At 41.9% G+C, this 72,089-nt stretch overlaps 2 protein-coding genes across 3 annotated transcripts; one reads left to right on the top strand and one right to left on the bottom strand.

Moving 5' to 3' along the window:
- The first annotated feature begins 15,377 nt into the window (after positions 1 to 15,377).
- LOC139434891 (zinc finger protein 883-like) lies at positions 15,378 to 31,387 on the top strand. The gene is made up of 2 exons (XM_071204938.1): positions 15,378 to 15,871; positions 29,468 to 31,387. The coding sequence occupies exons 1-2, from the start codon at positions 15,679 to 15,681 to the stop codon at positions 30,925 to 30,927; spliced, it is 1,653 nt and encodes a 550-aa protein (XP_071061039.1). The 5' UTR covers positions 15,378 to 15,678; the 3' UTR covers positions 30,928 to 31,387.
- A 17,344-nt stretch (positions 31,388 to 48,731) lies between these two features.
- LOC139434893 (adult enhancer factor 1-like) lies at positions 48,732 to 70,015 on the bottom strand. Of its 2 annotated transcripts, none has more exons than XM_071204941.1 (3): positions 69,528 to 70,015; positions 60,765 to 60,878; positions 48,732 to 50,389 (listed from the first exon to the last, which is right to left on the bottom strand). In XM_071204941.1, the coding sequence occupies exons 1-3, from the start codon at positions 69,706 to 69,708 to the stop codon at positions 49,503 to 49,505; spliced, it is 1,182 nt and encodes a 393-aa protein (XP_071061042.1). In that variant the 5' UTR covers positions 69,709 to 70,015; the 3' UTR covers positions 48,732 to 49,502. The 2 variants fall into 2 exon arrangements, with proteins under 2 accessions (XP_071061042.1, XP_071061043.1); XM_071204942.1 differs by having other exon boundaries at positions 60,792 to 60,878.
- Between the last annotated feature and the right edge of the window lie 2,074 nt (positions 70,016 to 72,089).

Raw genomic sequence — 72,089 nt, 5'->3', positions numbered from 1 at the left:
CACTGTATTCTTTGGTGATCCATTGAAGTTCACTGAGTGGAGCTCAAGCTTTAAAGCTCTAATAGAAAGGCGATGCTCTAACCCTGCAGATAGGCTGTTCTACCTGCAAAAGTACGTAGCAGGGGGGGCGAAATCTGCCCTTGAAGGTAGCTTCTACAGAAAAGATGAGCAGGCCTATGAACAAGCATGGGATAGGCTGAATGCCAGATACGGTCATTCCTTTGTTGTGCAGCGAGCCTTCAGAGAGAAACTCAACGGATGGCCAAAGATTGGGGGAAAGGAATATCTCAAGTTGAGAGAATTTAGTGACTTCCTCCAAACATGCAGCAACGCTATGCCTCACGTTAAGGGCCTACAAGTTCTTAACGACTGTGAAGAGAATCAGAAGATGCTAACCAAACTTCCTGATGGGTTCACATCAAGGTGGAACCGTTATGTCACAGAACAGCTGGATTTAGGCAATGATTATCCAAGTTTTGCAGAGTTTGCCAGGTTCATATCAAAGGAGGCCCGTATAGCATGCAACCCAGTGTCATCACTATATGCTCTGAAACCCTCAGCAGAAATGCCTGTAAGAGAAGCCAAAGGGCCAAAAGCAAACACATTTGCCACCGACGTGGGGGATTCAGAAACACCTTGAATTGTAGCTAAAACCAACGTTGAAGAAACCAAGTCAGAAGATGCAGAGAAAGTGAAGAAAGGGAGCATGCTAACACAAAACACTGAGTGTTTTTGCTGTGGAGAAAATCATTCCATATTCAATTGCCAAAAGCTACTGGAATTGACTGTGGAGGAAAAGAGAAAATGCATACAAGAAAATAGGCTGTGTTTTGCATGCCTGAGAAAGGGACATGTCTCCAGAGACTGCAAGAACAGAGCCATGTGTGGCATATGCAAAAGGGGTCATCCAACTCCTTTGCATGAAGAGCGTTCCTCAGCGGACAAACCCTAGTACACACACAGCAGGTTTAAAGGAAATACATCCTCACTATCATGTTGTGTGAATGGAGGTGAAGGTGGGAGCACATCAATGATCGTGCCAGTGTGGATTTCATCATCTAACACTCCTAATTCTGAATCTCTGGTGTATGCTCTATTGGACACCCAAAGCAGTCACACCTTCGTAGAACAGGAGGTTTGTGAGAAGCTGCAAACAGAGATGGAGCCGGTAAAACTAAAATTATCGACTATGATGGGAAAAGACTCAATTGTAAAGAGTCAGAGAGTTTGTGGACTCAAAGTCAGAGTACATCAAATACATCCATTGATCTGCCTCCAGCTTATACAAGGGATTTCATTCCACTGGAACGTGCGCACATTCCAACCTGCAAGACAGCCATGAAATGGAAACACCTTGCAGATATAGCTCAAGAGATGCCTCCACTTATAGATTGCGGTGTTGGATTACTGATTGGCTATGACTGCTCCAGAGCACTGGCCCCAAGGAAAATCATCCCTGGTGGCGATTACGAGCCCTATGCCATTAAGACTGACCTTGGATGGAGCATCGTAGGAAGTGCATCGCAGCGTGTGAATTCTCAAGATGTGACTGGACTTTGTCATTGGGTATCAGTCAGAGAGGTGCCACCTGTAACGCCATCAGCGGTTATCAAGGTGCTGGAGTCCGATTTCGCGGACACCAAGCCAGGGGACAAAAGTATATCACAAGATGATATTCGCTTTCTGCAGATCCTAAAGGAAGGACTCCAGCAAAACAAGCAGGGTCATCTAGAAATGCCTCTTCCATTTAAAGCACGACCTCTACTCCCAGACAACAAAAGGCTGGCTTTGATCTGGCTAAAGCACCTTAAAAGGAAACTGGAAAGAGATCCCAAACTCAAGGCCGACTATCTGAAGTTTATGGATGGCGTCTTCAAAGATGGCGACGCAGAGAAAGCAGAAACACAACCAGAACCAGGCAAGGTCTGGTATATCCCACACCATGGGGTTTACCATCCTCGGAAACCAGATAAAATAAGAGTTGTTTTCGATTGTTCTGCAAAGTACGAAGGCACCTCCCTAAACGATCACCTGCTAACAGGACCGGATCTCACAAATGGCCTAACTGCAGTGCTCTGCCGGTTTCGTAAGCATGCCATCGCCGTCATGTGCGATGTGGAAAAAATGTTCCACAGGTTCCATGTCCACAAAGAAGACAGGGACTACTTTCGGTTTCTCTGGTGGGAAAATGGGGATACAGACTCAGAACCCACAGCGAATGAAGGTCCATCTTTTCGGAGTATCATCTTCCCCTGGCTGCGCCAATTATGGTCTGAAGCATCTTGCCAGTCAGAATCAAATACAGTACCCCTCTGCAGCTAGCTTCATCAGAAAGAACTTCTATGTAGACGACGGCATCATAAGCTTGGAGTCTGTCGATGAAGCAGTTAAATTGGTGAAGGAAGCCCAAGTTGTGTGTGCCAAAGGGAATCTACACCTTCACAAATTCCTTTCCAACAACCGGGAAGTTCTAGACTCCATCTGTGCTTCAGAACGTGCTGCAGAGGTAAAAAATGTGGACCTCAACCACGATGAACTTCTAGCACAGAGAGCGCTAGGAATACGATGGAACGTTGAAAGTTACAGCTTCTCCTTCAAAGTGTCACTCGATGAGAAACCAGCAACTCGCCGTGGGATACTCTCAGTTGTGGCCTCTCTGTATGACCCATTGGGGTTTCTAGCTCCATTCATCCTAGAGGGAAAGAGGGTTCTGCAAGAGATGTGTCGGAAAGGAACCGGATGGGATGAACCACTGCCAAGCGAATTGAAGCTAAGGTGGGAAAGTTGGATGAATGATCTGGAAAATCTTGAGAAGATTCAGATCCCAAGATGCTTCACACCTAAACACTTTGGTAAGATACTGAGTGTCGAGCTTCATCACTTTTCTGATGCGAGCAGTCAGGGGTACGGACAGTGCTCATATGTCAGGTTGGTGGGTAAAGAGAACATACACTGCGCCTTTGTCATGGGCAAAGCGAGAGTCGCACCAACAAAAATAGTTACTATCCCAAGACTGGAGCTTACGGCTGCAGTGACCTCTGCTGCGGTGAGTAGCATGCTAAAGGAGGAGCTGGATCTAAAAGTGGACAAAGAATACTTTTGGACATATTCACAAGTTGTCCTGGGTTATATAAACAACGAAGCTCGAAGATTTCATGTCTTTGTCGCAAACCGTGTTCAGAGGATTCGGGAAGCTACCAACCCAGGACAGTGGTTCTATGTTGAAACAGGAGAAAACCCAGCTGACCACGCTTCGAGAGGCCTCAAGGTGGCAGACCTCATCAGCTCAAATTGGATCACAGGTCCCAAGTTTCTATGGGAAAGAGAGATCGTTGCACATCAGGGTACTACAGAGTTGCTGGTGGGAGACCCTGAGGTAAAGGTTACTCAAGTTATCAAAACAGATGTTGCAGTGCAATGTGACTTTCAAGAGCAACTGGCAAGGTTCTCAAGATGGACCACAGCATTCAATGTCATTGCTCGCATTCAACGATTGGCTAAGAGGACCAAGGCCACTGAGCCTTTAAATGTGGAGGAAAGAAAGCAAGCTGCACTGACGCTCATCAAGCTTGCACAACAAGATGCCTTTCAAGAAGAGTTGAACACGCTCAGCCAGAAATCAGGAAGGCTTCCTCGCAACCATCAACTCTATCAGCTTGATCCATTCATCCAAAATGGCGTAATGAGAGTGGGAGGGTGAATGAGGAAAGCGTCGGGACCACTGGAGTTGAGACACCCAATAATACTCCCTAAGGATGGTGCAGTCACACGCCTCCTCCTTACACACCACCACAACATGACACAACACCAAGGCAGAGGTTATACTCTGAATGAACTGAGAGCCAACGGCTACTGGATTGTTGGTGGAAGTAAAGTAGTAGCCCAGTTCATCAGGCGATGTGTCTTGTGTAGGAGAGCTAGAGCACCACCAGAAGAGCAGCGGATGGCGGACCTACCTAGCGACCGTACAGATCCCACACCACCGTACACATACTGCGGTATGGACTGTTTTGGCCCCTTTCATACTCAGCAGGGTCGCAAAGAATACAAACGGTATGGTCTTCTCTTCACGTGCCTATGTTCCAGAGCAGTCCACATAGAGATGTTGGACGACATGACAACTGACGCGTTCATTAATGCCTTACGGTGCTTCATAGCTATCCACGGCGCTGTGCGACACATCAGATCGGATCAGGGTTCTAACTTCGTGGGAGCAAAAAATGAAATTGCAAAAGCCCTGAAGGAAGTCAACAAAGACAGAGTCGCTGCATACCTGGCAGATAGGCAGTGTGACTTCCTCATGAATGTGCCAGGCTCAAGTCTTGCTGGAGGAGTATGGGAGCGGCAGATCAGGACAGTCAGAAGTGTACTGACCACAGTCCTTGCTCACAGTGTGGGAAGATTGGATGACGCCTCTTTAAGAACCTTCTTTTACGAAGCCATGTCCATTGTAAATGGCCGCCCACTCACTGTCGACAACATCAGCGATCCTACAAGTCTGGAGCCGCTAACTCCAAATCATCTGATCACCATGAAGTCATCTGTTCCACTTTCTCCACCAGGCAAGTTTGTTAAGGAGGATTTGTATACCAGAAAACGCTGGAGAAGAGTTCAATATCTGTCCGAACAATTTTGGAACAGATGGAGAAAGGAATATCTGGCCAACATTACTCTCAGGCAGTGATGGCATGTTCCAAGACGGAACATGAAAGTTGGTGATATCGTGATAGTCAAAGAAGAGGACATACCCCGCAATGAATGGAAACTTGCCAGGGTTCTTAAAGCACATGAGGATGATGATGGGCTGGTGCGGAAGGTTTCAATACAGATTGGGGCGCAGCAGTTGGGGAAAAAGGGTGAACGCCTCAACAAGCCATCCGTTGTTGAAAGACCGATTCAGAAGTTAGTTGTTCTAGTGGAGAGCAGTTAGGAAGCTAACTTTCTAGAATAGCTAGAAACGTATATATTTCCTCGTTAGGCTAAGGGAATATTAAAGTTGATGTAGCCTCAGTTATGTAAATGATATTAATTGTTCAAATATGTAAATTATATTGTGAACTTGCACAGTTCTATATGCGAGTTAAGGGAAAGACAAACAAGATAAAAGAGTTGAAAATTACCATTTGATGTAGATCATATAGTATATGTATTAACATCTGCATATGTGTTTGAAGATAATTTTGGTGGGAGTGTAGCTGACGCTCAAAGGTCCCTTATTATTGTTTTGTTTATGAGTGTTTAATGTATGCTTGAACATTGGTTTATTTTGTAAAAATGATAAGAGTTGTCTTTCCGGAAGTCATGTGACCTCTTGCCCCGGATGTTTATATTGTGTTTGGAGAGAGTAAAAGGGCGGTAAAAGTGTCAACGATGTGATTACGATAATTCTACTGCTGGTCTACTAGGCAAACACGTTTTCACGGTGTTTCATGAATGAGCAAAGAAGAGAATAAACGTCATTGTGGACATCAGTTCGATGCGTAATGTTATTTCAAGACCAGAGTAGTTACATTAACCACAAGTGAACTGTTGGTTAAAGTGAAACTGTTATATATTTAACAAATCATCCCAGAAATGTAAAAATAACAGCCTTCCTACTACTCCCAAGAGGGAAAACCTGTGACCTGACACACAAGCAAAGCACCGGTTCCTTGTAAAACCGCACAGTTTGTGGCCTTTTTGAGTGCCTTCTAAAAAGCGAAAGACACATTTTAAGTGTTGTTCACAACACCTTGAATGCCAATTAAACACTAAGATGTTATGGCTTAATTAGTACTTAGATATACATGAACTGTATGTTGAAGCTGCTCGGCACTGTGTAGATCCTCAATGTGGATGTCTAAGTCTAAATTATATCTGGATCTGAACAAATACATCTTATAAATGTTACCACATCTTTACTATGGCATTTTCCTGGAGGTTAAAAACCCATTTTGGAGATTTTTTGTGAGCTTGTTTTTACTGAAGGTTTACATAGTAGTGCATATGCAGCATTGACATGTTGTGTTTGTATGAATTTGTGTATGTACATATGTATATATATAAATATATAGAGACCATTCTCCTAACTTGCCTGTATATATTATATGAATGATTATATAAATTATTCAAGTATACATTGATATTGTATGTTAACACATATTAAGATGTAAAAAGAAAAAGAAATTTAAAAAAGAAAGGGAGAAGGGGTCGGATTAAATAAGTGTAAACTTCTTCCGACCCCTTTTCGGACGTGTAATTAGCTAAAGCTTTGTTGTTTATTGATATCAGACAATGATACTACAGATTATTCAATTATTAATTAAATATTTCGTTTTGTTATTGCATTCATTTGTATAGTACTGTATCATGTCTGTATCATCTTTTGTTTCATTTGTATTTTCTTTGGTTTTACATGCTCGAAAAAAATAATTAAACTAAACTAAACTAAATAAATAGGCAACACAAGACAAAGCAGTGAGGCCATTATGTTCTCCATCTGGACATCTTGGAATGTAATACCGCACTAATGCAGGGTGCGAACTGGAGGGGAGCAGGGGGAGCTATAGCTCCCCTAGTGGTGACATGAGCTCCCCTGGGAACATGGTTTGTGAAATTTGGGGGGAGCTCTCTAAAATACTGATATGATGACCAAATAAATTCCATTTTGGGCATGTTTTTTTTTTTCAAAGGTGTAAAATAAGTGAAATAAAATTATATTTAGAGTTTATGATTCATGAAAAAAGTTTCGCCTGCTTGCACGCTGCCCGCAGCTCCACCCACTACCCACTCACTCACAAGCTCGTTTAGTTGGCACTGCATGTTTACCAGGCATTGTTGCTGCTGCTGACATGTCGAAAAGAAAAAAAAAACGTACCTTGGGCAATTTCTTTAAAAAGACGGCCAAACAACCTGATCAAGAAGACCAACCGAATGTAGCTGGTGGTAGCACATCGTACTTTGTGACTGCTGCTACAACAGAACCGAGAAAGGAGGGAGCTAAGGTCAGTGCTAGTGCTAACTTGACAGCTAACGTTAACTTGGGGGCTGAAGAGCTATGTGCATCGTTGTGTTGTGTGTGTGGCGTCGCGTCTCTCCAGGCAGTGAGAGGGTTGTGTTGTGCTATAGCTGTCCTGTATTATTAATATTAATATTGTTCATGGTTGGTGCCGCTGGCTGCTCTTATCGCGTGTGGTCGGCTCTGTGTAGGCTACAGCCATAATAGGCTATAGCCTATGTGAAACAATGTAGCCTGTTTTTGAGTCATTTTAAGTTGATTTCATTAAACAGTCAAACGTTACATTGGTGGTCCGTGGATTATTTATAATCAAGTTGATCGAAGTTTTCGTAGCCCATACATGCTCGGGAAATCTGTTGACATGAACATGATCCATCGGGACGTTTCATGTAAATGTAGACCTGTGGCACCACCCCGTGTGCAACAGATTTTCTCTTTATAATAGGCCTATGTCTGTGCTGTTGCTATTAATGCACGGATCAACATTTACCCCCCCCCCCCACACAAAAAAATCCCGGCTCCCCCGGAGACCGTGGTATAGTTCGCACACTGCACTAATGCAATCGCCAGTCACCGAAGGAAAGCAACAAAGCCTGTGGTCAAGTCATAATTCATTTCAGAAAGTGTGTTAGTGGTCAGTTTAACTCATGGTTAGGTACATTTAATGAATTGGTGGTACTGGTTCTATTGTTACCAGCAATTTAATTCACCCGATGAATTTATTTAGAACAGTGGTTAAAATGTTTGCTTAAGGCGAACTATTTCAACATTTCGAGGCAGCTGCCAGCCAATTAGAGAAGAGCATTTCCTGTAAGTTATACTTGTAACCAGTAATGCTACAAGCTAAAGCATACTAAGAAAAGCTAAACAAGTTAGAGCTGAAGTGCAGCAAGTTAGAAGAAGAGAGAAGGATTGTATTCTGAGCCAACAGGACGTCTTCCTTCATGTTCCCTTTTGGTCTAGTTCAGTCCGTGGCTGACACATTTTAGATTTAGTATTATCGTTCGGACTATCTGTATTTGTGGATGAAATCTGTGAAGCAACAGGTATCTCAGACCATTTACCTGTTGTGTTTACAACCTCGATCCCTAGCGCAGGGCTCGAGTCGCGAGCCCCTGCACGTCGTCTGCGTTTAATTAACCCATTGACGGCCTCACAGTTTTCTGATGTTTTTAATGCTTCTCTGATCTGTAAATTAGAGATGAACTGTGCTTTTAGTGCTGATGAGCTTATCTCTATGTTTGACTCGACATGTACACAAATACTTGACTCTGTTGCTCCGTTTACGCTTAGACGCACCAAAGTTCTCCCACAGCCGTGGCTCAGTGACTGTACTCGTGCTCTCAGACGCGCTTGCAGGCGTGCAGAGAGAAAGTGGAAGAAGGATGGACTCCATGTCTCCTTGGAAATCCTTCGTGCTTGCCTTTCTGACTACCAGACGGCAGTCAAAGCAGCCAAGACAGAGCACATTTCTCTGTTAATCTCTAAGAACAGCCACAAACCTCAGGTTCTTTTTAATGTCCTCAACTCGATCATTAATCCCTGTGATGTTTCTCCAATTGTACCATCGACTACTCTCTGTGATAAGTTTCTGTCATTTTTATTGAAAAAGTATCTGCTCTTAGGCTAGCCCACACCAGTGCTAACCCAGATTCTGCCCCTCTTCTGTGCGCTGCTGTCCTCGACCACTTTGAGCCTGTATCCCTCTCTTCTCTCTCAGATGTTGTCAAGCACCTGCGGCCGACAAACTGCACCTCAGACAGCATTCCCTCTCGCCTTCTCAGAGACGTTTTCGATTCAGTTGGAGCAAGTATTTTATTACTTATAAACACCTCTCTCAGCTCAGGATGTGTCCCAGCTGCCTTCAAACATGCTGTGGTCAAGCCACTGCTAAAAAAGAAAAATCTCGACCCCTCCATTCTTGCAAATTTTAGGCCCATCTCCCAGCTACCGTTTTTATCTAAAGCGCTGGAGCGAGTAGTCTACGCCCAGCTGCAGTCTTTTTTAACCACGCATGGCATCCATGAAAAGTTTCAGTCTGGTTTCAAACCAATGCACAGCACTGAAACAGCCCTTTTAAGAGTTTTTAATGATCTCCTCCTAGCCGCCGACTCAGGTAGCCCAGCTGTCCTGGTGCTGTTGGACCTGACAGCGGCCTTCGATACCGTGGACCACAGCATTCTGTTGTCGCGGCTCGAATAGTCCGCAGGCATCACAGGCTCTGCTCTGGCATGGTTCAGGTCCTACCTAACAGACCGTAGCCTTTCAGTGCAGCTAGGTGCCTTCTCCTCTGCAAAAGCCCCCCTTACCTGTGGGGTTCCCCAAGGTTCTATTCTGGGCCCCATCCTTTTTCTATTATATATACTGCCCCTAGGTGCAATTCTCTCCAAGCACAACATCCCCTTCCACTGCTACGCTGATGACGTTCAGATATATCTACCTCTCAATGCTAATGCCAACTCCTTACAGCAATTGATGGACTGCTTGGCTGAAATTAAATCCTGGCTGAGCCAAAACTTCCTCACCCTCAACGAGAGCAAGACCGAGGTAATTATTTTTTTGGACCCCAACCTCCGGCCTCCCAGGTTGACATTCTTGGCTTCCTGAGTAAAAACATCCTCCCCGCTGTAACGAACCTTGGAGTAACCTTCAATAGCACTTTTAAATTCGATAAACAGGTCAGCAGCGTAGTCAAAACCTGCTTTTTTAAATTACGACTATTGGCTAAGACCAAGTCGTTTTTATCTTTTAAAGACTTAGAGAGGGTAATTAACGCTTTTGTGACATCGCGACTGGACTACTGCAACGCTTTGTATGTGGGCATGGATCAGGCATCCATAAAACGCCTGCAGCTAGTACAGAACGCAGCTGCACGTCTCCTGACTGGCCACAAAAGGCGTGACCACATTACCCCCATTCTGGCCTCACTTCACTGGCTTCCAGTTCGGTTCCGAATAGATTTTAAACTCCTTTTATTTGTTTTTAAGGCCCTAAACGGGCTGGCTCCGGCTTATATAGCTGACTTAATCCAGCGATACACCCCAGCCAGAGCTCTAAGGTCTGCCGACCAAATGCTGCTAGTAGTGCCGAAAACCAGGCTAAAAACTAGAGGGCACCGAGCCTTCGCAGCAGCTGGTCCCAGGCTCTGGAACACTCTGCCCTTACCTGTGAGGTCGGCCCAGACACTAGGGGCTTTTAAATCCTCTCTAAAAACACACTTTTTCTCTCTGGCCTTTTAAAAGTGAGCAGAGCATGACATTTTTCATTTTGTATTTTAACTGTGTCTGCCTTTATATTTGTTGTTTTTAACTTAAATGCTACAAATTGCAATATGTTCCGTATATTTTTTATTCATGTACAGCACTTTGGCGCGACCGAAAGTTGTTTTAAAATGTGCTTTATAAATAAACTTGATTTGATTTGATTCCCTACAGCCGTCTTTAATCACAGTAATCGTGCTGAGTGATCCTGCGGATTTTATGGCAGCGTGACTTCAGAGGCTGGTCCAGACATGAGTAGATGTGCAGTCTGGTTCTGGTTCTGTCTGCCCTGCAGTCCCTGTACTGACCCACCTCTTACACCAGGTAAACCATCAGATTGGATGGTATAAAATGACTCTACCCATTAGTACCAATCACATAACTTGGCAGCCAGGGGCTGAGACTGTCACATTGAGTAATGCTATGACAAACTGTTGAGACTCCTTAACTGTGTGGTTCCCTGAGTGCTCAGATCGCTGCATCAAAGACATGTGGATCAACACATGTTTGAGCAGTGTATCCTTCCCTGATCAATGTCAGATGGCAGCTTATGGAGAACAGCTCTTGTAAGCCGTAAAGCATAAACAGACGTCGCACTTTCTTCATTCACAAGGCTGGCCCTAACATTGTTTTATCTCATCCAACAACAGAAATCTCTGATATGATACATAATATACTGTTAAATCAATGGGAATCAAGCCCCCATTTCTTACGCCCTCAAATCTATTGTAGCGCCGAGAGGTGTTGTCACTTGGACAATAGTTAAATACAAACTAATACAATGCCTGGAATAAGATCAGATGATACGGTTCACTGGCAATGCTTGCTAAACAATGTCAGGCGGAATCTGCCTCTGCACAAAACGTTGGCAGTAAATAGGCACTAAGTTGCTGACAGACAAGCCTAGGTAGGAAACAATGTCCTTTATTTGACTGTTGTTTGGAAAAAGATACATTGATTATGTTATGTTATGTTATGTTATTATAATGGAAGACCATAAGACAACTCACTTCCTGCCCTGGGGGACCCATTCGGCCTGGTGGTCCTCTTTGGAGCCGGTACATTTTGCCATCTGAGCCCAGGACCAGGTCTCCATCTCTGGATACAACAGTCACAACGGCAGAGCGCTCCTTGTCTGGTTGCCTACCATTGGTGATGGGTCTCCCCTTCTCGACTACTGCCTTTGTTGGTGTTCCAGAATCCGTGGAAGTTCTCGGATCCGAAGGGATCTTAGGTACAGGCAAATCCACTGAGGGCTTCTTTGTGGTACCCCCGATGTCCAGGTCAATTATGTCACTGGATGGTTTCCCTGGGAACAATGATGACGTCCTCCCACTGGAGTCAACCTTTTCGTCTGTTGTTATGTTCTCCTCTATCATTTCAGGCTTTCCCTTCTGGCTTCCCTTAAGTCCATTTCTGGAAGGTTTCCACTGAGGGTTGACTTGTCCGCCATTTTGGAAGGTTGGATCCAACAAAATAATAAGGTGGACCAATTTTGTGTAAATAAAGATTCTGTACAAATCAGTTTTCTGAAAATAGTAATATATATATATATATATATATATATATATATATATATATATATATAATCTTTGAGATTTCATCCCTGTACACATTATATGTTGAATTAATTAAACAAACACCATTCCTACTTTATAATATCTAAACTCGTCTCCTACATCATTCAAATAAAACCACAGCTGCAAAACTTATTCCCTTCTTGAAAACATCATCAACTCATCACTGACATCTGGCATTATTTGGTCTGCCTTCAAGTTATTAGTTTCTCATCTGTTCGTGACAGTAACTCTTGACCCATCTGCCAATATGTTATAGACAGAGTGTTCTTTCCAAAATGTGTTGCCTATAATTAACATTTCCGCGGTTTACACTGTAGTCTGTACGAGCCAAACTACAAAACATATTTATTGTTAGCATCGTCCACACTGAAGCTTTACGCTTCACTATCGTAGCTCAAGTTCACATCCACATTTTAATTGTGTAACTATGTGCTCGGGATGTCATTGCTGTTAAGCTATGGACAATGACAAAAAATGTTTACTCCTCAGGGTACAGCATGCATCTATGCTTATCTAGTTGTTATGTTGAACAAGTTAAAAGTTAATCATGATATGACTAAGCTTAACTTTTAAACAAGCTTCTTACTTCAAGACATTTTCCTTTAACAGTGGCTTTTATAATAAAAACTGCTATACAATAGTTCTCACTGTAAATCAGTTTGTTTAGGAACACTAGCCGTCCCATTGCAAACGTATTAATGTTGACTTTGAAGAATCCCTCAAAACAAACAGCAATTTAAGGTTACGTGGTTTCCAGAGGTGACAAACATCAACATGCTAACCACTACGACCCATCATTTTCCTTTGCTTGTCATACTGCATTACACGCATACACATAACAAAACACATCAAATGTTGGGCCTCAGGGAACAGTGGTGCAGTGAGAGGCCTTTCAGGGGACGGGACCAAAGGGCGGTTTGATGACCCTAATGGGCTGAAATGGAGAGCACTTAAGTGGAGCTGAGAGATATATGGGAAGCAGGACAGGACGAGGAGGAGAGGGAAACATGAGTGTGCTACCTCAGAGCTTTTTCTCAGTGTCAACATATCCACCCACTTTCTTTCCGACCATCAATACGTATTTGCATCATCAAAATATGATAAAGGAACAAAAAGTAATAGTAATTCGTAACATTACCATATCTACACTCAGGGGCGCCGTAAGGGGCTGAAAAGTTAGGACGATTCTAAGGGCCTGTGACTGACAGGGGCCCCAAACATTTTTAGAACATTAAGAAAAAATGTTTAAGTAACCTTTCATCAATCATCAATAATTAACATTAATATAATGTTAAATTGATAATGTACTCACTAAACTTACGGTTCTTTTCACTTTTTTTCTTCCAAAAGTTAATTATCCAAAGCCTCTGTACACCCCCTTCTATTTACATGTAATGGTTTGCTCCTGCCTCCAAACGCTGTGCGGCACCGCTCTTTCTAGCAGCAGAGAGTGAGAGTGAGAGCATGGTGCTGGTGAGGAGGGATGCTATAGTACTTACGTGTGTAGGCTACCATGTCTCAACGACTAACAAAGTCAGGCTTTCAAAAAAGAAAAGAAAGGAGAGAAAGACAAGAGAGAGGGACTAAAGGGTGACAATATGTCACCCAGTTTTTCAAAAGAAAAGGTGGGTGTGGTCTATGAGTGGTGGAAATTAGTCTGTTAGCTAAGCGTAGTCCGTAAATAATAATTGTAATGTTTTGCTGACATTAAAGGTGGGGTAAGTAATTTTGGAGAAACCAGCTCCAGTGCGCTAGAATTTGAAAATACACAGCCGGAAGAAATCGGCTACTTCCTTACAGAGCCCCTCCTCCAACACACACAAACGCGCACATGACCAATGAGGGCACGAGATAAGTTTGTGCACAGATGGAAGGCTGACAGGCAGGTAGGCCATTCAGTTACTTTAGCCGGCTCAGATGATTGGTCGTACTTTTTACAGTATTACGGCTTCCACAGATGACTTTTTTTATGGATTTTTTGTCAAAGCACTTAAGATATTCATTGCTATCGGGATGTTAAGAGCATTCCATGGAATATAACAAAAAGTGTATCTCGAGCCGGTTTCTCAAACTTACCTACCCCACCTTTAACTACTGTTAATATCTTCACAGAAAATTCTGAGGTTTTTCATTTCACTCCTCTTTTAGCTGACATTTAATAAATGCACGTACATTTTTAGCAGCTATTCATACTAAATCAGTTGTCCCTCCCCCTGGTGCCAGGACCAACAGATCCATCTTTAGGCTCCGCAGCTCTGTCCCCCATAATGCTTTGCACTCTTGCCATGCTGTCTATTGAAAGCCAGTTGGCTAGAAAGCTGGACTTCAAGGATTTGATCAGTGACTTTGCCTGTAAGAAGGCTAGGCGCTGGGCTCTTGGTGAGTAGATGCATGATGAGAAAAAGACTGAGAACAGGTAATAGTCTCTGATTTAGCGCCACCATCAGGCCTTTTCATTTCCATTTCCATTTTGATTTCCATTTACACTTTAATACCCGCTTATTATGTAGTTGGTATGTATATTTAATAAAACAATCTGCTGCTTATGTTATTTTTTTTGTTATAGCATTTTATAAATGATAATATTGGTGTTAATGTTCACTTTATTTTAATTCAAGAGGTCATGTATATTTAAGTTATATTTATTCAGATTTATGAATGTTCCATTCAAAAATGTTATTAAAAAGGCATGTACACCATAACAGATGACTATTGAGGTCTATTGTCAGGAATGTTAGTGTTATATCAAATAGTGAATTCTACTGCAGCAGAATGTGGCACGTCTGCACAGTGTTATAGTTTCACCGCTCAGTGTCAGTAAATATTGTGCGGTTAGTATTGGACTACACGATAGATGCAAGCCTGTACAGGTAGAGTTATTTAAAGCATGAATGAGTCGGTTGGGTTCTGGAGGTGTGGTTACAGCAATTGTGCTTGGTTGGTGTGGCCTGTGCCTGGTGGTGGTGTGGCCTGTGCCCAATGTGATATATTTTCATGGGGCCCAAAATCCCTGGCGGCGCCCCTGTCTACACTATGTACAAATAGTTTGCTCAAACACCTTTAGTTCAAGATGAACTGGTACTGGTAAATGCTGCCAACCTTTAAAAATGACCTCATTCAACATGTGCTTTATAGGTTTGCAGAGTGTTGATGAATAAAGAGTTAACTGAAATATGTGTCCTGAAGAGCACAGCATGCTGGAGGTGAAACATGAAGAATAAACATGGTAATAAACCATACATTTTTGCATACATTCACAGTAAATATGTATTCAGTATGATAGCTGTCTAACATAATTTAAATCCATTTTTTCACTTATTCTGACAATGTACTTCACCCCAAATAAAAGAACCCAATACAAAGAGTTGTTAAGTAATAGTGAAGTTACGTTGTAAAAACAATAACTCATCTCTCTCGAGTTTTCTTTTTGAGCTTTGCTAAAAGCCACTGTGTCAAGTGTCCATCTTGGGTTGCCGTCCGGAGTTGTCCAATATGGCGGACCATCTCGCACATGCGCAGTACCGATCGGGGGACGGATCGGGTAGTGACAACGGTAGTCACACTGGGTCCAGGTGGCGTATCGGCGCTACGGTTCTCTCTTTCTGTGTTCCTGAGAAAGCGTGTGTGAGCTCCAGCACTACTGATCCATCATCTGTGTGTTTGGATAAACCTCCGAATGGACTGTGTGCTCTTTTTTCTGGAGCGTTTACCTCGGACTATAGGAGCTAGTTTAGCATGCTAGCTGGAAACACGTTGGCAACACTTGTCAGATTGAGAGTTTGATGGAGAGAAAGAAACAGTGTCTTTAACGGAGTTTGCAGGAAAAGGTGATCTAGTAAACATGAGTAAAGTCAAAATGCTGCTGTCGTTGAAGAAGCTGCTACTCACTCCTGCTGGTGAAGAGATATTTGCTCTGTTTGAAAAAACGATGGCAGAGTACGAGGAGGAGCTGTCTCGTTCAAAACAGGAGAACAAGAGACTCCAGAAACTACTGGACGCTGTTTTACAGCCTCAGCTTCGGATACACAGAGCAGGTCTGTTCCCTTTACTCTCAATTAACACTTTAAACCTGGGGTGTCCAAACTACGGCCCGGGGGTCGGCCATCAGCTAATTCAAAAAGTACAATGAAATATGTCCCACAAATGGAACTTCTCATATTGTACTTCTTAAATATATATGTACAACTATATTACACACTAGTATTCATGTGTTAATAAGCCCACTTTTAAAATAAATTCATTCAATTCATCATTTTCAACAAATCTTAGTTGATTTAAAAAAAAGCCTAATAACTTATTTACATAACAAGCTTGAAATAGACCCTTCATATTTCATGTTATTATAATCACTCTGAGACTTCTGTTTTTAAGGGATGAGCTGCCAACAAGATTGTAGTGGCCAATTGTCCAAAGAAAATCCATGTTCAAAGGCCACTAGGAGGCGAGCTCGAGTATTGACTCGCGTATATTCAAAAAATCAGATACCTTGCTCGTTCCATTCGGGTGCTTTATTGAGAGGTTCAATAGATCAGCTGGCGGCCCACTGCCGACTTGCAAAATGTGCACGGTATTTAAACAAATAAACAAACAAGATCCCTTGGTCATACGGATGTGTGCGGTCAAAAACTTTTTCCAAATTCCTCTCTAGACTTCCTGCTGTGTCATGCTGGCAGCGTCATTTATACCTGAGCACGCCCCTACTATTGCTTTGTATACATAATCACAAAACATAAACTAGAGCTGTCCATAAGCAAGATAACACGTTACAAAACAGAAACATAATAATTCATAGTTATTCAGCTCATTTAAGTTAAATTAAAGAATATTCAATTGGCTCACAAAACCATAATTCATTACCATAAAATAATGTGCCTAAATGGCTCTTACAAAGATAAATGAAACCCTATATAGAGCTGTGATGTAGGCTGTTTTTTTCTTAAAGCATATTAATGTATCAAGCCTAATTTACCTACATTTTGCTAACTTCTAACTTAACTTACGAGGCGTTATACCTCACCTTTATGAGTGGCCCAGCCCTTCGTATATTTTTCTAAGGGCTGGCAAAATGCACTTTTTGATGTATTTTATACATAAATGTGTCCCCGGTGTGTAAGGAGACTCACAAAGTTGCAGAAAATACAACCCTCTCTCTTTTCCTCCTTACCGACATCTCTATTTGGCTCCTATGATGTCATTGATGAAATGTGGCACACGTGACACGTCCCAACATATATCGTCTCCGGCACACGTGACACGTCCCAACATATCGTCTCCGGCACACGTGACACGTCCCAACCTATCGTCTCCGTATACAGTCGTCTAGCTCAGTGTTTCCCAACCTTTTTCAGTCAGGCACTATTACACAAATATTCCAAATATTTCCAATTACACAAGGGGGTTGTGTAATTGGAAATATTTTCGAGCAGTATACTACTTTTACTTAAAGGTCCCATGTCATGGCCATTTCTACTGATCATAATTCCATTGTTGAGGTATACTAAAATAGATTTATACTGTGCAATTTTCCAAACTCGCAAAGCTGACAGGCTCGTTGCTGCCCGCAGCTCCTCGCAGCTGTGTGAGCTGCTGCAGGAGCAGACCGGCTTTCCGTGTCGGCGTCTCGGCGATACACAGAGAACAAGCGAAACTCATTCCGAGCACACACAAACACTCACAGCCGAAGTAAAAACAATAAGTGTGGCTTGATATTGAGTAAGAAAAAGGTTTATAACGCTGTGAGAATGGGTCTGCGGAGAGCATTTCTCTGCGATCCCAACGTAGTAGCCCGAAAAACGTTTATCCATTTAAACAGTGTGGTAGATACCTTGTTTGTTTTAAACATCCTAAATACACAAACAACAATGAATACTTACAGGTTGTGTACCCGAATCTCCCGCTGGTCAAAAAAAAGTAGGAATAGCATCGTTCTTCAGTGCCCTACGCTAGGGCTGTGCAATTAATCGTATTTTAATCGTGATTACGATTATGGTTTGCGACGATTATGAAAACAGCATAATTGACAAAATACGATTATTTTGCTGGGTGCGCTTTCGCCCCTCCCTAAAAGCCCACTCGGCCGGCCACGTGGGAGTGACATGTGTTGTGAGTGTTCAGCTCGAGCGAAGATGTCAGAATAAGAGCATCAATTAGTTAAAAAGAAGGGTCGCGGGGAGATTCCCAGTCGATCGCGAGATGTGTCTAAAAATAGAACAACAATATTCTGTTTTATCGTTAATGTCCCGTAACATAATCTTCCTGTGCCAGAATAATGCACTTGAACGCATCAAAGCTTTGTGATTGGCCAGCCTCACCCCATGTGTCGGGGCGTGGCTGGTGGGCAGTGGGCACTATTTTGCTGACGTTCTCCGTGTCAACAGGAGTCACAGTCCGCACACACACAAGACCGCAATTATGGCAGAAGCAAAAAAGCTCAAAATATATAATTTTCACTCCGAGTGGGAGGATGATTATTTTTTATCTATTCCAGTTCATCTCTCTCATCTGCAATGAGAGCGTGGCTTTATCGAAGAAGGGTAATTTAGGAGCGGCATTTCAAAACAGTGCACAAACGTTACGAGACGGAATTCCCTCCTAATTCTGCCCTACGCTCCCAAAAGGGGAGGGGCCTGAAAGGACAGCTAAATGCACAGCAGTCCATTTTCACCAGGCCCAACAACAAGAGCAAGCTGGTAGAGCACCAGAGCATCTTATCGTGTCAGTCATGTTCTTGCGAAACACATGAAGTCTTTCAAAGACGGCGAAGTTGTGAAAGAAGCATTCCTGGAGGCTGCTGACGCGCTTTTGGGGGACAGTAAAAATAACAGTAGCATTTCAACAGGTTTTTGATATAATAAAAACTCAAGTTAGATACCGTTATTAATCAGCTGTAAGTTTTAGTTTGTTTGAACTTATTCATTATAATTATTGTACAAAATGGTATAAGAATGCAAACATTAAGATCTGTTCTGTTTAAATTGATTATAGTTTATTATCAATTCAGGTTAAGAAACTAGTGTTGCTTGCATCCTATTTTAAAGGCATTTCTTTTTATACTCTAATAAAATACAACACAAAATGGGTTTGATTCTATTAATTTTGTCTTTTTTATTGCACTGTTGCAGCAGATTCCTGTGTAGCTTCAGATCTGAGTTGTCTTATTAGTAAGCCTAATTTATACTTTTGTTGCAACACTATTTTTATATAATGGCAAAGAAAGGGTTCAGAGTATTTTCTTTTTTTCCTGTGTCATATGTGGCAGCACTGCCACACGTTCCTCTTCAGAGAGGGTCTTCAGTACAGATGGCAATATTGTCACCTGCCTGCGCTCATCTCTGAAACCAGACCATGTAAACAGACTGGTGTTTCTTGCAAAAAATCTTTAAGAGATGACATGAGCAGCCCTACCAGCATGGTGTGACCATGGTGGCCAAAACATTTTTATTTGGTCTTAAATTGTAGTTCAACATTTATTTCCTGTTACTTCTGGACCATGACGGTTGGCCAGCCTTCAACGTTTAGTGGAATATGTTGAATATGTTTTCAGGAGTTTTCAGTAGGTTGTGACAGTGCACTGCAACATATTTGATTTAATTTATTTTAGTCTAATTTATTTTTATTTATCATATTAATATTTGTTTAGTATGGTTTTGGAAGTGCGCTACAACATATTTATTGATCTTGTTTATTGGTAAAATATTATTTGTTTTAAAGTTCAATAAATGGTCAATGAATAATCGTCAAAATAATCGTGATATCAATTATTGACCCAAATAATCGTGATTATGATTTTTGCCATAATCGCCCTACCCTACGCTGTACATCTCGGGCATGAATCGCTGAAAGGTTTGGGAAGCTTTGTTTCGTGAAAGGCTGGCAGAGGGTGTGGCCATAGCTCTGGGCGTAATACACGTTTCAAAATGATGCCGAAGTAACAACATATTGATACCGGTTGGTAAAAACCATGAATGAATGCTTTGACAAGTCTGTAGGCAGACGGCAGGCAAACAACCTTTTTAAAATGCATGTTTTCTAAATGGAGATCAGCTAAGCTAATGCAGTATATTCTCCGACCGTCCACACTCACAACAACGGCCTATACAGACATAAATAAACCAGCGACTGTATTCGCCATGACAGACAGTCTGTGGTTTGTACTTGTTTAACTTTTGTCTAGTTTCTGAACAGATATGAGGAGCTGTGATCTCTGAGGGCTAACGGCTGATGTTGTTTTTCTGGATCTCATTGAAGATGATGTCACGGCTCCGCCTACACTGCGTTACTATAGTTACTGCCCCAGCTACTAAACTGTAATGGAAACGCAGCATAAAGTGAGCCAGTCCTAACGAGGCCTAACGAGGTCTAGCCATACCGAGCGAGGCCCTGTAGTGGAAATGCGCCATATGTCAGGCCGGGAATTATGCACCCAGCCAGGCCACTACCAGTTATTGTGCCATTTTGCTGGATTTATTTGTGAATATTTACAGCGCTGCTGCCCATAGCGATAGCCCTTATAGTTTAAATCTACTACCCAATAATAAACATATGGACAGGGGTTACTATTTAAAAAAAATTGCAAATGTATTTGGGAACCTGTCCATGTGAACATATTTTGGGGGTGGGCCTCCAATCCTCTATGGGGGTCCAGGGGCATGTCCCCTCTGTAAGATTTATTTGTATACCTTGGTGTTGAAACAGTTCCTTGTATCTTTTAGAGCAGCTCGCTAACCAGATGCTAACAACAAAAATACAAGTAACCGGTGCGCCTCAGGAAGGAACTTGCACAGGAAGTGAAAGATCTGAGAGATAATTTAGTCTCTCTCTCTCTCTCTCTCTCTCTCTCTCTCTCTCTCTCTCTCGCGCCACACATACACACACCCTGATTTATGATCTGTATGGAAGTGGCCATGTCGGCAGGCCACATCATTTAGACGTCACCCTGTGTTAGGCAAACCCATATTTGTGCAGCGTTGCATTCACAATACATAATAAAATCGCCAGGTACTACTCCCACCTCACACGTAATTGAGGCAACAGAACTCTGAGTTAAGGAAGTTAAAAACTGTGAATTTCTTTGTATGAATATGAAGCCTTTTGGCCAGCTGATGGAGAGATTGCTCGTGTTTCCGCGAAAATACTTATGGCAAACGAGCATTGACCACTTCAAGCTCTGTAGATTTTGGCATTATAGCTGAGAGACTTGTCGTGGGCTCGTCCACTTTTCTTTTAACTGCCGGTTGTGTTAAAAATTTGTCAATTTGATTTATTTTACGAGCAAACAATTTTTGTTTACAACTTCTTCCCAAGCTTCACGCGTTCCCCCTGTAATAGCGCTGCGCCCCCTGGTTGGGAGCCACTGGTCTAGCTGAATCCCCTCTCGCAGCTGTGTGTCTGTGTATTCAGCATGATGTCTGCAGGAGGCACTTAGAGTAAAGTTGTTATATATATATTGTTGGAGCAAGGAGTTGTCTGAAACCCACCTCGGCTCCGCTTGTTCTTTGATGAGCATCTCAGATTTATAAAAGAAGGAATTCAAAGCACCAGATAAAGGGTTAAACAATAATCTGCTTTAATGGTAAACAACAATACAATATACTTTAAAAGGGGTAGGCCCACCCCTGCTCTGGTCCTAGCGCTGGGAGATCCCATCATCTTGACGGCAGGAGGAAAAGAGGCCGAACACAGACACAACAGGAGATATGTAAGATTTCACTTCTGGGAGAGCTAGCCAGTGAGTTGGCAGTTCTCCATTGGCTAGTTTCACTTCTGGGCGAGACCGTAGGCAATGCGTCAGCAGTTGTTGATTCCATCTGTTTCATCCCCTCTCCTTACAGTGTGTGTGTGTGTGTGTGTCTCTCTGCCCTCAGGCAGTCCCCCAACAATGATTTGGAGTCATGACAGAACGCACACTCATTCCATAGACTTCCTTCTCTGCTGCCCCTCCCCCATCAGTTTAATACACAGCTCCACACACCCTTGGCATTTTAAAGATATGTCTAAGATATAGTTGTTTATAGTTGACTAATACATGTAAGTTACTTTAATATCAATAATAACAAGGAAAACATTACCTCTGCTCTCAAACAGTCCTCTAGAAATGCTTCTGAAATAGTAACACACACTCATTTTTACCATGCAGCATTCCAGAGATCAGAGCTGTCTAAATTAGACCCTCCAGAAAAACGCGGGCTAAAATCCTTGATTATGCGGGCTAAAATCCTTGATTATGCAATCAAACATGCGGGGTTTTATGTGATTTTATGCGGTGAAATTGCGGGAAGTTGCGAAATATGCGGAAAGTTGCGAAATATGCGGAAAAAATAAATATTGGGCTGTCTTATTTATTTATTCTCTCTCACACACAACCTGCCACTAACGTTAAACCCCTTTACTATTCAATTAAACACATTCAATGTTTATTTATTGTAAAAGCAATTGGGCTATTTTAATCACACTCTCTCTCTCTCACACACACACACACACACACACACACACACACTTCTCCGCCTCATTCTGTTTTCATTTACTCGTTCGTTATCTGACCAGCTTCAATCTTGTAGGCTACTCACTTCGTTTCTTGTAGCCCTCGAAAGGGTTTTGGAGGTTGATGCCTCGGTGAACGTGAGTTGTTTGGCTTTCTTGTCCGCAGCAGCAGAAAGCATTTTCGAATGTTTGAATGAATCAAAGTGGGTCGTCACCGTCGATGTTCTCTTATGCTCCAACACAGTTGCACGGGGTGCAGAATAGTTTCCCCACAGACATCGGGGTACTGCTTTGCCCGGTCTTTAGCAGAGATGTTCGTCGGTAAATGAGATGGATTAGATGTTTTCATCTTGGTGAAGAGAAACTCTCGTGTGAGCTCCACACGTTCACTCTACGGTGTTGTTTACCTTCTGTGATGCGCGAGCTGATGACGTCGTGCATCATCATCATCACTTCAGGTCAAGACGAGTTAACTTTTTTTTCCCTCAACTTTGTGTGGAAAAATGCGGGGATTATGCGGCCTTTTGATAAATATGCGGCTTTTTAAAAAATATGCGCCATTTTGCTGATTATGTGGTAATTTCTGCGATCGCAGAATCGCGTTTTTCTGGAGGGTCTACTAAATAAAGATACAAAGGTTTTACTTCTCATATTTCCAGCTTCTTGTTACACAGACTGCCATTATTGATACAAAGTAATTAAACACACACATATAGAACTCTACCAGCATGTTTTAACGCACACTCATTTAATCATGCAGCCCTCACAAATGTCACCTGTTTTTCCCCTCTGAAAGCTATGTGAATTATTTAACTAACAAAGGTTAACTGTTCCCATACCCTAAGGCCTTCCTCTGAACTTTATTCCACCCCCAAAGTCAGCTTACTTGGAATGAATACATTTATTGATAATCCAGGCCGACTATTGTCTCCAGGCCTCTTTATCAGCCTTGCAGGAAATGAATCATTAACTAACAAGCATTATATCTGAGAAAGATCTCTCTTGGAGTTCCCCTGTTAATTGCAAAAACCATTGATGATTAACAAAGAGACTCATGGGCCCCTTTTGATATCTGGAAACTGCAACAAGACTTTCTGCCATTCAAATTTAACACACTTCTTATATATCAGGGGACATAATACAATAAATATACCAGAAATACACTGTATTAAACTTTCTGCTATAACATTTTACTTCAATAATATATATATATATATATATAATGGTACTGTTCTAGCGGTTAACACTTAAGAAAGAACATGTCAAGCTATGTGCTGTATCCAGGGTTGGGTTGTAACGGAATACATGTAACGGCGTTACGTAATCAGAATACAAAAATCAAGTAACTGTATTCAGCTCGCGTTACATTTGAAAAACGAGTAATCTGATTACAGTTACATTCGTAAACCTGAAGTGAATACATTTGGATTACTTATTGGAATTATTGGTGGAAAGATTTCCTCTCAACATTTAATATTCATCACAGTCCACAAAACCTATTACCGCCGCAGATGGACCAAAAAAGCGGTTGAAAAAAAATCGCGGGTCCGCTCGCTCAGTGAAACAATAACAACGAAACATGGAGGAACAACAGTCTGCGTTTAAATCGCGTGTGTGTGTGTGTGTGTGTGTGTGTATAGGTGTGTGTGGTTAAAACACATCAGCCTGCGGTCGCTCTTTAGCCTTACTAATGATTATTTCTGAAGGTAAACACAGTGAAGGCGGCGCGTGAAAGGCGGTGCATGAAAGGCACTGCAAGCTCGTCTTCTCAGAGGCGGAGTTAACCCTCCCGCTGCCTCCTGGTGCTGCAGAGATGTCATGAAGTGAAGGAGGTTTTCCTTCTATAAAACAGCTGTGGGCAGCAGATACTGTGAGAGTCACAGACATGAATACATAGATCAAGGCAGACTGGTGCACACACTCTCCGGTTTTGCCAATCCGGTGCTTGACCAAATATAGCTCTACACCCCTGGCCGAAATGTCCTTAAAATGAAGTCCGAGTTAGACATTTTAATTCATGTCCTGGCAGGACAGAAGGCGACACGCCCGTTCTAAGCCGTGTCCCTCACTCCTCACATCTTAAGCTGCATCCCCAAAGAGTTTATTATGTTGTTACATCGTTTCAGATGTGATGTTTCAGTTGTGCTCTTGATAAGCCATTAAAACAGTAAAAACACGTTCAGTTTCCTTTTGCTTTTTGTGTCTCCTGTTCACCAAAACATACCATCTGTGATGGAAAAAGAAAGTAATCTAAAAGTAATCGGATTACTTTTTTAAGACACGTAACTGTAACTGTATTCGGATTACTTTCAGAGCCATGTAATCAGTAATCAGTAACTGATTACATTTACAAAGTAACCCTCCCAACCCTGGCTGTATCAGAAACAATGCGCTGCGTGCTTTGGGAGTAATATGGTCTGTGTTTACATTAGCAAGCATGCTAACACTTAGAGCTAACGCTGTAGGCTACTGGAAAGAATATGTGTAACGTAATGTCCTTGCGGTAAACCCTGCGAGAGAGAAAGGTTTGAGCTCCATACACTGTAAAAATAAATAGGGTGTTTTAACTTAAAAACACAAGTTCAAGAGCTGCCTTATATACATGACTTGACTTAAAGTCAAAATGTACTTTGTTTCAACTCGTTAACTTATACAAGTGGTTTAATTAATGATCATCCATTGTTATAACTTAATACTTTGAGTTAAAGAAACTTACAAGTTTACATTAGCGATTCAAGAAATGTTCATTATCTAGTCAAATCAACTTTAAATTCTACATTCTCTTAACTCACAATTCTAAGCAAGGAGAACTTGTAACTATATTTTTTTCCAATTCACATTACATTACATTACATTGCATTTAGCTGACGCTTTTATCCAAAGCGACTTACAATAAGTGCGTTCGACCAACAAAATACAAACTTCAAGAAAACAGAATCATATAAGTACATCAGGCTTCATAGAGCAAAAACATTTCAAGTGCTACTCAACTGGCTTTCGATAAGCCAGCCCTTTATTAGTATATAAGTGCTTTGTTCACAAATTCAAGTTATGTTGACTAATGTTTTCAAGGCAGCATTTGCACTTACATTTTCATACTAAGTAAACTAGTGGTTTTTATTTCTAACTCTTATTATAATGTTGCATTAAAAGGTGATTTAAAAGTTTGCAGTTTCCTTAAACTTCTTACTGACTCAACTTAGAAAATTGAACATCACCCAAATGTATATAACAAGGAGATCAAGGCTTGAAGTTACTGCAAATGCTCTTGCATTTTAATATTTTGAAGTAGAACAAATAAATATACAGTACAAAACCGATATAATAATAATAATAGATCTATTTTGTTAGCGCTTTTACAGGTGCTTTAAAATCAAGCGATACAAAAACAATCACACATTACAAGCCAGATTGAGATTTTGTACGTTTTTTGAAGGTGGCGAGGTCTGTGCACCCTCTAATGGGGGAGTGAGTTCCAGACGGAGGGGACAGCAAGAGAGAAGGCTCTGTCCCCCCAGGTCCGGTGCTTGATGCGGGTGGGGATTGATAGGAGGTTGGCTTCTGATAGCGGAGCCAGTGGGAAGGGGTGTGGTGGTGCAGCAGGTCTGTGAGGTAGTGAGTAATGAGGAGTAATGAGGAGGACTTTGAAGTCGATTATTTGATGGACGGGGAGCCAGTGGAGGTTCTAGATGACGGGAGTGATGTGGTCTCGGGAACGGGTGTGGGTGAGGAGGCAGGCAGCAGAGTTCTGAATATTTTGGAGTTTATTGAGGAGGTTGGATGGTATGCCGTAGGATGCTATTGCAGTAGTCGAGTCGTGATGTGATAAATGCATGAATCAGTTTTTCAGCAGCAGAGGAAGAGAGTGATGGGCACAGACAGGCAATGTTTTTGAGGTGGAAAAATGCAGTCCTTGTGATGTGATTTATGTGGTTGATTGTGTCGAATGCTGCGGTGAGTTTGAGGAGGATGAGGATGTTCAGGTTGCCGGAGTCAGAGGAGAGGAGGAGATCGTTTGTGATTGTTTCGGTGCTGTGTTTTGATCGGAAACTAGATTGAAATGGCTCAAAGAGATAATTGTAGCTGAGGTGGGATTTTAGTTGTGAGGCAATGACACGTTCAATTATTTTTGACAGAAAGGGGATATTTGAGATGGGCCGGAAGTTGGACATGTCAGGTGTGAGTCCAGGTCTTTTGAGAATGGGTGTGACAGCAGCCAGTTTGAGAGAGGGGGGGAACTGATCCACATCTGAGGGAGGAGTTAATGATGATGGCGATGAGATTGGAGATGGCAGGGAGGCTCTCTTTAACACATTTGGAGGGCATTGGGTCAAGTGTGCAGGTGGAGTTAATTCCAGTCATGAAGTCGGACAGTTGCATGGGGGTCAGAGGGGAGAAGTGGGACAGGGGCTGTGAAGGGTTTGAGAAGTTTGCTGATGGTGGGGAACAGACGCTTAGTGTTGCTGGAGCCAGACTGAATGAGTTGTGGTATACATACATATACATTAGGGGTGTAACGGTTCACAGAAGTCACGGTTCGGTTCATACCTCGGTTTGGGGGTCACGGTTCGGTACGGGTTCGGTACAACAAGGAAAAGCAAAAAAAAGTCCCAAATGCATGATATCTTTTGCTGTTATTTATTTTTAACAGTTTTGGTATGAAAATAAGGAACACTAACATTTGGAATCATTAACTGTATTACACAGTTAAAAACAAACCACAAATAGTAACACACACACACACTCAGGTGGCCATATTATTTATAATGGCTGATGTTAAACAAAAAGGTTAAATAAGCTGTAAAGAAAATATTAAAATAAATAATAAGAAAGTGTTTCAATCACAATCAATAAAAGGCAATACAGAACTGTATAAAATCTCCTGATGTCAAAATATAAAATAAATACAATGATAAATATAAAACAAAATAAAATCTGTACCTTTTGGAGCAATGTCTAACATGTATAATTAACTTGTGAGTGTGTGAGGCCATTATGCCTAAATAAAGATACTCAAGCTTTACTCTATTTTCAAGTTTTTCTTCAAAAATATGAGTTTGTCTACGTTGTCAGTAGTGAGGGCAGATCTGTTGGTGGTAACTATGTCACCTGCCGTCTTCTAGCTCCTGTGTGTTGTGTGAACTCGCTATAGCCACTAACTTTTCTTCTTCATGTATTGTGTTCGTTTTGTTGTGTTTTGTTCTTGTTCTTCATTTGTTATTTACGGGCAGCTGGCTTTTAGGCGCAATACCGCCCCCTGGATTATATCCAGCAGGTCTCCCTTGAAAAAGAGATCTATGATCTCAATGGGACCAATCTGGATAAATAAAGGTTTGAAATGAAAATATATAGTGTAATACTGCCCTGAGTGACAGACTTTTTTCCCACTCGTAAAAAAAGGCGTATTCGCCGTGTGACTGCATGTGCCGAACCGTGACGTCCGAACCGTGACGGTACGGGATGAATACGGATACCGTTACACCACTAATACACATGTATTATAACAGTTCATTTTACAAATACGACAGAGGGTAAAAAGAGGTGCTGCAGCACGTATGATAAAAATAGAGCTTTTTGAACATTAAAGAAGAATAGAATCCTTTATTGTCATTATACAGGTACAATGAGCTGAGTAGAGTTACTCCTTTTTTTTAAGGTGCCATCAAAAATACAAAAGCCAACAAGAGACGTACACACTCAGGAGAGGACAACATACAAACAACAAGCATTCATACAGCATAAAGCATGGAGACATGTCCCAGTAGAGACACTAAATACTGTCCTCTTATACCTCATTCACACCAACGGTGTTTCAGGGCCGGTTCGGAGCTGGAGCTTGAAAAGCACCAGGTTTTCCTCTTCACACCGCAGCGGAGCAGCCTCTTAGCTCCGGAATCCGGTTTGTTTCAAGCACCAAAAAAGTGTCTGGCCAGGGCAAAAGCACCACATACAGTGGGGCAAAAAAGTCAGCCACCAATTGTGCAAGTTCTCCCACTTAAAAAGATGAGAGAGGCCTGTAATGTTCATCCTAGGTATACCTCAACTTTGTAATAAATCTCAGTGCACTGTGATAGGCGGCATCTACTGAACTTGTTCAGGTAATGGGCAGGTGCATTCATATAAATCGGATCACCATAGTCCAGCACAGGTAAAAAGGTCACAGTGACTAGCCTTTTCCTGGCCTCAAGTGAGAAACAGGACTTGTTTCTGAAAAAGAAACTTAGCCTCAACCTCAGCTTTTTAAGCAGATTATTGACCTGACGTTTAAAAGAGACAACCATCAAGCCAGATACCAAGGTATTTATGGCTACTGCCATGTTATGAGGCCATGGCAAGTTGTAGAACAATACAAATCACAACTCACACTGTTCAGTCAAATTGACTTAATATAATTTACAGGTCATTGAGCTGGCTTACAAAGCTGAGTGGAAGTAATAACAATTTATGAAATGAAGTAGAAATTGCATATATTTATATATTAAGTGAAAGTAACTTAAAGGAAAAAGTTACAATAACTTAATGATCAAATTCTTTTTTACAGTGTACTGTTTCAGAAATAATGCTTGAAGTGGTTTGGAACATAATATGGCATTTAATCACGGCAGTGTTTAGCTGAGTTTCTCCTGGTAGAAAACTCTCTTAGCAGGGGAAAGCTGGGTGACGCTACAAATGGGCGTGGCTAGCAGCAGCTGTTCCATTTGTAAAGCTATGGTCACAGAATCAGCCTTTTGGAACAATGCTGGAATAGAGGGGTATGAGGCATGGCTACAATGGGTGATCTGTTTGGTATTTTAAGCAAAAAATGTTTTGTATAGGTATGCCCCTACAATATATTTTTAGTATTACCATTCTATAGGCGTAGTAGCTGTGAACAATCCCAAATACGATTCATTGTTTACATTGCAGCTAGTTCTAAACCAGAAGAAAAACCCCTTTTTCATTTTTAACTGGAAGTGGAAAGGGGCTGGGCTACATAAGGTGAAATTGAGCCAACAAAAATACACAATCGGTGGGACTAACAAAGATGATATTAAAGTATAAAAATAAAGGCATTAATTAGGGGTGCAAAATGTCTCCCATTTTAATGGTGATTAGATTTTTAAATGCTAACACTTAACAGTTTTTTTCTGACTGTTTCCTGTTTCTTGCAGACGTCCAGCAGCTGATGGTGGTTAAAGAACAGGTTCTCCCTGACCAGCGGAGCACCAGTCTGGACCAGGAGGACCCAGAGCCCCCCCCATACATTAAGCAGGAACATGAGGAACTCAGGATCAGTCAGGAGGGAGAGCAGCTTCAGGAGCTGGAGGAGGCTGATATCACCAAGTCCACTTTCACTCCTGACCCTGTGAAGAGTGAAGATGATGAAGAGAAACCTCAGTCTTCACAGCCTCATCAAAGACAAACTGAACACATGGAAACAGAAGCTGATGAAGAGGACTGTCGAGGACCAGAACCAGCCAGGAACTCAGATCCAGAGAGCAGTTCACAACCAAAGACTGAGGACGACACTGGAGACTCTTCTGAACCTAACACTGAAGACTCTTCTGAACCTGACACTGAAGACAGTGCTGATTGGAAGGAGACCAGAGAACCTGCATCAGGGTCAAACTCACTGAAAAATAGACAGGAATCTGTCAGTGATCCACGACATAGTGCTGAAAAGAAACCATTCAGCTGCTCAGTCTGTAAGAAAGCTTTTTCACTGATTGGAAGTTTAAAGAGACACATGAGAATCCACACAGGAGAGAAAGCACACAGCTGCTCAGTCTGTAAGAAAGCTTTTTCACTGAGTGGAAGTTTAAAGAGACACATGAGAATCCACACAGGAGAGAAAGCACACAGCTGCTCAGTCTGTAAGAAAGCTTTTTCACAGAATATAGATGCTAAGAGACACATGAGAGTCCACACAGGAGAGAAACCGCACAGCTGCTCAGTCTGTAAGAAAGCTTTTTCACTGAGTGGAAATTTAAAGGAACACATGAGAATCCACACAGGAGAGAAAGCACACAGCTGCTCAGTCTGTAAGAAAGCTTTTTCATGGAGTGGAAATTTAAAGGAACACATGAAAATCCACACAGGAGAGAAACCACACAGCTGCTCAGTCTGTAAGAAAGCTTTTTCACAGAATATAGATTTAAAAAGACACATGAGAGTCCACACAGGAGAGAAACCATACATATGCTCAGTCTGTACGACAGCTTTTTCACGGAGTGAAAATTTAAAGGAACACATGAAAATCCACACAGGAGACAAACCACACAGCTGCTCAGTCTGTAAGAAAGCTTTTTCACAGAGTGGACATTTAAAGGAACACATGAAAGTCCACACAGGAGAGAAATCACACAGCTGCTCAGTCTGCAAAAAAGCTTATTCACGGAGTTCAAGTTTAAAGGAACACATGAGAGTCCACAGAGGAGAGGAAATATACAGCTGCAATGTTTGTGACAAAAGATTTAAATGGCGTAATTGTTTCAAAAGACACAAGTGTGTTGGTCGTCAGTCCTCAAAGCTTGATGAAATTCAAACTGAGGATAACAGAGAGGCAGAACCTCCAATCAGCAGCTCAGCTGAACACATGGAAACAGAAGCTGATGGAGAGGACAATGAATAAGTCTTATGGCAGTTCACACATGAGAAAAATCTGCCTGACTGGATTAACATTGTTGCACAACATTCATATAAGACTTAAATGAACTCCATCTTTATCAACATAAGTGGACAATATGTTTAATGTTTTTGTCATACTGATTTTCTGATGTATACGTTAACCATTGACTGTTGATGAACCATTTTATTGTGGATTGAGGGCTCTAAGTCTCCATATACAGATATAGGATGATTTGATGTATTGTTCTTTATTTCTAAATGTTTTGTATCATTGCTATCCTAATAATGAACCCTGTTTTACATAAATGTACCTGTTATCTGATTGTTTTTGCTTCTGTAACTGTAAGGGAACATATTTGCCTATTTTGTATCCTAATACCATTACATGTAATACGTTACTCCCTAAGCCTGATTTCACCACTTGCAACCGATTCGCTAATAATCACAAATGTTCATTTCTTTGACCCCTTGACTCGACAACTTTCTTGTTTAATAATCGTTACTTCTCCTCAGGACCAAGTTCCTGTGTCCTGCCTTTCACCTGCTGATCACCCACTGCTCATTTAAGGTGGACTGACCTTTACAATGGACCAGCTAGTCAAGGGTGCATTCACACCTAATAGTCCACTCTCTGGTGCGCACCAGGGGCCTCATTTATAACGCCGTGCGTAGGATTCACGTGGGAAGGTTGCTTACATAGTAGAAATCCAAAAAATAGGTACAGAAATGTTCCGACATTTTCCGTTTCACCAAACATTGCGTACCGGGGAGGAAAGTGCGTACGGCACTTCCTACCCCGGTTTCCCTTTTATAAATCACAATCGACTCGAAATGCGGTGCAGCTTTTGCGGGCTTCACGTAATGCCCATATTTGCCTATAAATAGTCAAAGAAACGTCCATTCATTCATTAATTTTGACTGACTTTATGAAGAAGATAGCAGGAAATGACGACAGAACAGCTAAAAAAGACATCTCACACCGTGTCAGATTTTGGTTATTTTGGGGAGGTCGAGATAAATCATATTGTTTGGTGGATGCAGTTTGAACCAGAGTAGCAGCATGGTGCTCGGATCGTCACCAAAATAAATAAATAAGTGGTCCGAAAAAGGTTAATGACAAAAAAAATACACATATTCTTCCTCAGGCATTGTGTTTGTATCAGGGACAGGAGACACCACCTTGATGAGAAACTGTAAGAAATGATCGGAGAATCCCTCCGGAGTGGAGTCATGACGACTGGATCTGAATTATTTTTTTGTATTTGGTGGTTTGTGTCCCAGCTATCGAGCAGCATCTCCACTGCAGCCTGTGCATCTCAACCCCTGCGCGTTCATTATCTGCAAGGTGCTTAAACAGCAGTCAATGATGGACATCAGAAAATGGTTAAAACAACCAGCTCTTATTGCCAGCAGTAACACTGCATCTACTGCAGGTAATAACAGTTCAGATCATGGGGACATTACCCGCGGCCACTGTCGTGGACACTAACGCCCGACTCGCCGGCTTTGCCTGCCTTGCAGAGCAGCGGCAGCCGTCTTCGTTGCCCCAAACACCGCCACCCCTCAGCGGCCCGCAAGTGCCAGAGGACCTCGGCAAAACAGAGCCTGCCCAGGTATATTTAAGAAAGTACCCAACTCGCCTGTACAGTGGGGTAAGGCGCTCATGTTGCAGTTCATGGTTTCAAAACAGAGATTGGCTGGAATATTCATGTAAAAAAGATGCCATATTTGCATGTAGACATTTCGGTTCAAGTAAGTCCGATGCCTTCACCACAACTGGCTACAAACAACTGGCGCCATGCTCTTATAGGCTACGTGATAAGGTACTGGGAAGGCATGAATCAAGCAAAGAGCACATAGATCCATAGATCTCTTCATTTTGCTCTCAAAGTGCACCAGATTGATGCTTTTAACTGCAATATTTAAAAGAAAATCTTCCCGGGGGAGCATCCCCCCGGACCCCCCTAGAGGAGGTGAGGACCCCCCTAGAGGATGTTAGGTCCACTCAACACTTACAAAAATAGCACTTTACCACTGCACCCTCTCTAATCTAATCTGAGTCATTTTGTTGTGGAACCGGGCCTGGCTTCACTCTTTAACTAAACAACCGTGGATGTCTTGAAAGACTCTTTCGCTAAAGATTTTGAAGATATCCGCGTTGTTGTGACAGGTAAATACTACACTTCCTATGTTTTGGTGCGTATTGCATTCACACCAGCAATTAACCGCTCCAGAGTTCACTAGCAAGCCCTCCGAGACCACCTATTTTAGCGGACCAGAGTCCGGTTGTTTAGTTCACTTAAGAGGTCTCGGATTGTGTTCACACCGACCCAAATGCACCAAGCGGTTAAACGCACCAGGGTTCGATTCAACCGGACTATACAAGGCAGGTGTGAACGTAGAGGGTGCATTCAAACCTAATAGTCCGCTTCTATGGGGCGCACCAGACCACAGTTTGTTACATTGTTTAATTTGTCAGAAGGTTCGGTTTGCGTTCACAAGGGCAAAACTCAAACGGACTATAAACTTTAAACACAAGTCATGTGCACGGAAATGCTGTTCAACCATTGGTCAGACATTAAGGGGGTAACAACGCAAATCCCGGCAATTTCTACCGGAGCCTCCGCCATGGAGCATCGGCAATTTCGGCAGGTTATTCTCATGCTGCTGTCAATCTGGAGATTAACAGACACTAGCGGCCCGCGCATATGATTATATAATCAGACAACGTCCGTTAAAAAACATTATAACATATATAATGAGCAGTGGCGTTTCTATATGTACAAAAGTGGTGGGGCACAAAAAACTCAGATGTCTAAATATAAGCTTCTGCAGTGAGGTTCATGGCTGGTGAGGCACCTGACTCTTCAGGTTTACAAATATTATATTTTGACCTAAATCAAAATATAATATTATTTTCAAAAGCTTTTTTTGTCTGATGCTTCAATTAATTTTAAACAGACAGTTCAACAAAAGGATACCCAAAACATGTAATTTTATCATTTAAATATTGAATTGTTCTCTCTTAGTAAGATCCCATTTTCAATACAATTGCAGTCTTACCTTGACTTGAAGATGAAGTCCATTTGCCTATCCCTCTGGACAAAAATCTCTATTACTTTTTTGTAAAAGTCCTCCTTATCTTCTTGTAGTTTCAAAAGTCTATCATAAATCTAATCAATAGATTTATGATTCGAAAATTATAAAAGTAGGGTAGACATGTGGATATTAACCGGCTGAACAAAACGTGCATTTATCTAACAGGTTTGTTTCCCACAGATCTTATTTTGAGCTATTTTCTAAAATTCTATGGAGAAACCTCATTGTTTTTAGGTCGAGGGAAGCCATGCGCAGTTTACTTCCGGGTTTTAGGACGCCTCACTGCAGCTCTCTCGTCTCCTCTTCACACACCACACTTTTCGCGGCACACGTACTTACAGCCAATCAGCTCTGAATTATGTGAGATGAGTATGGTGGGGATGGCAGCACTATGCCCCTCTGGTCATTATTTTGTTGCCACACACATTAAATAGGACAATACTCTGAGCATGCGCAGTGTAGTTTTTACAGTCACCATTGACTTAAACAGGGAGAGGGAGGGGCAGGATCGGGTTTTGTCCCACATGGCTCTAAACAGCTCAATAGGCACACACTGACAGTGTGTGCCTATTGAGCATTGTGACACTGTAGAAACTAATTAGAAGAACACAGACTAAAACAGCAATGTACAGACGAATCAGATGATTAAACATGATCTTAAAATATATTTTATATATATATATATATTTTTTTTGCATATTTTTGTAATCATTATTTTTAATACTTTCTGCTGACACTAGGTGGGCCTGTGCCCCACCTGCCCCTAATGACCAGTCGCCACTGATAATGAGACGTTCTGCAGTAAGGAGGGGCGTTTCACCGACGACAGGGGTTCTTAATGTTATGCAGTTGACGGACAATTTGTACTTTACACAACACTGTTCAACACTTAATTCTGCTTCACTCTTTAACTAAACAACCGCGGATGTCTTGAAAGACTCTTTCGCTAAAGATTTTGAAGATATCCGCATTCTTGTGACACGTAAATACTACGCTTCCTATGTTTTGGTGCGTTCACACCAGCAATGAATCGCTCCAGAGTTCCCAAGCAAGCGTTCCGAGACCACCCATTTTAGCGGACCAGAGTCTGGTTGTTTAGTTCACTTAAGAGGTCTCGGACTGTGTTCACACCGACCCAAATGAACTGCACCAAGCGGCTAAACGCACCAGGGTTAGATTCAACCAGACTGGCTGGTGTGAATGCACCCTTAGTGTCTTAATGCAAACATTTTCTAAAGTGATGCTAGACCGAAAACGTGCTGTTGGATTGTGTGCTCTCTGCAGGATGGTGCCATGTCCAATATTTTTATGTTTTGTTTGATTAAATCTACTGAAATGAGTATTCAATGACTAAATTATTCTTAATTACTGTCATTAAATCATTGGTTTGCATTGCAATATTAGAACACATAAAACCCAACTTTACTTCTTCTAAATTCCAGGTGTTCATTGTTTAGAAGTCCGCTGTGTTTAATCCAAGCTTCCACTTCGTGCTCCGATAATGCTGAAAGTATCTGTTGTATGCTTTACCTGCTACAGTAACAAAAGTGTAATTCACAAGAGATAGTGGATGCATCCAGAGAAGAACCAGAAGATAGTCCGTATAGAGCCTTCAGGTTCTGAAAATTATCAGGGATCTCAACATGTATCCTTTTATTCCAATTAAAAAACCTTACATGTTTGCTGGCAATTATTGAGATTGTTTCACAGTTTTTATCTTAAAATATTTAGACTTTTTTCTTTACATATACATTACATAGGATGAACATCACGATCCATTCTGCTGGATTCTGCCCAAATCTGCTCCAAATGCATGCAAACATCTCACTTTATCCATACTCCTGCAGTTGTATTGTTCTGGATTCATAGTGAGGTTTATTAGATGTTCGGCACTGTTATTGTTATGTAATTAATAGAAAGTGAAATACCCATAAAAAAAAGTCAGAAAAGAAAAGAGACTCACTTAAGGAAAAAGGTTCTGAACCAGTGAGAGTTCTTCATTTGCACATGAACATGATACAATAATTAAAGTTGTGACCAGATGGTGTCGCCCTCTGCACACATTTAACGCTTTGCATTTTATTTTTTTATTTCGCCTTTTATACCACACTGCAAGTCTGACATCTATTAATGAGACGACTGGAAGTTACCCTGCATATTTAAACCCTTATAAACACAGCTCAAGTCTTTAACAGCCTGAAATATTCAAGCAGAAAAACCAGTGCCTGTTAAATCAAAGGGAAAGCAATCATATAAGACAACATTTGTGAAGCGGATAAGATCTCGGCGTATAAAACACATCACTCCTGTGATTTTTGGTCATAACCCAGGCTCTATGTTCACATAGAGAAGGATATTACAGTGTTTGAGGGCCTATGTCGGTTAAAAGCCAGCGGAAGGGTGTATTAGTCTGGGAAATAACTCATAAAGTTGTAAATTAACAAGAAACAACTGGCATTACTTCTTCTGCCCGGTGGAGTTCAACAACGACTCCAACCCGTTCCAGGTGGACTGCTTCCACATGTTTACACCTCCAGACTTCCATGTAGATCTACTCTTGTACTTATCGTCATTCAGAAACATGCGACAGCTGAAGCAGTATATACACTCTTAGCCCGGCTTAGTTCACTTTACTTTCACATGCAAACCCGTTGCCTTAAGTTTACACAAGCAAGAAACTTAACAGGTTAAGTTTTTACACAAGCAAGAAACTTAACAGGTTAAGTTGTATACACATAGTACTTTAAGTAGACTTATCTTAGTTTACATTTGTAGTATTATCTCAAAATCATTAGTTCACATAAATGATGTCTTAGTTGTATGAAATAACTTGTTTAAGTTAAATACAGCCAGTGTGACGGGCGCTGTGCAAATAGAGGCTGCCCTAATGAGCGCTCTCTATAATGCACAAACAGACGCTGGGATTTGCGTAAAGCAGCCGTGCGTGCAACATAGCATGCCAGCGCGCACGGGACAGAGGAGATGAGATGTGGCTTCCTCCTCTGATGTGTGAGGAGGAGGAAAGAAGCCCTCCAAGGTTATCACTCTCGATTTAAACGAGCTTGTGATCACCTTTGGCATAAAAACCGGGTTAGGGCGCAAAACAGCTGAGCTGCCATCTCCTTGGATCCGGAGACATGACGGAGCCACTGAGAGAGCAGACCAATCACTCACCCTTTTAGCTGATGTCAGAGCCAAGAGCAGAGCTACTTTGGCTGACAAGAACTTCAGGGGGACCTGATCTAAAGGTTCAAATGGAGCTTTACTCAGTGTGCGTAACACTAAAGCCAAAACCCATTGAGGCGCCAAAGCGCGTGACACAGGTCTGAGTCTCTGTGCTCCCCGTAGAAAACGTTTTGTCAGAGGGTGCTTCTACTACACACTGTGCTGACACCAATCTACGTGGCAAGATGAAATGGCAGCAGCATATGTTTCGACCGTGCTATAAGCCAATTCCTGTCCAGCAACAGCTGGAGGAACGACAGCACGAGGCAGGGGGACCAACGGGGTCCAGGATTTTCCCTACACACCAAACGGAACATTGTCCATTTGGCTGTGTAGGATGTGTGTTCAGCAGCTGCGCTGATCGAACACCTCCCTGGCGATTTATGTAGGCCGCCGCTGCCTTGTTGTCTGTTCGAATCAACACATGTTGATTGTACAGCAACAGGGCGAAGTGCTGGATTACTTTCCATATAGTAATTTCCAGCACGTTTATATGGAGAGACATGTGACCCGGCCACTGTCCCCCCACTGCCTGCGACATGCACGTTCCTCAGCCTGCGAGAGATGCGTCTGTCTCCTCTGACGCACGGGGTCAATACGCAGGCAAATAAACCACCTCTGGAGTCTCCTCACTGTGAAGGAGACCCAGGGGGATCACCACGTGACCAGCTGATATCATGCCTAATAGCTGCATCACGGAGAGGGCCGTCACCGCCCCGCGGGGTGTGACGCGCCGGAGGAGAGCTGTCCGAGCTGCTTAAAACCCAATAGGTTTTTAAAGACAGCCGGTTTTTAAAGACAGCCGGTTTATGCAGCGAGCCATGATGCCTATAACCGACAGGTCAAGGGCAGCCGGCTTAACCGGTGAGCCTTGCTGCTTATTATTATTATTATTATCCATCTGTCCATCAAACACGCGCGTCGCCACTCTGAGTAATACTCTGAGAGCGCGCGACCTGCTCTGGATGTGCTGTGGTTGTCATGGTGACGAGCCACGTCAGAGCCCTTGCCGCCGTTGCCCGTGAAGCAACCCAAGAGGGGCCCGGTCCGAAAAGGCTGCAAGGAGGCCTCCACACGCTGCATCTCACACCGGCTCTCATCCTGTCTCTGTTTAGGAGAAGGCTCGTAAACTGGACATTGAGGCGCGTTCACACTCAAACCTGCTGAGGAATGAGCGGAGGTGTGTGCAGTGCTATTCACATAGTGCGTAATAACAGCGCTGGGCTCATTACGACCGTGTGTAGTAGGCACATCTGGGACAGAGGAAAAACCGTGCTGCCTGCTATCCTACAGGTTAACAGCTGCACTGGAGGAGAGCTGTCACTCTGTCTCCATTCTCTGCTATGAGAGTCGTGCTCTCATGCGGGCTGAGTTCAATTCCACTCCCAGTTAAATGTCTGGGAGGGAAGAGGATAGCTCTTCTTCCAGTTGATAATGAAACCCAGGCTTGACAGATGAGATACGAGCTGTATTGTCTGAAAAACCGCTTCCTCCCTGGAGCGAGCCAGCCACAGCTGGTCGTCCAGGTAAAATAACCCTCATCCCCATTCTGAGTAGCTGCTCCAACCGTGTCCACCCACTTTGAAAAAAGTGTGTGGAGCCAGGAATGAGAAACGCAGGAATTTGCTGTGTTTCGGGATGATGGTTACGTGGAGGTAAGCATCCTTCAGGACTATGGATGTGCACCTCCCTGGTGAACACACTCCAGCACCTGTTTGATCGTCAGCATGGGAAAAGGCCATTCCCTTGTTGGACACTGACAGATCGAGGATGGGTCTCATTCCCCCCGCCCCGTCTCCTTCGGGACCAGAAAATAGCGGGAGTAAAAACCCCTGATTTTCTTCCCTTTGAGGAACCCCGGGAAAAGGCTTTCTTTAACCAGAGTCCCTGCCGCTCTGCACGGAGCGCGAGACACTATTCCTGGGATAACAGGACTTCCTGTATCCCGTAGAACTGCGGGGGGGAGAGGTGAATTGCAGAGACTACCCTCTGCCCATCCACCTGCTCATCCATCTGTCCATCAGACACACTCGCCGGCCACCCTGAGTACCATACAGTAGCCTACTCTGATAGTGCCGGGTGTACATTCTCTGGATGTGCTGTGGTTGGTAACAAACCATGCCAGAGCCCTCCACATGCTGCATTTCACACAGGCTCTCAATATGTCGTCGTTTAGGAGAATCCTCGTAAACTGCGCGTTCACGCTCAACACCACTAAGGAATGAGCGGAGGTGTGTGCATTGCTGTCCACACGAGGCCTAATAATGACCCTTCGTGGGCTTATTACGACCGTGGGTAGGAGGTGTCTGAGACAGAGGAAATATCCATGCTGCCTAAACCCAAAACGTTTACGGTAGACGGATTTGAATAGCAAGCCCAGCTGTTTTATTAACCGATAAGTTAAAAAACCCAGCCGGCTTAGGCAGCGAGCCATGCTGCCAAGTAACCAATAGGCTATTGACAGCTGGCTTAACCGGGGAATCTTGCTGCATATTAACTTCCCTCTATCCATCTAACCCACGCGCCGTCACTCAAGGCGCGACCCTGCTCTGGAGGTGCTGTGGTTATCATGGTGACGAGCCACGCCAGAGCCCTCCAGACGTTGCATTTCACACATGCTCTCCTTATGTCGCGTTTAGGAGAAGGCTCGTAAACCGGACACTTAAGGTGCGTTCACGCTCAACACCCCTAAGGGATGAGCGGAGGTGTGTGCAGTGCTGTCCACACTGTAATAATGCCACTCGTGGCTCATTACGACCTTGTGTAGGAGGTAGGTTTGGGACAGAGGAAAAAAATCCGGGCTGCCTAAAACCCAACCGGTTTTAAAGACAGCCGGTTATGCAGTGAGCCATGCTGCCTATAACCAACAGGTTAGGGGCATGCAGCCGGCTTACCCGGTGGGCCTTGCTGCTTATTATTATTATCAATCTGTCCATCGAATACACGCGTCACCACTCTGAGTAATACTCTGAGAGCGCATGCCTGTTTTGGATGTGCTGTGGTTGTCATGGTGACGAGCCACGTCAGAGTCCCCGCCGCCGTTGCCCGTGAAGCAGCCCAAGAGGGGCCCGGACCGAAAAGGCTGCGAGGGGCCCTCCACACGCTGCATCTCACACCGGCTCTCATCCTGTCTCTGTTTTGGAGAAGGCTCGTAAACTGGACATTGAGGCGCGTTCACGCTCAAACCCGCTGAGGGAATGAGCGGAGGTGTGTGCAGTGCTATTCACACAGTGCGTAATAGCCCTAGGCTCATTACGACCGTGTGTAGTATAGGCACATCTGGGACAGAGGAACAACCGTGCTGCCTATAACCGACAGGTTAGGAGCTTCAGGTTTAACCGTCAAGCCCTGCTGTTAAATAACTGACTGGTTAATTACAGCTGGCTTGTGCCGCGAGCCCCGCTGCCGCACTAACCAACAGGTTACAGCCGGCTCAAACGGCGAGCCCCGCTGTCTCTTTAACCATACACGTAACTGGTTTATGCACCTCCACACGCTGTATTACACAGCGGCTCTCCTCATATCGCCGTCTAGGAGAAAACTCGTAAAACGGACATTGAGGTTCACGCTCAAACCTGCTTGAGGAATGAGCGGAGGTGTGTATAGGCAACACATCCTTACTCCCAGGTCGGCCTATGTTGACGTTATGTCAAGTCCCCTGTGTCGGCTTTTTCCAACGCAAGGGGGGGGGCCTTAGAGTCCATTTCCAACGCAAGGGATGGGAGCTTTCCGGGATGTCCATATGCTTCTATGGACGCTCATGGAAGCACGGCATTCGTTTGTGTCGACTGCCCTTAAAGGCAATGTGAGCGTCCATTCTCATTGGATAACGGAGAATTGTACACCCGGAAGTAAGTATTCCCCTTACTGTCGATTGATTTTACAGTGATATCTGCACTACTCATCGACTAAAAAACACCAGATTATCCTTGTTAATTACACAACATTGATTGGTTTAAATTGTGTGCAATGCTTTTGTATTTTCCCCCTTCGATTCGGAGAAACAAATATTTTTTCAGAGTAAAAGATGGCAGAAGACACTACACTACCCAGAATCCCCAGCTATCGTTTGGACTACACCATGTGCTCTGTTTGACGTCACATGATCTTCAAATATCTCCTTGCAGAAAAAAAAACATGGCCGAACTTCGTTTTATTCTCGGTGTAAAATGCCTATTTTAAAGTTAGTTTGGCCATTAAAATGCGTTTTGATGTCATTTGATGCGAGAAATATGAGTTGTTATTTCAGATTATGTGTGCAGTGGATATACATGATCTTTAGTTTGCTAGTTATTATGAAGATTACTTCAGGAAATTGCGTCCATAACGTTTTCATTGTTACCAAGGTGGTTGCTAGGGACGCTGCTATCGATATTATTGCTGTTATGTTGTGTAACTGTTTAATGGTGTTATCTTTATTGCCAGTGGCGTTTCTATATGTACAAAAGTGGTGGGGCACAAACAACTCAGATGTCTATATATAAGCTTCTGCAGAGAGGTTCATGGCTAGTGAGGCACTGGCACTGACTCTTCAGGTTTACAAATATATTAAATCAAAATATAATATTATTTTCAAAAGCTTTTTTTGTCTGATGCTTTAATTACTTTTAAACACACATTTCAACAGAAGGATACCCAAAAAAATGTAATTTTATCATTTAAATATTGAATTGTTCTCTCTTAGTAAGATCCCATTTTCAATAAAATTGCAGTCTTACCTTGACTTGAAGATTAAGTCCATTTGCCTATCCTTCTGGACAAAAATCTCTATTACTTTTTTGTAAAAGTCCTCCTTATCTTCTTGTAGTTTCAAAAGTCTATCATAAATCTAATCTAATCAATAGATTTTTGATTCGAAAATGATAAAAGTAGGGTAGACATGTGGATATTATCCGGCTGAACAAAACGTACATTTATCTAACAGCTACGTTTCCCACAGATCTTATTTTGAGCTATTTTCTAAAATCCTATGGAGAAATCTTGTTGCTTTTTTGTGGAGGGAAGCCATGCGCAGCGTACTTCCTGGTTTTAGGACGCCTCACTGCAGCTCTCTCTCCTCCTCTTCACACACCACACTTTTCGCGGCACACGTACTTACAGCCAATCAGCTCTGAATTATGTGAGTTGACGTATGGTGGGGATGGCAGCACTTTGCCCCTATGGTCATTATTTTTTGCCACACACATTAAATAGGAAAATACTCTGAGCATGCACAGTGTAGTTTTTGCAGTCACCGTTCACTTAGACAGTCAGAGGGAGGGGCAGGATCATGTTTTGTCCCACATGGCTCTAAACAGCTCAATAGGCACACACTGTAGACACTAATTAGAAGAACACATACTAAAACAGCAATGTACAGACGAATCAGATGATTAAACATGATCTTAAAATATATTTTATATATATTTTAATTTATTTTTTGCATTTTGTTGTAATCATTATTTTAATACTTTCTGCTGACACTAGGTGGGGCTATACCCCACCTGCCCCTAATGACCAGTCGCCACTGTTTATTGCTACCCCCTTCCCCGTCAATGTATAGTGTTGGTCCACAGCGCAAACATATTAGTTTAACAAAATCCGCATCTAAAGATAGCCTACGTTATTTCCCCTGTGCAATTCCAGTCTCACATCTCAGAGCACATCGTCATTAACAAATACCGGAAACAGACCGAAAACATTTAAAAAAAATAAAATAATACTTTATTCCGAGTGTGCTTGCTTTTCTCTTTGAAAGTCATCACATAACGGCATTGTAAAACACGGTTCGGCTGCATTAAATATTACATATCAGCCGTAGTTCTGTATTTATAGAGCCCTGATGAGAAGACTTCTAGACAAACATGAGGAACTGAAAACGTGACGTGGATCATATATATATCAGCCATTAAACAACATCTTACATTTCTTTTCACACAATACGTCTCCTTGCAGTATCAACACTAATTCGGCTGACTTTTATATTTGATCCAATTGGTAGATAGGCTGTATTTACACCATAAAGGTGCACAGCTGATTTAACCTAGAGGTTAAAGCATGTTATTGAATTTCATTATTTTTATTATTAGATATTAATAGGATCCCTATAAAGTATATTCATTACTCGTTATTCTCTACTAATAGTTAATTAAAGACTGTATATAATGACTATTTTGCACATCCCTTTCAAGATTTCAAGATTTTCTAAGGTTTATTGACATATCATATACTGTAGGCCTACACAACTATAGTGTAGTTATGCATTGAATGAAAAACTTGGGTCGCAGGTTCCTCAATAGTGCATTACAAGACATCTATCAATATGTGTGCATACCTCCAGCAATGTTAACTATGTTGAAGCACTTATTTTAACTGATATTATACATAATGTATTATACTCTTATAAGACGTATGTAGATATTTCATCTACGGCCTTGTCAGGTATTGAACAATCAATAAATAAAAAACACAGAATTGTTAAATATAAAACACAGAATTTGTGTGATTATACTAAATTATTTATAAATAAACACCACTGCATATTTAACTGTTACACATGCTGATGTAACGCAAATGTTCTTATCTTAAGCTGATCGATGGCTACTGCCATATTTGCAAAATGTGCCTCTGAACCTTGACAAGTGCATCTTTCAGGCGTATCAATTAATGTAATGTAATGTAATGTTATCAATTAACAACAGGAGGGGTCACAAACATAAGACCAGCTGTTAAATAAAGCTCTTCTGACCTTAGCTGGCATGTGTGTATATATATTAATGCTGCCCATTATGGGCACAAGCAATTTTCACCCATTTATTAATTATATGTTTTAAATGTGAGTGTTTCCTATCCCCTAAACCTCCAGGGATGTACACAGTTTAATACTGGCAACTTCTTATTATGGGAAATACGAAAACGTCTTTTAAAACTACAACTCCCAGTAGAGACGTGCAATAGATAGAGAACATGTTGCGAAACAGAATAGCCAGCATGTTTGTTCGGGGGACAGGGTGGGGGAGGGGGGGACGCGGTGGACCCGTTGAAATCCAGTTTTGGACAGTCTGCCGTGGTTCCATCCCATTTCAAGTGCTGTTCAAGTGCTAAACTTTCATTGTTATGCGGATGATACTCAACTATATTTATCAATCAAGCCTGATGAAATTAATCATCTAAATAAAATTCAAGACTGCCTTAAGGACTTAAAAACGTGGATGACCTTAAACTTTTTGATGTTAAACACGACCAAAACTGAAGTTATTGTACTTGGCCCGAAGAATCTACGAAACAAATTATCTAAAGACATACTAACTATGGATGGCATTAATTTGGCCTCCAGTGAGACTGTAAGGAATCTTGGTGTTATATTTGATCAGGATTTATCCTTTAACGCCCACATAAAATCAATTTCAAGGACCGCCTACTTCCATCTACGTAACATTGCAAAAATCAGGCATATCTTGCCTCAAAACGATGCAGAGAAACTAGTCCATGCATTTGTTACTTCTAGGCTGGATTATTGTAACTCTTTATTATCAGGGAGTACCAAGAAGTCAATCAAGTCGCTTCAGCTGATTCAAAATGCTGCGGCTCGTGTACTGACCAGAGTTAGGAAAAGGGACCACATTACTCCTGTTCTGGCTGCCTTACACTGGCTCCCTATAGAACACAGGATAGAATTTAAAATTCTTCTTCTCGCCTACAAAGCCCTTAATGGGCAGGCGCCATCTTACCTTAAAGAACTCATTATACCCTACTGTCCTACTAGGGCATTGCGTTCCAAGAATGCAGGGTTGTTGGTTGTTCCTAGAATCTTTAAAAGTACAATGGGAGCCAGAGCCTTTTCTTATCAAGCTCCACATTTGTGGAATCAGCTTCCAGTTTGTGTTCGGGCGGCAGACACCCTATCCGTTTTTAAGAGTGCGCTTAAGACCTTCCTTTTTGATAAAGCTTATAGTTAGGGCTGATTAGATTCAGCCCCTAGTTTTGCTGATATAGGCTTAGTTTGTCGGGGGACATCTTACTTCTTCCTTCTCTCTGTCTATACCCGTGTACACTCATGTTCCGATTAACCCAGCTTCCCCAAATGTCTTTCTTTTTGGTGTCTATATACGCTGGGATCCGGAGTCATGGATGATCCTGCGGTCCTGTGTCCTGGATCGCGAGCGCTGGATCTTGAGTCGTGGCTGTGGTCCTGGATCATAGGTCCTGGATGGATATCCTCGTGGATTCATCTTCCTATTATACACACATGCATTTCCAAACATTTGGACTACCTATGTTGCAAATGTATTATCTTTTCAATTTACACACGGCATCTATTGCACGTCTGTCCATCCTGGGAGAGGGATCCCTCCTCTGTTGCTCTCCCTGAGGTTTCTCCCATTTTTCCCTTTAAACTGGGTTTTCTTTGGAAGTTTTTCCTTGTACGATGTGAGGGTCTAAGGACAGAGGGTGTCGTATTGTCATACTGATATTCTGTACACACTGTGAAGACCACTGAGACAAATGTAACATTTGTGATATTGGGCTATATAAATAAACATTGATTGATTGATTGATTGATTGATTGATTGATTGTTCGAGGCTCAGTAACCCTCAGAGCACACTCTCCAATCACAGAGCTTGAGGACTATCAGGGGTTTGTCAAACAGAGCACATGGTGTAGTCCAAACGATAGCTGGGGATTCTGGGTAGTGTAGTGTCTTCTGCCATCCTTTACTCTGAAAAAATATTTGTTTCTCCGAATCGAAGGGGGAAAATACAAAAGCATTGCACACAATTTAAAACAATCAATGTTGTGTAATTAACAAGGATAATCTGGTGTTTTTTAGTCGATGAGTAGTGCAGATATCACTGTAAAAATCAATCGACAGTAAGGGGAATACTTACTTCCGGGTGTACAATTCTCCGTTATCCAATGAGAATGGACGCTCACATTGGCTTTTAAGGGCAGTCGACACCAACGAATGCCGTGCTTCCATGAGCGTCCATAGAAGCATATGGACATCCCGGGTTGGAAAAAGCCGACACAGGGGACTTGACATAACGTCAACATAAGCCGACCTGGGAGTGAGGATGTGTTGGTATAGGAGGCACATCTGACATAGGAAACAAACCCGGGCTGTCTAATTAACCGACATGTTTTAAAGATAGCTGGTTTGAGCCGTAAGCTTTGCTGCCTAACAACCGACAGGCTGTGAGGCAGCCGCTTATGCAGCTTTATGTCATCCGGAGGAGAGCTCTGAACCGGGGGAACGGGGAGTTCTCATTAGGCGGCTGCCTTTCTGATGATCTCCGGGAGTTCCTGGAGAATACCGCCTATCGACGGCAGAGCCGTGATGGCGGATAGAGGGACCCGTTGACCCGTCGTCAGCCCGGCAGCCGAACCTAGGCTGTGATCCGTGAATGGAGGGGAAGGAGTCGCCTGACTGCTGCCCGCCACTCGGATCCAATAAATAAAGGGCTTGGTCCACAGAGTAAAACTCCTGGACCAGCCAATCATCCTCAGCCGCAGCAGCGAGAGCGTCCGCTCTCCACTGCCTGTGGGCCAGAGGGAGACGGACACAATGAGTGCACAACACCTGGGGAGTGAGAGCCGCGTTTGCGTGCTCTAATCCCCGGCAAAACTCACAGCGTGAGCTCCGGTCACGCTGTGTCGGGTTGACACTGGGCCCCCACCCTGTTTCCCCCGTCCGGAGGAGAGGGAGGATGGGCCCAGGGGAACCAGGAATGTTTGCTCTTTTAGTAAGTAGCTCTTAAAAGAACTTGTTTTGCCTGTCAATGCTTCTGCAACGGAGTGCTGAAGAAAAGTAGGAGTGGATTGTAGGGCTTACTTCCTATTTATACGGAAGTGAGCCTGGAGGTGGGGCCCACGTCATAGGTGGGCGTGGAATAAGTCTGTCAGTGCTGCACACGTGCAGTGGGGATTACCCAATAGCGATAGCCTTAGAGGGCGAAGCCTTATACGATATAGAACGGGTTGGAGTCGTTGTTGAACTCCACCAGGCAGACGAAGTAATGCCAGCCGGACATCACATAGGAGAGCTGGGGGAGAACAAGCTTCAAACACTTCTTTTTTTAAAGGTATCACAGTTTCTTTCTTGTTAATTTACAACTTTATGAGTTATTTCCCAGACTAATACACCCTTCCGCTAGCTTTTAACCAACATAGTCCCTCAAACACTGTAATATCCTTCTCTATGTGAACATAGAGCCTGCATTATGACCAAAAATCACAGGAGTGATGTGTCTTGTATGCCGAGTAGATCTTATCCGCTTCACAAATGTTGTCTTATATGATTGATTTCCCTTTGATTTAACAGGCACTGATATTTCTGCTTGAATATTTATGGCTGTGAAAAGACTTGAGCTGTGTTTATAAGGGTTTAAATATGCAGGGTAACTTCCAGTCGTCTCATTAATAGATGTCAGACTTGCAGTGTGGTATAAAAGGCGAAATAAAAAAATTAAATGCAAAGCGTTAAATGTGTGCAGAGGGCGACACCATCTGGTCACAACTTTAATTATTGTATCATGTTCATGTGCAAATGAAGAACTCTCACTGGTTCAGTGAACGGAGCAAGGCAACGAAACTTAAAATAAGAAGCAGCATTTTATGGCACGCTATGCATGGGGCCGCCTTGAGGGGGTTTCCCGACATGTTGTTTCAGTAAATTAAAGGGTGTTTCATGTTGTCGTTGCTGTGGACCTTCTTAATACCTTGGAAAATGCAGTTTAATACTTTTTAATATCCTTAATTTTCGCTAAATTGATTTATCAACTTTTAATACTTTTTAAGACCCCGCGGACACCCCGTCACCAACGCGGAGTTCTTTTAAGTCGAGGCTAAAAACACTACGGAAGCCTTTTAACTTGTTTTAGCACTTACCGTATTTACAATGTCGTTTTAAAACTATTTTATCTCATGAATGCATTGTTTTTATGAAACAGTTAATCCATTATGTTTATTTATTGTGTTCCTCCCTGTTCTATTATCATGTGTTAATCATGTAATCCACTTTGAATGGCCTCTGCACCTGAAATGTGCTATATAAATAAATGTACCTTACCTTACCTATGTAATGTATATGTAAAGAAAAAAGTCTAAATATTTTAAGATAAAAGCTGTGAAACAATCTCAATAATTGGCAGCAAAAATGTAAGGTTTTTTAATTGGAATAAAAGGATACATGTTGAGATCCCTGATAATTTTCAGAACCTGAAGGCTCTATACGGACTATCTTCTGGTTCTTTTCTGGATCCATCCACTATCTCTTGTCTCTGTCCAGTGAATTACACTTTTGTTACTGGAGCAGGTAAAGCATACAACAGATACTTTCAACATTATCGGAGCACGAAGTGGAAGCTTGGATGAAACACAGCGGACTTCTAAACAATTAACACCTGAAATTTAGAAGAAATAAAGTTGGGTTTTATGCGTTCTAATATTGCAATGCAAACCAATGATTTAATGACAGTAATTAAGAATAATTTAGTCATTGAATGCTCATTTCAGTAGATTTAATCAAACAAAACGTAAAAATATTGGACATGGCACCGTCCTGCAGAGAGCACACAGCCCAACAGCACATTGTTGGTCTAGCATCACTTTAGAAAACGTTTGCATTAAGACACTAAGACTAGCTGGTCCATTGTAAAGGTCAGTCCACCTTAAATGAGCATTGGGTGATCAGCAGGTGAAAGGCAGGACACAGGAACTTGGTCCTGTGGAGATGTAACGATTATTAAACAAGAAAGTTGTCGAGTCAAGGGGCCAAATAAATGAACATTTGTGATTATTAGCGAATTGGTTGCAAGTGGGTGAAATCAGGCTTAGGGAGTAACGTAATACATGTAACGGCATTAGGTCATCAGGATACAAAATAGGCAAATGTGTTCCCTTACAGTTACAGAAGCAAAAACAATCAGATATCAGGTACATTTATGTAAAACAGGGCTCATTAGCAGGATCGCAATGATACAAAACATTTAGAAATAAAGAACAATACATCAAATCATCCTATGCCTTTATATGGAGAATTGGAGCCCTCAATCCACAATAAAATGGTTCATCAACAGTCAGTGGTTAATGTATAAATCAGAAAATCACAAACACATTAAACATATTGTCCACTTATGTTGATAAAGATGGAGTTCATTGAAGTCTTATATGAATGTTGTGCAACAATGTTAATCCAGTCAGGCAGATGTGTCTCATGTGTGTACTGTCATAAGACTTATTCATTTTCCTCTCCATCAGCTTCTGTTTCCATGTGTTCAGCTGAGCTGCTGATTGGAGGCTTTGCCTCTGTTATCCTTATTTTGAATTTCATTAAGCTGTGAGGACTGACGAGCAACATACTTGTGTTTATTGACATGACTACTTAAACTTCCACTCAATGAAAAAGCTTTCTTACAGACTGCGCAGCTGTATGGTTTCTCTGCTGTGTGGATTCTCACGTGTCCCTTTAAACTTCCACTCAGTGAAAAAGCTTTCTTACAGACTGAGCATATGTATGGTTTCTCTCCTGTGTGGATTCTCATGTGTTTTTTTAAACTTTCACTCATTGCAAAAGATTTGGTACAAACTGAGCAGCTGTGTGGTTTCTCTCCTGTGTGGATTCTCATGTGTTCCTTTAAACATCCACTCAGTGAAAAAGCTTTCTTACAGACTGAGCAGCTGAATGGTTTCTTTTCAGCACTACGTTGTGGATCACTGACAGATTCATGTCTATTTTTCAGTGAGTTTGAGCCTGATGCAGGTTCTCTGGTCTCCTTCCAATCAGCACTGTCAGTTTCAGTGTCGTCCTCAGTCTTTGGTTGTAAACTGCTCTCTGGATCTGAGTTCCTGGCTGGTTCTGGTCCTCGACAGTCATCTCCATCAGCTTCTGTTTCCATGTGTTCAGTTTGTCTTTGATGAGGCAGTGAGGACTGAGGTTTCTCTTTATCATCTTCCCTCTTCACAGGGTCAGGAGTGAAAGTGGACTTGGTGATATCAGCCTGCTCCAGCTCCTGAAGCTGCTCTCCCTCCTGACTGATCCTGAGTTCCTCCTGTTCCTGCTTAATGTGTGGGGGGGGCGCTGGGTCCTCCTGGTCCAGACTGGTGCTCCACTCCTGCTGGTCAGGGAGAACCTCTTCTTTAACCATCACCAGCTGCTGGACGTCTGCAGGACACATAAAACACAGTCATAAAAAACTGTTAAGTGTCTTTCTTAGTCCCACCTATTTTGTTGGCTCAATTCAACTTGTGTAGCCCAGCCCCTTTCCACTTCCAGTTAAAAATGAAAAGGGGGGTTTTCTTCTGGTTTAGCACTAGCTGCAATGTAAACAATGAATTGTATTTGGGATCGTTCACAGCTACACTACGCCTATAGAATAGTAATACTACACATATATTGTAGGGCCATACCTATACAAAACATGTCTGAAGTTTTTTGCTTAAAATACCAAACAGATCACCCATTGTAGCCATGCCTCATACCCTTCTATTCCAGCCCTGTTCCAAAAAGGCTGATTCTGTGACCGTAGCTTTGAATGGAACAGCTGCTGCTAGCCACACCCCTTTGTAGCATCACGCAGCTTTCCCCTGCTAGGAGTTTTCTACCGGGAGAAACTCAGCTAAACGCTGCCGTGATTAAATGCCATATTATGTTCCAAACCACTTCAAGCATTATTTCTGAAACAGTATGGAGCTCAAACCTTTCTCTCTCGCAGGGTTTACCGCAAGGACATTACGTTACACATATGTTCTCCTATAGCCTTCAGCGTTAGCTCTGAGTGTTAGCATGCTTGCTCATATAAACACAGAGCATATTACTCCCAAAACACTCCGCGCATTGTTTTTGATACAGCACATAGCTTGACATGTTCTTTCTTAAGTGTTAACAGCTAGAACAGTGCCATTATATGTATTATATATAACAACTTTACTCTAAGTGACTCCTGCAGACATCCTGCTGAATACACAGACACACAGCTCCGAGAGGGGATTCAGCTAGACCAGTGGTTCCCAACCTGGGGGGCGCAGCGCTATTGCAGGGGGGGGGGGGGCGCGTGAAGCTTGGGAAGAAGTTGTAAACAAACATGGTTTGCTCGTAAAATCAATAAAATTGACAAATGTTTAACACAACCGGCAGTTAATAGACATATTACCATGTTAGCTACCTAATGCTACATGGTGTGATGTCTTTGTTAGCTTCTCATGTCGCGAGTTTGGATTGGTCAGTAATGATACTAATACTTGTCGAATCTGTGCAATCTCAGCTTGCTAATCGGTATCTTGTTTGTGCAGATACGATAAGTAATAAGGGTATTTTAACGTGAGTTCTGTGCCAAGTGTGTTAGCATTTTTTTGCTCAGGGCTAATTCAAAGCCTTTGTTATTACCCTTATCTTTTGCTAAACATAGTTAATATTGTCAGATAGCTGAATTTCTTCCCGTTAACCTGTTAAGCCCGAGAGACCCCGGTACATCTTGCCCTCCCACAACATCTTGCAAGAAACAGTGTCTGAGGGCATCTTAACATTTAATAAACTATGAATGTTTTATATCCATGTAACAGGAAGAAACTCATCCTGATCATTTTTTATTTATTTTTTAAAACCCGCTGAGCCTCTGAATTAGCAACGGGCTAAAAATGCTAACACTTACTGCACCGAAACTCACTCATAAAACCTTATTATTTATCCTTTCTGCACATCCAACACATCGATTCTCATCGTGAGATGACGGAGTGATAATGTATGTACCCATCGATTCTATCACTCTCGCAACTTTATAAATAAAAAGAGACATCAAAACATGTGGCGCTAGGTAGCTAAAAACGCTAACATGGCTTACCTGTGTCGTTGCCTGGTCAAAAGTGGTCTTCAATGGCATTAAAACGATAACAACGCTGCTGAAGTTAATCCATAGGTTAATCCAATGTTTCTGTGTCCCTTTTAAATGATTTCTGATAATCCATAAGCAATAAACCTGCTTTTCCGTTTCCAGATGTCAGAGCGAGAGATAGGTTCACTCTGATGCAAACCTGCATGCGCAAAGCCCCCACTTTTTTTTTTTACCGTGTGGGGAAATTCCCCTTCGATTCCATTGGCTCTAGCGGTTATAAAGAGATTTCATTCGTCAAAATTGATGAAAAAAGTGATTTGCTAAATCTCTAAAAAGGTCAAATGTCACTTGTTTTGCATCAATCTTGATACAGGGTACTTATATGTTGTACTTTGGATTCATAAAGCTTTTAGTCTACCTTACCATCATTCAAGGGTAGTTTTCACTATAAGTAAAAAATTATTTTTGGACGGACACTTTACTTTACAGTTTTTTAACTATGTTCAATCTGAATTTTCTTTAAAATAAAAAAACATTATTGATTCTGACTTTTCTACATTCAACTCACAGGTTTATCATTACTTTGAGAACAAAGATTATTAATGTAACCCTTTTAGAAGGGAAGATATGGTCATTTGTTCTGGGAATTTCATTTTCGAGCCCGAGACCTGAAAAACAGGCTCAGGGCTTAACAGGTTAAGTGGGTATGACACATTAATAGGTTTTTAAATGTTAAGAAGCCCTCAGACGCTGTTTCTTGCAGATGTTGCAATTTTTCCCCCACCCGCGGGGGAATGGGGCTTTACAGGTTAGGTACCTTGATATAAGTACAGTACTTGAGTAAATCGACTTACTACCACCACAGCAATTATATGTGTGCTAGCAGCCCATAATCCACACAATTAATCAACGTGAATTCTGTTTCTAATTTCAGGGCTCGACAGTAACGGTCGCCAGTGGCAACCATTCAGAAAAAATGTCAACCACTTCTTGGCCTTTGGTTGCCATCAGTGGCAACTAGGTTTTAACATAAAGAAATAAGGACATCCATCCATCTTCTCCCGCTTATCCGTGGTCGGGTCGCGGGGGTAGCAGTTCCAGCAGAGAGCCCCAAACTTTCTTTTCCCTGGCGACATCAACCAGCTCTGACTGGGGGATCCCAAGACGCTCCCAGGCCAGCGAAGAGATATAATCCCTCCACCTGGTCCTAGGTCTACCCCTTGGTCTCTTCCCAGCTGGACGTGCCTGGAACACCTCCCAAGGGAGGCGCCCAGGTGGCATCCTAACTAGGTGCCCGAACCACCTCAACTGGCTCCTTTCGACGCGAAGGAGGAGCGGCTCAACTCCGAGTCCCTCCCTGATGACTGAACTTCTCACCTTATCCCTAAGAGAGACACCAGCCACCCTGCGGAGAAGACCCATCTCGGCCGCTTGTATCCGCGATCTCGTTCTTTCGGTCATGACCCATCCTTCATGACCATAGGTGAGGTTAGGAACGAAAATGGCCCGGTAGACAGAGAGCTTTGCCTTCGGGCTCAGCTCCCTTTTCGTCACAACGGTGCGGTAAAGCGACTGCAGTACCGCTCCCGCTGCTCCGATTCTCCGGCCCATCTCACGCTCCATTGTTCCCTCACTCGAGAACAAGACCCCGAGATACTTGAACTCCTTCACTTGGGGTAAGGACCCATTCCCTACTTGGAGTGGACAGTCCATCGGTTTCCTGCTGAGAACCATGGCCTCAGATTTGGAGGTGCTGATCCTCATCCCAGCCGCTTCACACTCGGTTGCGAACCGATCCAGTGAGTGCTGAAGGTCGCAGACCGACGAAGCCATTAGAACCACATCATCTGCAAAAAGCAGTGGTGCAATCCTTAGTCCACCGAACTGCAGACCCCCTCCCCCACGACTACGCCTCGAAATCCGACCCATGTATATTACAAACAGGATTGGTGACAAAGCGCAGCCCTGGCGGAGGCCATTGTATATAGTTTGTACAACTATATACAATTAATTCTTCCAATCTCGGTGGGAACCGGATTAGGGGGGACTCGAAAATATTTCCAATTAAACAAGGGGGGCCTGACTGAAAAAGGTTGGGAACCACTGAGCTAGACGACTGTATACGGAGACAGTAGGCTCGTTTGAGATGAGCGAGACCGACGCAGACCTGCGCAATTGCGACCGCCGCCTTGCTAGTGCGTTGCATGATGGTTAGGGAAACGGCTCGCTGGTATCTCGAGCTGAGCGCTCATTGGTGGTTTTTACCCCGTGCTGGTGATGAACTCTCCAATTGGCTCCGCAAAAGTCTGTTGTTTTGTATCAGTTTTACGTCGCCACTACCATTCACATTTTTCATCATTGTTCCACAATGTTTATCATAAAATTAATATCTATATATTTTATACTATACTTGCACTGCTTACTGTTTTCATACTTCATATATCTTAGCATATTCATACACTGTTAATACCCCTCACTGTTTATACATTATTAAATTCATTCTATATTTTATTCTGTAGATTGTGTCCATTACTTTTCACTGCGCTTTTTGCACTCCTGGTTAGAAGCTAAACCGCATTTCGTTGTCTCAGTACCTGTAATCTGTGCATTAACAATACAGTTGAATCTAATCTTGAGCAGGAACAAATGTATTTACTACATATCTGACATTAACGATTAAACGCATTTGTGCATTCTTTATAAATGCAAACCGAGTCAAGCCGACTCCGAGCTGCCCGACTCCAGGCGAGCTTTTTGAGACCTCCCCCGGCTGCAATTGGCTATTCCCGTCGACTTTCGATGCAAGCCGCAGCTCATCTCAAACAAGATCTGATAGGTTGGGACGTGTCACGTGTGCCGGAGACGATAGGTTGGGACGTGTCACGTGTGCCGGAGACGATAGGTTGGGACGTGTCACGTGTGCCACATTTCACCAATGGCGTCTTAGGAGCGATTTTTTTATTTATTTTTTTAGATGTGGGTTAAGGAGGAAAAGTTAATTTTTCTGAAAATGTGTGAGTCTCCTTACACACTGAGGACACATATTTATGTATAAGAGACATCAAAAAGTGCATTTTGCATACTAGGTCCCCTTTATGTAAAAGGCAAGGCAAGGCAGGCAAGTTTATTTATATAGCACCTTTCAACACAAGGCAATTCAAATTGCTTTACAAAAAACGAAAGACATTAAGAAAAGGGCATTTAAAATGAGTCATTAAAAAGAAAAGATAATAAAAGAAAAGTTAAAAGAAAAAATACATGGATAAAAGTTACAGTGCAGTTTAAGATGTAAATAGTTCAATTAAAAGCAGCGGCAAAAAGAAAAGTCTTTAGTCTCAATTTAAAAGTCGTCAGAGTTGCAGCGGATCTGCAGTTTTCTGAGAGTTTGTTCCAGATATTTGGAGCATAATAACTGAACGCTGCTTTTCCATGTTTAGTTCTGACTCTGGGGACAGAAAGCTGACCAGTCCCTGAAGACCTGAGAGATCTGGATGGTTCATAATTTAGCAGTAGGTCAGAAATGTATTTTGGGCCTAAACCATTCAAAGCTTTATAAACCAGCAGCAGTATTTTTGAAATATATTCTTTGACACACAGGAAGCCAGTGTAAAGACTTCAGAACAGGAGTGATGTGATCCACTTTCTTAGTGTTAGTGAGGACTCGAGCAGCAGCGTTCTGAATTAGCTGCAGCTTTCTAATATAATTTTTAGTGAGCCCTGTAAAGACACCATTACAGTAATCCAGTCTACTGAAGATAAAAGCATGGACAAGTTTTTCCAAATCCTGCTGTGACATTAGTATTTTAATCCTAGATATATTCTTTATAGTCATTGTTTTAATGTGACTGTTGAAACTCAGGTCAGAGTCCATGACTACACCTAGATGTCTGGCTTTATCTGTTGTTTTGAACATTGCCGACTGAAGCTCAGCGCTAACTTTTATACGTTCTGCCTTGGCTCCAAAATCCATTACCTCAGTTTTATCTTTGTTTAATTGGAGAAAGTTCTGAAACATCCAGTCATTGATTTGTTCAATGCACTTACTCAGTGTTTGAATTGGAGCATAGTCTCCTGGTGAAATTGTTATGTAAATGTGTGTGTCATCCGCATAGCTATGGTAACTTGTTTTGTTGTTTTTCATTATCTGAGCCAGTGGTAGCATATAGATGTTAAAGAGAAGAGGCCCCAAGATGGAGCCTTGAGGTACTCCACATGTCATATTTGTCAACCCAGATGTGTATTTACTAGGGGTGTAACGGTACACGTACCGAAATTATTTGGTACGGGCCCTTCGGTTCGGTACACGTGTGTACCGAACGAATATAACGTTAAACGTAAAAAGTTGAGAACGTGAACAACTTCTTGGAAGTAATCTCAGGTGCTGCGTCGCAGCATTCAGAGTAATTTGCTCCCATTGTGTTCAACGCGTCATAGAGCGAGCAAGTCATTTCATTGGACGAGCTGGTCAGAGGGATGCGTTCAAATGCAGTCAGTAATTTGAGGAACTGTCGAAATGGCGAACACAGATCAAGTTGAGCTCGAAAATCCTCCCGCATCATTGAAGTCTCCGGTTTGGGAACATTTTGATTTCGCAGTTACGTACTAGGGTTGCCAGAAACTGACCATGATCAAAATCGATTAATCGGCAGCACTGGCGAATAATAATCTATTATTCGACCTCCCCCCCCGCGGGAGAAAAAAAAAAAAATAACTCAGACAAAAGGAATTCCGTAGTTTTCTTTACTGGAACATGTATAACAGTACAAACAACAAACAAGCATGTCATCCCAACGACGTGGCCTTGAAGTGAAGTTGGTAATGGCCAGCTGTGCTGTGTCTTTCTCTGTAACCTCTTTGGTGTGCTTTGCACTCAAATGCAAACGCATTGTTGAGGTTGAGTTGTGATAGACCAACGTCTTTTCGCAGAGCTTGCATTTAACTTCCTTTGGACTTGTAAGTTCGAAGTAGTTCCACAAGGAGGAACTCTTTTTACCTGCCGGCTGCCGCTTTGTTCATCTTTAGTCGCACGTGTGAGGGAGAGGGGGGGTGGGGGTGGGGTCGGTGTGTAGCGTGCTGCAGCAGCAGTCTGCTCTGCACGCAGGCTTCCTCCAATTTTACAGTAAAACAAACTGGTGGTGTGACCAATGGCCATTTACAATTATTAATACTATTACTATTATTAGCATATATATATTTATATATATATATTTTGGTTGAAACTAAGCCAGAAAAAAAAAAAAAACATAAAAATTAAAAAAATATATATAAATATTAAAAAAAATATATATAAATAAAATCGATTTTTAAAAATAATATTCGATTATGGAGACTGTAACGAATATTCGAATAATCGAATAATCGCTGGCATCCCTATTACGTACAAGGATGACGGACAAAGACAGGTGGACCGAACCAAAGCTGTTTGTCGGCATTGTTCAACTAAAATTGGTTACGTGGCTGGCAATACATCAAACTTGCACACTCATTTGAAAAGGCATCACCCGAACGTGAATATCACCAGTACCAAAAGACTGAAGTGCAAACCCAACTCCCACTAGCATTTAAGCCTCCACCACTCGCAAAAACTTCAGACCGAGCCAAAGCTATTATAAACGGCAAATATCCTTATGTTGCCATGTTAGCAAAGCGCTACCTGGCTGTATCTGCTACTACCTCTGTCCCTAGCGAGAGGGTGTTCCCCACAGCAGGAGACATTGCTAGTGCCAGCAGATCTGCCCTTTCAGCAAGCAATGTGGACAAGTACATTTTTCTTTAAAAAAACATGAAAATACAATGACAAGCAAGTCCTAATATCAAACTGGCTGCTTAGGTACTAGTACAGTTCAAATACAGATTATTTCAGTTCATCGAAAAGCTGCACCTTAATGTTTATTTTATTATATTTTATATTTATTTGAGTGGATATTCATAGTTTAATAATAATTAAAAACCCAAAACTAATAGTTTATGTTTTGTGAGTACTGGTACAGTAAAGTTCAAATACAGATTATTTCAGTTCATCGAAATGCTGCACCTTAATGTTTATTTTATTATATTTTGTATTTATTTGAGTGAATACATTATTCAGTTTAATAATATTTTTTTTTTTAAATGTTATGTTTTGTGATCATTTTTTCTGCTGTACCGAAAACGTACCGAACCGTGACCTAAAAACCGAGGTATGTACCGAACCGAAATGTTTGTGAACCGTTACACACCTAGTATTTACCTATAGAAACAAAGTTGTTTCTGTCCTTTAAGTAGGATTCAAACCAATTTAGAACTGTTTCCGAAAGTCCCACCCAGTTTTCTAGTCGGTCGAGTAATATGCTGTGGTCAACAGTGTCAAACGCAGCACTGAGATCTAATAATACTAACACTGAAGTTCTGCCACTGTCTGTGTTTAAGTGGTTGTCATTGAAGACCTTTACAAGAGCAGTCTCAGTGCTGTGGTTTGGACGAAAGCCTGACTGGAACTAGGGCTGGGCGATGTTTTCGGTTTTCACGATTAATTTGCATTTTTACTTTCCTACGGTTTGTGAAATGGCTGAACCGAAAAATCGAGATTGTAAAACATTTCTAGATTCCGCAGATTTGTTTTGCTTTAAGGGACTCCATAGTAGCTTACTCTCTCACTTTCCAGAACGCGAAAAAAACTCAGCCACATTGCCTGTGACTACCCGATCTGCAGCTCTGCCCGATCTGCTGTTGTTATGCTGTGTTCGTTGTTCGTTGTTGAGCATAACAGAGGACTCAGACATTGTAAATTACATATATAACTAAACACGCCTTTTTTCCTCCTTATCTCTTTCATGACTTTTCATTTAATATGGTTTTGAACGCTGTAATCAATACTCAAGACAGGAAAAACTTCACGGCTGGTTTCATTTCTGGTAGTTCCGGTTGTTGTCTCATGCTACCCACGTCTGTAAACAAACATATTCAAATAAACTGTACCTTCATTTAATATTCAGCAATAATAATATCTCGACGTCTATACAGTAGTTTTAGTGTTGAAATCAGTAGGTTTCGGTGTGCAACACTCCGTGTCATATCGCTACTAAATTCACCTCTATAGTAAATGGTATATTAGCCACATGCTAAATGCTAACCGGAGATAAAGGATTTTCAGAATAAAAGCTTAACAACTGCGCACGAGAACTTCTGTTTTTTCAGTATAAAACAGCATTTAAACTGACGATATGTTTAAGGTACTTTATGCCATCAAAAACATTGATTTTAATTTATAACACTGTGCGCATGTGCAGAGCTGCAGATCGGGTAGTCACATAGCCTACTACAATCACATTCACCGCTTCACCGACAGATGTACCATAAAAATGTCCACGAACACAGATGAAGAACTCATTTCTTTAGTTGTATGGAAGTGGTTCGGGTACAAGCGGTCATACATAGAACAAACAACTGTTCTGTGTAAGGTCTGTAGAAAGACAACTTCCTAGAAAGTTAAAGGGATGTTATTTTGTTTGAGGGTATTTTTTTATTATTCATTTCATTATCATTATTTATTATCTGTTGTATTTCATTTTACAAGTTTTTTTCAGGGATGGCCTACAAGAGATTTTTTTTTCAGTTTGATTCAAAAAAAATCTTTGCACATTAATGACAGCCAAGGGCCGTGGTGCTGTTTTTATTTATTTATTTTTATTCTTGAACAACTGATTTGTTCACATAGGCCTAGACTACTTGGTAATCTCATTTATTTGTATTGTGTTAATAAAGAAAATATGTATTTAAATTTTGCCTTGGTCTGGTTTGTTTAGAAAAAAACTGAAAAAAAATCGAGGTTTAAATCGAAAATTGTCCATTAGTTAGAAAAAAATCCAGGTTTTTATTTTTAGGCCAAATCGCCCAGCCCTAACTGGAACACATCGAAACAACTATTTAAATGCAAGAAATTACTCAACTGTTGAAAAACAACTTTTTCAATGATTTTACCTAGAAATGGTAGGTTTGATATGGGCCTGTAATTGTTCATTACTGAAGCATCTAGATTATTCTTTTTTAAGAGCGGTTTAATGACTGCAGTTTTCAGGGCCTGTGGAAAAATACCTGAGTGAAGAGATTTGTTTACTATATGAAGTAGATCTGAGGCCATGCAACGAAAAACATCTTTGAAAAATCCTGTTGGAATAATATCAAGGCAGCAGGAGGAGGATTTCAGAAGTTGAATGATGTCCTCTAGGTTTTTATCATTAATCTGATGGAATTGTGTCATGGTGTTTGAATTGATATTAGGTCGACATAGGGACAACACACTTGCTGTACCTGATGCAGAGGCACTGACTGCTTGTCTGATTTTCTGAATTTTGTCAGTGAAGAAGGAGGATAGAAATTCAGAGGCTACTGACACTGGGGGGTTAGTTAGTCTGTCCACGGTAGCAAACAAGGCCCGTGCATTGTTTTTGGTAAAAAAAAAGTATGCAAATATTCTCAGAGAAATGTACAGCACCTTCTTATGTAAAAGTAATGATACTGCAATACAATTTTCCCTGTCAGTGTTTGATTAATGATGTTTCTTGATTATTGTCAGTGTTGCATTTTACTGCTGTACATGTTTAAGGTTGCACTTCTATAAATGATGATAGAAGAGGGAAACCGCAATCTGAATACACCCAAAATGTAAGTTTGTATTTCTTTTTACATTTATTTGATTTCCTGTCTCAAGATGAAAAAATAAATACATACATTTATATAAAAAATACTTGGTGATACCAGCTGGGTGCTTCTGGTCCAGACTGGTGCTCCACTCCTGCTGGTCAGGGAGAACCTCTTCTTTCACCACCACCAGCTGCTGGACGTCTGCAAGAAACAGGAAACACACAGTCAGAAAAAACTGTTAAGTGTTAGCATTAAAACATCGAATCACCATTAAAATGGGAGACATTTTGCAGCCCTAATTAATGCCTTTGTTTTTATACTTCAATATTATCTTTCTTAGTCCCACCTATTGTGTATTTTTGTTGGCTCAATTCAACTTGTGTAGCCCAGCCCCTTTCCACTTCCAGTTAAAAATGAAAAAGAGTTTTTTCTTCTGGTTTAGTACTAGCTGCAATGTTAACAATGAATTGTATTTGGGATCGTTCACAGCTATAGAATAGTAATACTAAAAATATATTGCAGGGCTACACCTATACAAAACATGACTGAAGTTTTTTGCTTAAAATACCAAACAGATCACCCATTGTAGCCATGCCTCATACCCCTCTATTCCAGCCCTGTTCCAAAAAGGCTGATTCTGTGACCATAGCTTTAAATGGAACAGCTGCTGCTAGCCACGCCCCTTTGTAGCGTCACCCAGCTTTCCCCTGCTAAGAGTTTTCTACCAGGAGAAACTCAGCAAAACGCTGCCGTGATTAATTGCCATATTATGTTCCAAACCACTTCAAGCATTATTTCTGAAACAGTACACTGTAAAAAAGGATTGGATCATTAAGTTATTGTAACTTTTTTCTTTAAGCTTTCACTTAAGTCAATTTGACTGAACAGTGTGAGTTGTGATTTGCATTGTTCTACAACTTTCCATGGCCTCATAACATTACATGTCACTTGATAGACGCTTTTATCCAAAGCGACTTACATACATTCAGTACTGTGGACAATCCCCACAGGAGCCATTTGGGGTGAAGTGTCTTGCCCAGGGACACAACAACATCCTGGCTGCAGTGGGACTCGAACTTGCTACCCCCTGATTCAAAGTTCAGCGCACTATCCCACTAATATCAGCCTCATAACATGGCAGTAGCCATACATACCTTGGTATCTGGCTTGATGATTGTCTCTCTTTTAAACTTCAAGTCAATAATCTGCTTAAAAAGCTGAGGTTGAGGCTAAGTTTCTTTTTCAGAAACAAGTCCCGTTTCTCACTTGAGATTAGGAAAAGACTAGTCACTGTGACCTTTTTACCTGTGCTGGACTATGGTGATCTATATCGCCTCGTAAATTAGGCTTGATACATTAATATGCTTTAAGAAAAAAAACAGCCTACATCACAGCTCTCTATAGGGTTTCATTTATCTTGTTGGCAGCTCATCCCTTAAAAACAGAAGTCACAGAGGGATTATAATAACATGAAATATGTAGATCTATTTCAAGCTTGTTATGTAAATAAGTTATTAGGCTTTTTTTCATCAACTAAGATGTGTTAGAACATTTTATCAACATGAATTGACTAAATTTATTTTAAAACACATGAATACTAGTGTGTAATATGGATGTATATATTTATATATATATATTAGGGCCGGGACTTTAACGCGTTAATTAAGATTAATTAATTACACAAAAATTAACGCGTTAAAAAAATTAACGCATTTTAATCGCACTTATTTTTGCACAGCGGAACGTTTCTCACTGGATGAGTTTCAGGCGTACCGATTATATTGGAGCACCAACTAACGTTCATGACTTCAGTATGGGACTTCAAACAACAACAAACCACGGTGAACAATAGTCAAACATGAACGAACAAGCTGATGAGACCGCTTTGGTCGGCCCCGTGGATGGGAAATTTTGTTTTAAAAAACGGACGGATGGAAGCGTCGATAAGAGCACGGTTGTGTGCAAATTATGCAAAAAAGAATTTGCATATCACCGCAGCACATTAAGCCTAAAGTATCACCTACATGCAAAGCATGTAGCAGCTAGAGTGGACGTTAGCCCCTCTCCGAGTGCAAGGAACCAAACCCTGACCCAACCCACACTCAACCAGATGACTGGTTTCAGGGCCAGGATAAGTAAGTCCACGTCTGAGAAAATTTCATTTCATTTCATTTCAAACCTTTATTTAACCAGATTGGTCCCATTGAGATCATAGATCTCTTTTTCAAGGGAGACCTGCAGCATATAGGTTCCACATGAAACATAAAACAAGGACATTATACATTATATTTACAGGATACATAGTTATAGACATTTACAAGTGCCCATTGTATCGGCAAGCATTTCATTTACCCTAGCTTTAAAAACATGCAGAGGAATGAGATTGCTCAGTTTCAATTATTGCTGAAGATTGTTCCAAGCAAGTGGAGCTGCGCACATAAAAGCTGTCTTACCTGAGACAGTCCTTGCTCTTGGCACATCCAACAAGACCACATCATGTGACCTCAGACAATAGCTGCTTGCAACTCTCTGTGTTATCAGCGAGCAGATATAATACGGGAGTTTACCCAACAAAGCTTTATAGATAAAAGTGTACCAGTGACTGAGCCTCCGTACAGAGAGAGATGGTAAACCTGCCTTGGTATACAGTGTACAGTGATGTGTAAGCGCTTTACAATTTGTGACAAATCTCAGAGCACTGTGATACGCAGCATCCAATTTGCTCAGGTAATTGGCAGGTGCATTCATATACAATAAATCCCCATAGTCCAGCACAGGTAAAAAGGTCACAGTGACTAGCCTTTTCCTGGCCTCAAGCGAGAAACAGGACTTGTTTCTGAAAAAGAAACCTAGCCTAACCCTCAGTTTTTTTAGCAGGTTATTGACATGAAGTTTAAAAGAGAGACAATCATCAAGCCAGATACCCAGGTATTTGTAACAGGCAACAACTTCAAGTTTTGTTCCTTGCGTAGTTACAATATCTAAAAACAGGCTCTGGAGTCTTTTTAGCTTTTGAAAAGAGCATTACCTTGGTTTTCTCAACATTTAAAAGAAGCTTTAGTTCAGAGAGCTGAGTCTGAAGTGTTAAAAACAGCTTGTAATTTAACAACAGCCTCTTTAATGGAGGGACCTGCACAATACATTACAGTATCGTCCGCATAAAAATGTAAAGTAGCTTCATCCACATCATCACCTACACTGTTAATATATATGGAGAATAAAAGTGGTCCTAAAACAGAACCTTGTGGTACACCATTAGAAATGTTTAACCACTCAGAAGACAGCCCATCAAAGTGAACACATTGGGACCTTTCAGAGAGGTAGTTCACAAACCACCCCACTGCATGGCTGGATATGCCTATACTGAGTAGCCTCTGCTTTAAGATGCGATGATCAACGGTGTCAAACGCTTTGGAAAGGTCAATAAACAGAGCTGCACAACTCTGCTTATTATCTAAAATAGTAGTAATGTCATTTACCACTTTCATTGTGGCAGTGATGGTGCTGTGTTTCTTTCTGAATCCTGACTGATGTTTAGACAGGATATCATTTATACATAAAAACTCCTTTACTTGTTCACTCACTAAGCGTTCGAGCACCTTAGCCAGAACTGACAATTTAGAGATTGGCCTATAGTTATTTAAAATAGTTGCCTCCCCTCCTTTCAGTAAAGGCAAGACATAAGCAGACTTCCATACTTTTGGAATTGTGTTCGTGCTGAGGGAGAGGTTAAAAAGAGAAGTAAGAGGTGGAGCAATAAAATCTGCAGCTATCTTTAAAAAGAAAGGTTCTACGTTGTCCGGGCCAGCCGGTTTCCTAGGATCTAACTTGGATAATGCTTCATGAACAATACCAACAGTTAAAAGGAGTAAAACTGAAAGGGTTTTCCAGACCACATTGTTCAGAGTCAAGGATTGGAGTGTTCACAGGAGCCACACAGCCAAACAGAGAGCCACAAGACACAAAATGCTTATTAAAGCAATTTAGCATAGTAGCCCTGTCTGATATAGTGCCAGATGCTGTGGTAAGGCACGGAGGTAGCTCATTTGGGATATCACCAGTGGAAATCGATTTTATGGCTTTCCAAAATTTCCTAGGATTATTCAGGTTTTCTGTGGTAACCGACAAATAGTACTTTGATTTAGCACTTTTTATTTGGGATGTGAAGCTATTTCTTAGCTGCCTAAAACGTAGCCATTCTACCTCTGAGCCTGATTTCCTAGCCTTAGCCCAAGCATTATTTCTCTCATGAAGGAGACTGGACAGCTCAGCAGAAAACCAGGGATTGTTTCGTCCCTTCACTCTAAATTTACGCAGAGGTGCATGTCTATCTATAATTTTCATAAAACCAAGATAAAAATAAGACCATGCAGTTTCTACATCAGCACACAAATTGATTCTACCCCAATCAAAATCAAACAGATCATGTAAAAAACCCTGCTCCACAAAGTGTTTTTTGTCTCTCTTTGTGATGACACGTGGTTTAACCTTTTGGACCTTAGTGTCCCTAATTGTGGCTACAACACAGTGGTCACTCACATCATTAGCAAATACTCCCACAGATGAGTATTTATGTGGAACATTTGTTAAAATTAGATCAATTAAGGAGGATTTATTTGGGGACTTAATATTTGGGCGAGTAGGACTGTCTATAATCTGGGTAAAATTCAAAGAGGTACACAGGTTTTTAAAATCCTCTGACACAGAAGTTAACCAGTCCCAATTAAAATCACCAAGCAGCACTATTTCCTTGTAGGAAAGTTGCGATAACAGTTTTGCCAATGACGATAAAGAGTCCTTGACAGCCGAAGGGGCCCTGTAGCAGCCCACCACCATGAGCTGTTGACCCTTTGTTACCTCAATATTCACGGCTAAAAATTCTAGCTGTTTACTAACAGATTTGGAAACCATATTAGTTACACAAAACTTATTTTTCACATAAATGGCAACGCCACCACCTTTTTTAGGCCGGTCAGTACGATATACACTGTAACCATTTATGTAAATGTCAGAGGCCAAAATGGATTTATCTAGCCACGTTTCTGATAAGACAATGACATCAGCATCAGTAGAACTCGCCCAAATACGGACAAAATCTAATTTAGGTAACAGACTACGCACATTTAAATGAATTAAACCTAGCCCAGATCTAGATATAAAATCAGCAGGAGTAGCTATTTGACTAATACTGCTCGGTGGACCTGGATTTGGCTGTACATTTCCTGATAGTAACAACAATAAAAATACCAAGCACCTTTTCCTCTTAATCAACACACATACATTGTCAGCTGTTCTAGAGTCACCAGCACACTTCCGACTCTTTATCTCTGCAAGAGTTGCTCCCTCTCGTGCTAAATCCACTCGGCGGGCAAAAGTAGGATCCCAGAAGTGATTCGCCCAGTGTGGAGTGGCTCCTGAAACCCTTCCCAACTCCCTGGCTCACTGGATTGCACTCGACTCAGGGCTCGACATTAAGAACTGCCCGATGGCCCGGGGCCATCTAGTATTTAGCTCGGGCAATGAAGCCTCACCTGCTGGTTGACCGATCGGGCAATCTATTATGCCAGTATCATGCAGCTCGCGGATCCAGTAATGAGTGACCCGACAGTAAAACTAAACATATCTATAACTCGTTTAGGTAGTTTGAGAGGTAATTAAAATAGCTACGTGTGATATTCTAACCTGAAGTGTGTGTTTTGTTCCGCTCACCGCTGCATGTGGTTATGCAGAGCTGCGTGTCGAGTCTCGACTCGTCAGCAGCAGCTGATCTCTCTCTCCCGTCAGATTAGACTTCACTCGCGTTTATGTCCATATCGATCAGCTCCAGCTAGTTCTAGCTAATGATATGATTAAAAGACAACTACACAATAAGTGTCACTATGCAACTGGATGAGGCCACAAAGTATAGCGCAGCATTATGCATTTGTTTACATGCCCACCGGAACCCTGAGGCATTACCAACAGATCAACGCACAATCAACCCATACAGGACATCTCTTTCTCCACATTAAGTGTTAGACATTAGAGTTGACTATTCTTGTCTGTCACATACTCTTCTTGTCTGTCACATAAGTGGCGCAACTGAAGCGGTATTGCTCTAAAGGGAAATTATTTTGACCGAAGATATTTAGATTTGCCGGCTAACGGGAACTCCGACGTGTTCTTCGCGGATGCGCTCGGCTCCTCGGTCAGCTTCCGGATGAGGAGGCATTCGTTCGACCAATTTACAGTAGTTAACATTACAAACATTTTAACAGGGGCCATAATAGTGTAAATAATGTTTGTTTTGGCAGTTATAACTGAATGTAAGGTTTTCTACTTTTTTCCATCTGGGAAGGCATTTGCCTTCATCAGATGGAAAGTGTTTTGACCAACAACTTAAGTATTTCTTATAGCTATGCAGGGCATGCAAGCGAGCAAACACAAACAAGAACAAACAAACAAGTGAAATGAAGAATAAAATTGAAATTGTACAATATAATATTGTGGTGGTTCATCTTATAATTCAGTCTAGAGAATGCACCAGACAGCATCTAAGACCTGCAAAAATCAACATTTTCTAGGGGGACGGAGGCTCCCCAAACCCTTCGTGCCATTTTGTCCGCGTGCATTTTTCAGGGCAATCTCTATTGGGCTCAGGGCAGTGGTGTAGTCTACGTGATACGCCGTATACCCACTAGAAAATGCCAGTGATTTCCGTATACCCTCTTAAAAATGAGCGATGATACGTAACAACTTCATTTTGTGACTGCGCTTTCACGCTTTCGCCTCTTCGTTAATACTTTTGGACGTCTGGAGCTTCCGTCGCCTGTGGCCTGTTGCTAAGCAACAGCAACACACGGCTCTGACAAACCCCAAGTTTCTCTAACGTTATCAGAATTTGATCCGTCCACCATTCAAGTTCGCGGAGCGCAAAACAGGAAGCAAACATGAAACGAAAACACGACAATATTTCAATGTTTTCCGAAGTTTTCCCCTATTACCACTACAGAAGAAGAGCCATGTCAGGTGGCTGTCCTAAAGGTGACAGAGAACGAGCCCCGGCGCTCCGCAAATTTAACCGGTAAGTGAAATTAGCATGGTTATCATTAACGTAACTGTAGCTAACTTGCTAGCTGACTTGATCAACGTTAGTGTGGTGGATCAATGGAAGAGAAAGGGAGCGAGATACTGCGTGTGCGTGTGCGTGTGTGTGTGTGTGTGTGTGTGTGTGTGTGTGTGTGTATGTGCAGTCATAAACAGAACACAATGTTTATATTATCTCCTTGTTTCGGACACAGATGAGAGCTCCTGGCCAGCCTTGTGGACTGAAAGTCAGGCTATGGAATTTAAGAACAGGCATCCTTGGTTAGAGTGGAGGGACATAAAGTTAGGTAAATAGATTAGACGACATGAGACGTCCAGAGCACACAAAATAGCCCAGGAGCTCACGGAGAAGGGTGGACAGGATTTAGTTGGAAATTTGGTGAGAGCTGTGTCAGAGACTGTGTTTGCAGAGACATATTCTGTATTCAGAACAGCATACTATCTTGCGAAGATGAACCAACCTTTTACTGACCATGATAGTCTCATTGAGCTTCAGGAAAAAAATGGTGCCAACATGGGCACTAGTCTGCACTCAAGGTACAGTTCCACAACAATTGTAAAACACATAGCAAAAGAGATGCAGAAAAAAATAGTTCACAGTATTGTGACATCTTCAAGCAAGTTGTCTGTTCTCATTAACGAGGGTACATCTGCAGGGCTTGTGGACTAACACAGTGAACCCAGTATGGACATGTTGAGTGCTTTTTCAACCCTCATTTATTGAGGTGAAGCTTATTTGTTCATTTGTTTCTTGTTTGAAGCTAATTTGTCTTGTAGCACTTCAAGGATGTTTGCTTGTTCATTTAAGCTGATACAGTACATAGTTTGACAATGATTTATGGAAGATAATAGCGCTGAACAAGTTTGAATAAACTAATGCATTGAAAAATAGGTTTAAAATGATTATTGTGTGATATTTGTGCAGATCTATGCGAAACAAAGATGTTTTTTTAAGTGTAGAATATGATGTGTGGGCCAGGATATCTGTAGCATGACTATATTTATTGTATATTACTTGAAAATTGCAGTAGGCCATATTGAGATTTTGATAAAAATGTCGATTAATTGTTCAACCCTAGAAGATAAGTGGGCTTTTTCCATCATTGTTCATTCTTTTATTTTGTTATTGTTAATGTCACTGGCAGTTAAAAGTCACATACAAATGCTTATAATACATTGACATGTTGATAACACATAACCAGTTTCAATACTAGTTATGCATTAGTGAGTGTGATGGTGTTCATGAGGTGTTGCTTCGAGACAGGTGTCGCTCCGCGATGCGTCGCTCTAGGATGGATGAATACAATTATTACAGTATACCCACTACAAAAAAGTAGACTACACCACTGGCTCAGGGCCATCTGTAGATTAGCTTAGATGGCCCACAGGGCCATCTCCCAACATCCGTAATGTCATGCACTTGGACTGTAGACCACTTGGAGTAAAATCCATGTGAAAATTGCTTCTCACTATTCTCAGGTCAAATATGTATATTTGATTAAAAATGCGATTAATTTCGATTAATTAATTACAAAGCCTCTAATTAATTAGATTAATTTTTTTAATCGAGTCACGGCTATAATATATATATTTAAGAAGTATAATATATATATATATATTTAAGAAGTACAATATGAGAAAAGCACGAGTTTAATTTGTGGGCCATATTTCATTATACTTTTTGAATAAGCTGAGGGCCGGCCCCTGGGCCGTAGTTTTGACACCCCTGGTTTAAAGTGTTAATTAAGAGTAATGGGAACAGACCTGCTCTGTGTATCCGAAGCTGAGCGTCCAGTAGTTTCTGGAGTCGCTTGTTCTCCTCTTTTGAACGACACAGCTCCTCCTCGTACTCTGCCATCATTTTTTCAAACAGAGCAAATATCTCTTCACCAGCAGGAGTGAGTAGCAGCTTCTTCAACGAAAGCAGCATTTGGACTTTCCTCATGTTTACTAGATCACCTTTTCCTGCAAACTCCGTTAAACACACTGGTGTGTGTGTTTCTTTCTCTCCATCAAACGCTCAATCTGACTAGTGTTGCCAACGTGTTTCCAGCTAGCATGCTAAGCTAGCTCCTATAGTCCGAGGTAAACGCTCCAGCAAAAAGAGCACACAGTCCATTCGGAGGTTTATCCAAACACACAGATGATGGATCAGAAGTGCTGGAGCTCACACACGCTTTTTCAGGAACACAGAGAGAGAGAACCGTAGCGACGAGACGCCACCTGGACCCAATGTGTCTACCCGATCTGAATCCCTGCCTGATTTTCAATGCGCATGTGCGAGATGCTCCGTCATATAGAGAGGCGAAGTCACGCCCATCTACTTCCGTCCATGTTGGGACCTTATTTCGGAAAAATGATGTATTGAAGTCAATGGAGAGAGAAAACGTATCTTTCGATCCCGTTTGAATTGTGCCATGAATTACACATATGATGTCAATCTTAAAAAATAATTTCCATGTCAAAAAACACGTCTGTCTTAAAACTGTTGAAATATAAGACTATGAAAAATATGCAACTAGAAAGACTACAAATCCCAGAATCCCGGTCCCACATGCTGGCTCTTACGGAACCGACTAACTCCTTAGAGGCTTCTCAATACTCAAATGTCCCCTCCTCGACTCCTCGGTCCTCCGGTAGTGACCCGGAAATGAATTTCAGCGCACCATTTTGAAGGACATCAAAATTGTGTATTTCTCTAAATGCACACCGATGATCGAGCGTCGAGGAGGCTCTCTCTCTGGAGGAGCTATAACCGAGGATACACTAACGGCCCGTCTACACTACAGCGTCGACAGCGTCGAAAGCTCCAATCTGCCCATTCACTTTCAATGGGGTGACGTCACGTAGCCGCGCTTTTTCGCCGAACTGAATTGTGGGGAGCAGAGCGGTCCGTCCACACTACAGCTCCAAAAATAGCTTGGAGCTGGGCGTGTCTGGAGCTTGGGGATTTTATTCAAGCAACACGGCCAACAACCAATCACATGAATCTCCCGCCCCCGACATACAAAGCAAAAACCCCCGGGGATTTTATGCGGGCAATATATATATATACAACACATCCTCACTCCCAGGTCGGCCTATGTTGACGTTATGTCAAGTCCCCTGCCGGCTTTTTCCAACGCAAGGGGGGGGGCCTTAGCGTCCATTTTCAACGCAAGGGGAGGGGCCTTAGCGTCCATTTTCAACGCAAGGGGGCGGGCCTTAGCGTCCATTTTCAGCTTTCCGGGATGTCCATGTGCTTCTATGGACGCTCATGGAAGCACGGCATTCGTTTGTGTTGACTGCCCTTAAAGGCAATGTGAGCGTCCATTCTCATTGGATAGCGGAGAATTGTACACTCCCCTTACTGACGATTGATTTTACAGTGATATCTGCACTACTCATCGACTAAAAAACACCAGATTATCCTTGTTAATTACACAACATTGATTGGTTTAAATTGTGTGCAATGCTTTTGTATTTTTCCCCTTCGATTCGGAGAAACAAATCTTTTTTTGGAGTAAATGATGGCAGAAGACACTACACTACCCAGAATCCCCAGCTATAATTTCTCCCTGCAGAAAAAGAAAACATGGCCGAACTTCGTTTTATTCTGGGTGTAAAATGCCTATTTTAAAGTTAGTTTGGCTATTAAAATGCGTTTTGATGTCATTTGATGCGAGAAATATGAGTTGTTATTTCAGATTATGTGTGCAGTGGATGTACATGATCTTTAGTTTGCTAGTTATTACGAAGATTACTTCAGGAAATTGCGTCCAACGTTTTCATTGTTACCAAGGTGGTTGCTAGGGACGCTGCTATCGATATTATTTCTGTTATGTTGTGTAACTGTTTAATGGTGTTATCTTTATTGCTACCCCCTTCCCCGTCAATGTATAGTGTTGGTCCACAGCGCAAACATATTAGTTTAACAAAATCCGCATCTAAAGATACGTTATTTCCCCCTGTGCAATTCCAGTCTCACATCTCACAGCACATCGTCATTAACAAATACCGGAAACAGACCGAAAACGTTTAAAGAAAATAAAATAATACCTTATTCCGAGTGTGCTTGCTTTTCTCTTTGAAAGTCATCACATAACGGCATTGTAATACACGGTTCGGCTGCATTAAATATTACATATCTGCCGTAGTTCTGTATTTATAGAGCCCTGATGAGAAGACAAACATGAGGAACTGAAAACGTGACGTGGACCCACATCGTCCGACCGGCCCACTTCAGTACCGGCCCATCGGGATTCGTCCCGAACGTCCCGATGGCCAGTCCGCCCCTGATGACAAAACACTACAGCTGATGCAGCTGTTGCTACGTAATAATGAACG

The sequence above is a fragment of the Pseudochaenichthys georgianus genome, chromosome 12 (assembly GCF_902827115.2).
Source record: "Pseudochaenichthys georgianus chromosome 12, fPseGeo1.2, whole genome shotgun sequence".
Taxonomy (NCBI): domain Eukaryota; kingdom Metazoa; phylum Chordata; class Actinopteri; order Perciformes; family Channichthyidae; genus Pseudochaenichthys; species Pseudochaenichthys georgianus.
Note: the sequence above shows the minus strand (reverse complement) of the source record. Positions and strands in the feature narration are given on the sequence as shown.

What these genes read in the sequence shown, in the direction of transcription:
- LOC139434891 (XM_071204938.1), top strand. Translation starts at nt 15,679, where the DNA reads ATGAGTAAAGTCAAAATGCTGCTGTCGTTGAAGAAGCTGCTACTCACT. An exon ending in GCTTCGGATACACAGAGCAG is followed by an intron (nt 15,872 to 29,467) that starts GTCTGTTCCCTT and finishes TGTTTCTTGCAG; the next exon opens with ACGTCCAGCAGCTGATGGTG.
- LOC139434893 (XM_071204941.1), bottom strand. Translation starts at nt 69,708, where the DNA reads ATGAGGAAAGTCCAAATGCTGCTTTCGTTGAAGAAGCTGCTACTCACT. An exon ending in GCTTCGGATACACAGAGCAG is followed by an intron (nt 60,879 to 69,527) that starts GTCTGTTCCCAT and finishes TGTTTCTTGCAG; the next exon opens with ACGTCCAGCAGCTGGTGGTG. An exon ending in CAAGTATTTTTTATATAAAT is followed by an intron (nt 50,390 to 60,764) that starts GTATGTATTTAT and finishes TGTGTCCTGCAG; the next exon opens with ACGTCCAGCAGCTGGTGATG.